The sequence below is a fragment of the Dermacentor variabilis genome, chromosome 6 (genome assembly GCF_050947875.1).
Source record: "Dermacentor variabilis isolate Ectoservices chromosome 6, ASM5094787v1, whole genome shotgun sequence".
NCBI classification, from domain to species: domain Eukaryota; kingdom Metazoa; phylum Arthropoda; class Arachnida; order Ixodida; family Ixodidae; genus Dermacentor; species Dermacentor variabilis.
The window spans coordinates 82961383-83022330 of NC_134573.1; the positions used below are offsets into that span (position 1 = coordinate 82961383).

The window sequence follows — 60948 nt, forward strand, 5'->3', positions numbered from 1 at the left end:
TTATCCTAGGTGTCGGCGTCCTAGCACGACGATTGCAGAGCACTCTTTTCCACAGACACGTACGAAACGGCTTGACGCTGTGGCCGACAGCCCCACCGTAATGAAGGGTCGAAACGTAAATAAAATGTTCAACACACGTGTCTATTTCACCTTATGTCACCGCGCACTTAATTCACGTATGTTACACATGTATTCAGGGTGACCATCTTTAAATTTTACGGAATTGTTAAAGATAGCCAGTTGCAGATAACAATTCTAGTCCTCCACCTAGATTATTCAGAGAGGCGTACATTACTAGCACGAGAAATCAAAACATCTTTTAAAGCAATTACCAAAAATCACTAATTGGGCTTCTCAATTAATTACTTTATTGTATTGCAATTTACGTGTTGTAACCGGTTAGTTTGCAAAGCGTACTCAATTAAAATTCATTTCCAGAACGACGCCAGTTTCTATGTATGAGCCATGAAAATCGCCCTAAAAATACAGTGTTATTGCACTTACACTTAACAAAATACTATATTTTTCCATTGAAATACAAAAGTAACTCGGATGCCTATGCACTTCGTCCCACACTTTGGAAATAGCATATCGAAACTAATGTCACCCTGCAAATTCAATTGAAGTGGACACGTCCTGCAAGCTCAACGGCTACAATTTCTAAATTATAGTATGCGCCATAATGTAATTCATTCTAAATATGATTTGTGAATGTTTGTTAATTAGTTGGATACGTGTTTCGAGTTCTCATTCAAGTTGTGTCCGCTTATGCCATCTGTCTATAAATGTACGCAGTTGGTGGAAGGCTGCAAGCTAAATGTTCATGCGCTTCAAGCAACAAATTTAGTTAAACTGCTTGAAGATGTCGAACCGGTTGTTGGATTCCTACTAATAGGACATGAATTGAACGATTACTGGCCTACGCTATCATCTCGCAAAGCACTGCTTGAAATGATGGGCGAAAAAGTCGTTGAATCTGATTTATTAAAACGCGTAATTCCTGCAATTGTTATGCCCCTCGGTCAATTGTGGCTTCAAAAAAAAGAAAGCACAGACTCCAGTGCACGGATTTAAAAATGTGAACTCGTCGTCGAAAGAGAGAGAAAGAACCGACTATTGGCTACCTTTATTTGCACCTTCCAAGGGGAGAACCTAAAGTGTGGGGCCCAAATGATGCTAGTTGCATGTCAAACAAGCTTGATTCGCATCCAAATCGCTTCAGATGTTTCTGTCCGAAAGTGCCCTACGCAAACCTACTTGACACAAAATCGAAGCTGCCTTAGTGAGAGGAACACGCGATACATTTTTGGGGGAATACTTTGACACGCCTTGCCCATCAACACCTGTAGTGCAAAAAAAAAATTGCGAGTGTAGAGACAGCCAGGCTTTAACAGTGAATCCACGTACATACGACGCTATCCCGTCAGGTGATGCCAAGCACTGCTGGCCATATCGCGCCGGCATCTTCAAAAACAGCCGTGTCAAACTTACCTGCGTCCTTCGCTATGAGCCAATGAACAGTCGTCCGCGCCATTCCGATGCCCCTCGCACTGTCGCTGTCGGCTCCCGTCCTGCCCATCCGATCATCCTGGAATGCTTTCTGGTCAAAGAGTGCAAAGAAAGTAACCTATAATTAGTTTTAAGTAATCAAAAAACTAACAAATGATGATCTGCTATTACAAGAAAGTCGTTCATGAAATGTAGTGACGGGAAAGACAAAACAAGCGAGGTAGGATTTTTCCCATGAAAGTGCAGGTACTCCCGATTCACTTCGTAATTCAGCTACATCATTTGCGAGAGTCATTCTAAAGTTACTACGCCATGAATACCACGCTGTACATGCCTTTCATGGTTTAGGCTTATTAACCGCAGCGTGTGCTTGAAGCGGTTCAATACAAACAGACTATAGCAACATCTGCGACGTCTATAGCAATACGTGATACTCACGAAAGAACTGCAGGAGCGTGGGGCAAGAGCAGAACGGCTGCTTTGAAGTCAGCTTTAGACGTAGAACAGCAGGAAAAAACTACGACCTATCGTTCGACAGACTGCTGCTTCCGCCGCTGCTGCCTTCCTCGAGCGGCAGGCTCGTCCCACAATAGCGCGCCGCCTCAACGTTCCATGCTCGAGCCACGAGGCTCGTGCGCCTCTTCCACGTCTTTTCCCCGTGCCGTTGCAATACCAGGCACGTGCCTTTGCGCGGTCGTCGTCGTCGTCTTCGTGTCTTCGTTGCAGCCCTGGCAGGCGCACCTCGCCATAATCGCACGCATGGGAATTTGTATTATGCGAATTTCGACGCTACCGCTTTCGCGGCGATAGTAACAATAAATTCGAGGCTTACACGGCAAATTATGTACACTCGAGATGCAATTGCGCCGTAACGTTTGACGGTGTCTCGACGTTCTGCCATCCACGATGCATGCACGGCTTCCGCGTGGAGGATTAGAAGCACTCCAGAAATGCGTTTGGATTCAAGAGTCACGGCGACAAGATCAGGCACTATCACAGTCCGGTCAACCGGCCATGCCGGAACCAAGGAAGCGTTTTGGCCTCCACTGCTGGCACGCGCCTCGTACGCACACGCATTAGCGTTTCTGCTGAGTCCATACCACACCGCGGTGAACGTCAAGATCCCTTCAACCAATCAATCAACCAAAAGCAGAGTTTTAGGAAGTTCAGGCGACACAGATAAATTCAGTTATTTTCATAGGTCTGGTCATTTCAAATCCTCTAAATGTTTTGACGCAGTTATAAGCATTAACGGCGTCAAAACGTTTAGACCATTTCAAATGGCCAGACCTATGAAAATGCATGCGGTTAATGTGCCGCATTGCATAAAATCGGTACTGTTCCTCCGACCTCGCGAGGCGTCTTTCATATGACATGTTGACCCAACTCCTCGGAAAGCATGGCGCTGGCCTATAAATGTTACACGTTGGAAGAGAGGTGCAGTTAGTAATCTCTGGAAAAGCTACCCAGAAGAAACATTTCTTGCCGAAGGCCAGCTTACTGTTGTTAGGAGAGACATACGAAGAGAAATACTTTTGTTCCCAGCGGCTTGATTTTGGGAGGCCCCTATTGTCCGTCTGTGGCTCTACTTAGGGGTTGTCCCAACGTGGAGTGGCAGTGTAAATAACTAAATTTATTATTTTCCTTCATTGCCGTACGTACAGGGGCACTAGCAGAATACAGCCTTTGAGGTCATATGTTGGTTCAATAAATAAGCACAAGCATGAAGCACACACGGAGAGAGGACTACGAACTCTAGCCTCATAACCTTGAAGATGAGTGCAACTTTGAGCGCATGTGCGTAATATGCCACAATGCACAGCACTGGTGCAACGCGGTGAAGTATCCGTGGCATTTAGAGTGGAAAGCAAACAATAGCCTCAAAACCAATTAAAATTACTGCAATGAGTGGTGCTTTTGTAGCTAACGCTAGGAAAAAACATCCTACTGACCTTTCGTGGTGCTGACTGTGGTCAAGGCTGTTGTCTTAGATGATGGACCTGTACGGCAAAAACAGCTTACTGAATCCCGGAAATGGTACATAGGCAATGAAGGAGCAAAATAAAGCGCAGAAAGTATCAAGGTAATGTTGCAGTGTTGTTTTGTCTGCGAGTCAAGTACTGTACTGTACTCTTAATACACGTATGCAAAGTTGCTCTAAGATTTTTATAACTTTCACAGGACGGAGTGTGTTAATTTCATGACAGCGCAGTAGTGGACTGCACATTTAGTTCGCGTAAAGCGAACTTTTTTGTTTCTAACTGTTAGCGTCATCCCACAGTGGTCGTTTCTTCGCGTTCGCAATATTTTCATCCCATATATACTTTAAAATGTTGTGCCTTTGACTCGGCATTCGTTTGAATTATTGTGTCTCTCGTTTTAGTTCACGACTTTTCTGCATAGTACATGAGCAGTCATGGAAGCCTGATACTTGCTCTTGGTATGTCTACGTATGTCTGCGTGCGCCGAATAATAATTTTTTGCATGCAAGCATTTTGTAACAGTAAATAAGTTTGTTTTACCATGTTAGAGCACTGTAATTACATTGTCATTGGTAAAAGAAATTTAACTAGTCAGCCGTTATACAAGCATCGTCTGTCTCGCTCATGTTGGCTCTGGAAATATCTGCAATTTGTTTTTCTAGCCATCCTGTGTCTCATTTTACCGCATCAACTTCCCGTAAGCTCGGCGGCATATGATCTTGTACCAGTCTTCACTAATCACATTTGCTATCAAGCAATCAGCTCAGGATTGGGGGTGGAACCTCCAAAAGATTGCACCGTCGCTATTCAAAAACCTGTGCCCCTTGCTACGGAGAGGTTGGCTTTTTAGCATAGCTCAACCGCCAATGGCTAAGCATGCTTTACAAGCTCAATTTCGCTATCAGAATGAATTTATCGGGAAATGCAGCGCAAAATCCGACACACATTCTTAGATCGAAATAAACGATCAGAACGATCTTTGCTCCCGTACAACAAGCAATATATTCGACGTATTTTAAATATTCCTATGCAATAGAACGTTTAGTAAAGCAATGAAGGGGGCTAGTTGGTGAACGTTCATGATGATATTGCGCTTAGAGTTACACTGACGATTTTAAGCCAAGGACAGTACGTCTACGTACTTCCACTACGTCTACGTCCTGTACTTCACTTAAAATTGTCAGTGTAACACTAAGCGCAATATCCATCATGAATTAAATAAAAGCTATTAAAATTGCCCGACGGCAGCATCCTAACACATGGCCCCTAGCACAGAAGCCCCATATTGAAACCATTACGCGACGGACGCATGCATCGACAAGCGACATATAACGAACGACTCACGAGTTTAGCGCGGGCATGCCAATTGCGTTTAGCCGCTTGGCGCGTTTCAATTTGGCCAGCTCGATAAGCTGAACCGTTGCAATTAGTAGCGATATGGCGAGTTGGCAGCGTCTTCTGCTCTTTGACAAGTATAGATAACTCTGAAATTTACGACAGTGAAGGCATACAAAACGTAATAAACAAATCCACAAGAACGTTTCAATCCACAAACACTAAGATCAGACATATCCATGTGCTTCCCATCATTTGCATGGTACGACAACGACTGCAGCGCCAGAGTTCCCTCTAGTATATTCTAGGAAACTATGCCGTGGACTGACCTCGGCGGCTGACGCCGCGGACGACCGTAGCCCTTCCCACTTCACTCCACCCTGCCCCCTCCCCCCTTCCCCCCCCCCATCGGAAGCACAGGTGAGATCGCCCATGTGGCGGGGGATGCCGTGGTCACCGGCAACTCAGCGCATGCGCACGCCGTTTTTCCTCCACTGTGTCCTCCGCCTCCACTTCATTTCAAGCTGCGTCCGGGTTCGCTTTCATGTTCGCTGTGCTCGTTCGCTCGGTTACGAGATAAAATGCCACCGAGGCACGCCAACCTTCAATGCAGAAACGGGCGCCAAAAGCCACAACCAGACGTACGCGTTGGAACGCAGCCGCACGCGCCGCACAGCGTCTGGGCGCGTACGGCTGCGTGTCGACGCGTGGCGGCGTGGAGAGCTTGCACTGCTAAGATTTTTGCGCCCGCGCCGTAAGCTTCTGCCCACGTGACTACGGCGAACCAATGTGACTTCCGGGACGAAACTTCGCACGACGTGCAGGCAAGCGAGAGCAAGCTGCGTGCGCTGCGATCGCCGTTCCGTTCGCGTTTTGGCAGTTGATGATGGCAGCCGCTGAAGTTTTAAGCTATAACGGCTGCTATAATAATGAAATAAGCCGAATTTCGAGACCTGACGCAGCGTGCGGCACGCGTAGGCCATGTAACGTGCGAGTGATGCTTAGCCGATGCTGCTGCATTTTTCACCGGGTTCCCAATACTCGTCGCAGATGAGCTCACTGAACCACTAGGAGTCCTGCAAGATCCTTTTAAAATATAAAAAAAACAAATTTTATGTGTTTTATTGTCATCTCCAGCACATTCTTTAACGTAAGCGTTAAGCGAAGGCTAGACTGCCTTGGACATGACAACCTAGCCACACAGCGCCGCCGCGAAGACACGCGCGGTTACTCGTGCATCGTTGTGGTGCGCGCCACCTTCCTTCGTCGGGCGCGATGCGGCGTCGTGTGAGCCCGGCACGTGGGAGCGCGTTACAACGCGTACGTCTGGTTGGGGCTTAAGAGCTGCGCTCTAAAAAGTCCTCAAGGAGTGGGATTCAACCTCGTGTCATGTCGTTCGCTAGACATATGCTATAAACACATCATGAAAGCTAGACATAAAAGACAGAATACTGGGAGCATGTAAAGTATGTCAACGTAGTCGCCGGAACATGCTATAAACGCATCACCGCGTAATAATGCGGGAATAGTATGGCGCTGCAAGTACTTGCAACTATGAGCGACTGCTAAAAAAAGAATGAACACGGCCCGGTTCCTTCTTAGAAGGATTAAACCTCACACCCTTTACGTGATGTACACGTGCGGCGCAAACGGAGCACGCAAGACGAGAGAGACGACATTTGTTTTGCATGCCGCGTCTGCGCTACACGTCGCCGTACTTAGGTTTAATATCCCTGGAACATCAGCAACTTAATTGCCCTTCACCGATAACTTCTGCAACAATGACTTGCACGTTCAAAGGACATCGTTAGTCTGTTCCAGTTGTTACATTGACTGCGTGGCTCCGTTGTGTTCTACCTTTAAATTACGAAAGAAATTTCTCACGAAGAGGTAAAATCCTGTCCTGCATATAGTTCCACAGACGGGGCACAAACTTCAAGTTACTAAAATCTTTTTTTAGAGCTATTGAGACAATACCGCTTCCGTCGCTTGACTCGACAGCGAGGGAAAAAACAACGGAAGACACGGGGACTAACTCTTGCTATTCACCTTCCCGGTGCTCTCTCCGACCAGCGACAAAACACCCTCGCCAATGTGCACACGAAACGCACACTCCTGCAGTTAGTCCCTTGTGGGTTGAAAGCGCCATCTTTAGAATTAGCTGCGCAGTCAATTCCAGTATAATTACTAAGCAAGCTTATAGTCGCGTCCTGCTTAAGACAAAACCATTTGAAATTGACGCATCTGTCGAATACTACCTTTTTTCGTGCGCGTTCTTGCGCTTTTCCTATCCTACGTGATACCAGCAATTACAAATCTCTACGCTTCCTAAAATCGTTATATAGCAGTCACACACAACGTTTCCCAGTCTCAGAAGTGGAACCGAGCTCATATTTCGTGGGAATGGGGACATCTTAGTTGGGATGGGTATTCCAAAAATGATGAGAGGATAATAACCCCATTGCAATCCACAACTGAATGCTCGTCCTTTCCAATTTTTGAGGCATTGTACGAAGCTCGCCGCATGATTTCCCCAGTGTTCTGAGCAAACCATTTTATATTTTCTTAAACGGTACAAAGATTATTGATGATGTGAAGCCCAAGTGCCTGACTGAATCCCGGCCTCGGCATTAAATCATAAAATACCAGCGCTCCAAAGGGTTACACCCTTAATTTTCGAGCCAGAATTCCTGCCAACTGTCCTTTCAGAACAAAGAACGGTAGAAACTTCCAAATCGGTTGTGGCGGAGGGCAGGCTGATGCAGATAGATGCTCATTCTACGTGTTTTAATTATGCTATTTTAACTAAATTCCTTATTTCGCTGCAACAAACTGCTGTTCGGGCATTATACGCATGATTTTAACAGTGTCCTGAAAGAACGAAATATGACATCAACTTCACATCATGCCAGAGATGGGGCCCATAGAGACCGGTGTCTCGTCGTATGCAAGCCAGGCTCCTCTCCCCTCCGCCTTGAAGTGTGTCCCTTAATTCAAGTTATTTAAAACTACTAAAGCTGCTCGAAAATGGGCTTTAAATTTGGAAGTTCCTAAAAGCCTCCTTTTTTTGTTTTGTTTTTACTTGAGTCATTTATACGCCGAATACGCTGTTAGCACTGTCATACAGCCAGTCCTGGGCTTCGATGATGAACCCATGCAGACCGAACTCAATGCGCATTGAATTTAAGGAGACGCTAAGCGGTAACAGTCAACCTCAATTCCAACTAATATTGAGTGACTTTTCACCCTCGGAAAGGTTCTACACTATTTGGCATGAAGGAGAATCTAAGCTGCCTGCGTAAGAAATGTTCGAAATAACCAGGGCCCCTACACCGACGCTTTAACGGGCTGTACAACGTTATCACCCAGCCACGTTACGCGAAGCCCCACATAGCACCGTCACATTCCAAAATGTATACAGTTTCACCATACGCCTGAAGCAACGAATGCGATAGCAACATATCACACGAAGCGTAAGACTCGTATCTCTATTGGTAGTATGATATTAAGTAAGCGTAGACTAAGTAAAAAGGAGCTGTTGAGCGGGATAACCTCCCTTGGAACCTTGCCATAGTACAATTTTTTATACCGCTAGATTACGTCTTAGCGACTTTACCGCTACTCTTTCCTATTTGTGTATACTTCAAAGGTCAACGTCTTCCTGATCTGACACCGGATGCAGTGAAGAGCAGCGGCAACAGAATTAAATCATTTTCATGTTTGAGTTCTGTTGTTCTTGCGCAATGATTAAATCCGAGAAAATTTTAGATCAACGGCATGCGCTGTCGATGTTTTGTTTTATGACATTTGCGGGCTGCCATATTCTGAGGAACAATTTTGTCAAAAATTTAAGAGCTGGTATGAGCAACTGTGTCATATACCACTGCATGGCATATAGGATATACATACCTAAATATATAACGAACTTCATTGTGATGCCGACGGCGAAAAGTCGCTTGGAGTGTCCATATAATTGCCATCGCAATAAAACAGGCAAGCTGTTCCTGGAAGGCTGTTCCTGGAAGGATTGCGGCTGTCCGCCTCCATCTTGCCAAGGCCGGGCTGATTCGCGTCGACTGGCTTTCCTGCAAAGCGTGAAAAGCGAAAAACATTCAGAAACATCATGACTGATAATGTGCTTCTTTTTGATCGAATATACAGTAGATAAAGCAGTAAACAGTCATGCCGTTAGATGCATAGAAATTATCGGTCCGCCAGTGCATCGTGTATTATACTTAAGCTAAAGTGTTTGCAAAAATTGATATCAGTGCTGCCGAAACATCGGGATTACACCTTTATGGATTCGTACTACATATTATCTGATCGGTCTATAATTTTTCAAGTCTTTGGCGATAAAAGGGACGCCAAAGACTTGAAAAATTATAGACCGATCAGCTTACTGTCCGTTGCCTACAAAGTATTTACTAAGGTAATCGCAAATTGAATCAGGAACACCTTAGACTTCTGTCAACCAAAGGACCAGGCACGATTCCGTAAAGGCTACTCAACAATAGACCATATTCACACTACCAATCAGGTGATAGAGAAATGTGCGGAATATAACCAACCCTTATATATAGCTTTCATTGATTACGAGAAAGCGTTTGATTCTGTCGAAACCTCAGCAGTAATGGAGGCATTACGGAATCAGGGTGTAGACGAGCCGTATGTGAAAATACTGGAAGATATCTATAGCGGCTCCACAGCCAGCGTAGTCCTCCATAATGAAAGCAACAAAATCCCCATAAAGGAAGGCGTCAGGCAGGGAGATACGATCTCTCCAATGCTATTCACAGCGTGTTTACAGGAGGTATTCGGAGACCTGGATTGGGAAAACTTGGGGATAAGAGTTAATGGAGATTACCTTAGTAACTTGCGATTCGCTGATGATATTGCCTTGCATAGTAACTTAGGGGACCAATTGCAATGCATGCTCACTGACCTGGAGAGGCAAAGCAGAAGGGCGGGTCTAAAAATTAATCTGCAGAAAAGTAAAGTAATGTTTAACAGTCTCGGAAGAGAACAGCAGTTTACGATAGGCAGCGAGGCACTGGAAGTGGTAAAGGAATACATCTACTTAGGGCAAGTAGTGACCGCGGATCCGGATCATGAGAATGAAATAATCAGAATAAGAATGGGCGGGGGTGCGTTTGGCAGGCATTCACATCATGAACAGCAGGTTGCCATAATCCCTCAAGAGAAAAGTGTATAACATCTGTATGTTACCAGTACTCACGTACGGGGCAGAAACGTGGAGGCTTACGAAAAGGGTTCTACTTAAATTGAGGATGACGCAACGAGCTATTGAAAGAAGAATGATGTGTGTAACGTTAAGGGATAAGAAAAGAGCAGATTGGGTGAGGGAACAAGCGCGAGTTAATGACATCTTAGTTGAAGTCTAAGAAAAAGAAATGGGCATGGGTAGTACATGTAATGAGGGGGAAAGATACCCGATGGTCATTAAGGGTTGCGGACTGGATTCCAAAGGGAGGGAAGCTTAGCAGGGGGCGGCAGAAAGTGAGGTGGGCGGATGAGATTAATAGTTTGCAGGGACGACATGGCCACAATTAGTACATGAACGGCGTAGTTGGAGAAGTATGGGAGATGCCTTTGCCCTGCAGTGGGCGTAACCATGATGATGATGATGATGATGATGATGATAACTACATATTAACGTGTTCCCTTTTCTCTATGCTTGCCTGTTCGCATAAAGAAATTTTTCTCAGCTCGTTTCTGAACCAATTCGATCCGGAGTACACTGAAGGGTCAGTACTAAATGTTGCCATGGAGGCATAAGTCGGCACTGTCGTCATTCTGCAGTCATGCCAACTGTTAGCGTCGTGAGAAACAAAGCGGTTAACATTGATCAAACACGGAATGATGCTGGCGCAAACCTTTTGACGAAGAAGTTCGTCTTCGTGTGGGCAAGACGGGAGAAGTGAAGCAAAGTCCGCTGGCCAACGTCGGCTCCAGCGGTACTCCTCGTTCCAAAACTTATCATTTCATGCCTCATCTTCCTGCTAAATTCTCTATTCAGACAACAAATATCTTTGTAAACCTCAAAATTTGCGTTTCTTGAAATGTGAGCCTCTCCGTCCCTAAATCCGGCGCTACAGCCGCCTACGCGTTGAGTCCAACGAGAAACGTCGATGTCCTACAGTGCATCGCAAAAGCGCAGCCTATTAACAGGCGGCTTTAAAAGAACAGGTGGATTTAAATTTAAAAGAACAAGATTGTCAGACAATAGTAGGTATTGGTGCTTGCGCTGAAGCTTGTGATGATCAGAAAATGACGAGGGAATCTCTGAAGACCATCACGTGACCTGTGTATATATAAACACGAGCACGATCGGCAAGCCTTTTTCAGTCACGTCTTAGAAGATGCGTCGAAATTCTTGGCGCAGTTAGGTAATGATCGGCTACTTCTTTTTTACAGGAGCCCAAGGAAGCTCCCACATGCTTCGCAGCACATATCAAGTGTTGGGCGTTTGCAAGAGTAACTTATGCAAAGAGCCCGAATAAGTAGGTGAACTGAGATAGGTGTGTGTAACGCTTGTACGGCCGATAGAAAGCAAGAACGGTAGTCGGGCCAATTATATGAATAAATCAACAAATTGGCAAAGTAGCTCGAACGGCATTTAGAAGTAGTTGTGGCTTCCAGATGATCGCTTTGGGAGGGCGGATACAGTCCGGAGTTCCCAGCTTTCCAGGAAGACGACAGGCAAAGCCAGCGAACTCAGACACGTACTACTCAGACACGTTCAACCCAGCCTACAACTCGGAGACGTCACGCCGGCGGCGCCAAGATCGCCGAAAGTATGGCCCCTCTATAGCACGCAGCGTTAAGCGTTGCCCGCAGCAGCGTGCCGATCGGCTGTTGCCACGCAACGCACGCACAACTGTTTCGCGGAAAGCAAGCGCTTTCTCGTTTCGCGAAGACTCAAGCTCGAGACGAACTTTAGGCCAGCAAGCTGCCTACCAGTCAAGCTAGCGCGCGATGCATTCTGCATGGAGTTTCATGCAATTACTAGAGGGAACTGTGGCGCTAGTGCCTGGTTGTAAGGCGATCCTTTCTTGAAGAACGTACTGCGTTACAAATAATTAGGTCGACATTGTCAAAGTTGGGCGACAGCAGGATTCGAAAACAGCATCTCTATTCTAGCACAGAAGCCCGATGTCGAAACCATTACGCCACGGACGCATGGACAAGCGGAACCACTGCAAGTAGCAGGGATTACGCATTCTTGCAGAGTATTAGGACCTCCTGCGTTAAAAAAAGTATACATCGCTTTGAAATTTAGGCCAATTTAGGATCCGATAAAGCGTAATAAACGGAACCACAAGAACGTCTTAAGCCCCAAGCACGAAGATAAGTCAAATCCATATATTATACCCATCATTCACATGGTGGCTGAACGTTCGCCACGCCAAGAGTAATTGTAGGAAACTCCATGGCACTCAGGTCTAACGGCTACGACGTGCGATAGGACGGAGTTCAATACTCGCCGAATGCCGCCGGTCACCATACAACAGCACGTGACACCATAGAACGCCCAATGCACCCTGTGAGCGCGCATGGGTTGTACATGCAGTGTTTCCCGTCAGCTCCAACCTCACACCTCTGGTCTGCGATTTATGAGGCATCGACCTAGCACGGATCACCACTCTGGTTACGCTAAGGGGGTGCGTCGCACCATGTCCTCCGTTCCGAAAAGTGCAGGGAACTAACCACCATCTATAATTGCGACGAAGTTTATGTGGACACTCCAGGCGCATTTCTGCTGGCACCGTCGGCGTCGCCGTGAGGTTCCGTATAAAGCAGAAGTGCGTTAAAATCATCCGTGAACGCAGTATGGTGTATGTGCGAGTAAAAAGCGTGCGAGGGTGAGTCGCCGATCGCGGCTCAATCTCGCGCAGGCAAGAGAGGAAAGCGGCAGGAAGCGCGCCATCTTCCCTTGGGCTAAAGCCTCCGGGGGGACAGTAGGGTGGGGGGGGCGCTGTCGATTCCGGGCGGCCCAGGCGGCCGCGTGCGCCCGCCCGGTCCGCTATATTGAAATCCCTCTGCGAGGGGGACAGAGGTCGCGGCGTACTGTTTTTACGGCTTAGTTCGCATTGATGCGCGACGTAGCACGAAGGTCAATTCACTCGCTGCTGCTGCCGCACGAGTTCACTACTTCACTTCGACAGTGAGTTTACGCGGTCATCCAATGACATATGTTCATGTTTTCTTGTGCGAGCGTGACGCCATGCTTGTTACTTTAGTTAGTATGCCTATGTTTACAAGTTTATACTACAAACAAAGCTTCTTTCCGTTCTCCATATACCTGCCCACTAATTTGCTATCGCAATCGATGCTTCGCCTTGCCGGCGGAATTATTTTTATTTAAGGATATCTCGCAGGATAGTCAAGCATTGTAAAAGCTACGACGACTACTTCCATAAATGGCAATGTCAAGGTCACAGATACCTACCTCGCAAACAGTTGGGAATTCATCTTGTCTATAAATAACAGCGCACGAAAACCTATATTCCTATATGTGCATTATTATATTGTTCTCGTGCCTTCAACTAGACGTTATAATGCGAATCTTAGGCTACATCACGCTCTTCTTAAGGGCTGTGCCTCCATCTCTGCCACTTCTCGATGTGAACCTGGGTTATTGCGCACGTGCCACTAGGTATGTGCCCCAACGTTATGTGCCGCCCCTTCAATAAACATGTTTCACGCCAACTTGGTTCATTGGGTATATGTCACTCTTTACATGCCACTCTTCAGTGAACATCTTATACGCTGACTTCCGACTTGCTATGTGTAACTGGATACGACTACCGGAGTATGTTAATGTTTTTTTTGTCATCGAATTGCAGCAATACCCAGTGTACACAAACAGTGAACCAAGTGGACGTGAAAGATGTTTATCTTGAAGAGCCGCATACGTTGTGGCACATGCGGAGTGGGCCATACGTGACGACCCAGGCCGGTGTTAGATGTTAATTGAAGAGAGGAAAATACCCTGTTGCTAATTCCGAGCGACGCAAATTCACGTCAGAGGGGTTCACTGAAGTGTAGCACGTACATAACTACTTTCGCATACGCAGTGATCCTAGTTGGGCTGAACGGCGTTTCTTCACGAGCAACACATGAGCGCAGAGACATACCCAAAACACAAGTTGGCCTGAAAGGAGCTTAACTGATCAGCCGCGCACACGTATACCATCAAACACCCGCGACCCCACCAGGCCTGACGATTTGGTTTCGAACGAGGTTGCGTCGTCAAAACAGCCCGATTTTCTAACCATTGGCCGATGATCAAATGACCCAAGTTAGCAGACATAGTGGTTAGCGGAAATAAAAGCTGCCCCCGAAGAGTACTTGGAGTACTTAAGTACCATAAAAATGCTAATTGGACTCAAAATAAGGGAAGTTCTGGATAAGGGAAGTTCTCGATGTGTCGCGCCCTTGTGTCGCGCTCTGCAGTGAAAGCACTGTGGCGGCCATTACCAGTAACGACACTGCCAACCTTACTGACACCTACCTGACAGCTGGTTATCTTCCTTGACAAGGGCACTTGTATGGCGCTTCCAGGGCCACCGCTGCTCGCTCACGTTTTGCCCGACCTTTCCGACGACTTGGTACACGAGCTTGGAGAGCTAAGGTGGAAAAAACAAGGAGGCGTATTACACGCTCCTCGATTTTTTGTAGCAACGTGATAGCTGTTTACGGAACACAACAATAAAATATCAGCGCCATATTATTTATAAACCTGCGTGTTCACATCACATTATTTTGTCTTGACACACTCAACACTTCATGCAGAGACCCACCTCCACTTTTCTTTCCGCAGTCAGATTACAGAGGAATCACGCTTACACATCGGCATGCAGCCTACGCGGTGGTGTGGCGTCGGACACAGTAATTATTACATCTATGAGTACTTTACACGGGACAAAGAAAAAGTATAGAATGTTGCGTCGTTCCTAACGTTCGTGAACTAAGCTCAACCCCTTCTTGATGTTTTGCTTTGGAAGCTAACATGCGGCCCATACTCAACCAAAGCGATGTCGGCACATTGCAAATGCCAAAGGAACCTTTGTCACGCCTGCCATCGTCCGGAGTTTAGCTTAACGTTAACTAAGTTGGGCCACTTCTGCGGTTTCACGAATGTTGTGGCACGTATTACAAAATAAAAATTCCGTTCGAAAATACAGTTTCTCGCTTCCTCTCCAAACCTTTATTCGAAGTCTATTGATGGCGGACGGATGCAAGAGGGTTACTATCTTCAAACAAGTTTACAGAAGCAAGTTCCTGAGCAAGCCCAATCCGCGATTGCAAAGTCACTAAAAAATCGTGTAGCCCATATAAGGGACGCAACCGCAGTGGGGTAGGTGAAACGTCTTGTACCAGCTGCAGAGGGTGTATGGGCACTACGGTAAATGAATAACGTAGCCAAATATACACAAGATACATTTATTCACGCATCAAAAACTTACATGCCTAACTTATGTCACAGCTAGTTAATGTCTTCGAAACTTTGCTGCACAATGCTAAAAGGAGCGTTATAAAGACCGTTGAGTTGAGCCTGCCTTCACTACCGAATTCATTGCGTTCTGATATTTCTCTATTTTTTATGACTCCATACAATGCATGGAGATATACACGCGCTAGCACAGTCAAGAGCATCGGCCTGGTCTTCTTACCTATTTCGTTGGTTATTCACCCCGAGCCGCAGATATAGTTGCTGTCCCTTTGGCTTTACTTTACCCTTCCATACTTTTCATCTGTATCACTGACATATCTTCATTTGCATCAATCATGCCTTATATGTACGAGAAATTATGGCCTAGAGGGACGTCATCCAACTTGCCCTTCTTTCCTGTCGCATCTTCCTGCCATGCGATTTGACATGTTTAAATTAGACGAGATTTTTCACAGTGGGCGATCCAGGCAGTGTGCCCCTTGCTTTGCTTTGTTTCCTTCGGGCACCCCTGCTTATAATGGGCGACTTTAATGCCAGGGGGCAGAGCTGGGGATATCAAAAAGACACTAAGAAGGGAAAGCAAGTTAGGGAAGCAGCAGAAATCACAAGCTGCACCCTCTTAACGGACGCAAACGAACCAACGCGCCTATAGGCAACAGCGTTAGTCCCGACACATGCCCAGACCTGACATACGTCAGGGGAGCTAGGCAAGCCACTTAGGAGAGCCTGCTGGAGAACCTGGGTAGCCACCATTACATTATAAGAACGCAAGTGTCGGCAGAGAACATCAACCGCAAGATAGGAACAGCCAAAATAACTGACTGGAACGCTTTTCGCAAAGAATGCAAGCACATGGATGGGGCGATAACCTCCATAGAGGAATGGTTCAAACAACTTAAGGAAATACAACAACAATACACCCAGGAGGTCGAAAGGTCAGAGGAAACACCGGAGGTGGATTCGCGACTCCTCAGGTTATGCGAGGCAAGGCGTGGACTAACAAAACGGTGGAAGAAACAACGACTAACTAAGAAGCTAAAGAATAAGATAGCAGAGGTTACCAAGGAGGCAGAGTAATACGCAGCTCAACTCACACGACAAAGTTGGCAAAAGTTTAGCGACTCACTGAATAGAACCCTCAGCACCGCAAAGACCTGGCGTATCCTCAAGGCTCTAATGGACCTAACCAAGACCAAGCCAGAAAGTAACAAGGCCATCCAAACACTAGTACACCACTTTGAAGGGACAGAAGAAGAGCTACTGGAAAAAGTCCGTGTAAAGTGCTACGGGCAAGATAAACCCGAAGCGTACACGGAGAGATACCGAGGCGAAGAAAACCCCGACCTAGACAGACCCATCACCAGGGAGGAAGTTTTCGCAGCAGTTAAGGCATCGACCCAGAACACAGCAGCAGGTGCGGACAAGATTGGGAACGCACTAATCCGCAACCTAAGTGATGAGGCAGTCACACAGCTGACGAACTTCCTCAACTCACATTGGGAAGCGGGGACACTGCCAGAGGAATGGAAACATGCAGAAGTAGTTATGATCCCCAAGACAGGGAAAAATCTAGTAGAAAACCTACGGCCGATATCACTCCCTTCGTGCCTTGGCAAGTTGTACGAGCGGATCGTGACAAGGAGGCTACAACGATACATGGAAGACAACGATATGTAGCCCCAGAGTATGTTCGACTTTCGCCCCAAATTATCAACCCAAGACGTCCTACTACAAATTAAACAAGGGGTTCTAAGCAACATCCCCTACAACGGAGAAAACATAATGGCACTCGATGTCAAAGGAGCGTTCGACAACGTCAGCCACGCGGCCATCCTCAAGAGACTGGACGATCTCAACAGCGGACGAAGAATTGACGGCCATGTGACAGAGTTCCTATCAAACAGAACAACCACGGTGGGATTAGGAGACCTGCGGACAGACAAGTTCCACACGCCTAACAAAGGAACCCCGCAGGGATCCGTGATCTCACCGGTCCTTTTCAACATTGCAATGATTGGGATAGCCATGAAGCTACAAGAGATCGACGGCATACATCACGCAATTTATGCCCACGATATCACTGTCTGCACCAACCAAGGCTCACCCAGTCAAAAAAAAGAACGACTACAAGCCGCAGCAACATGCGTGGAAGAATGTGTTAGGGAAAGAGGCCTCGCCTGCTCGACGGAGAAGTCAGAGCTCCTGGGAGACAGAAGAGGAAAACGCTCGAACAAATCAGCGTCACCCTAGAAGGACAAAATATACCAGAAAAAGAAAACCATCAGGATTCTGGGATTGTGGGTGCAGAGCAATCAACGCTGCACACACACCATAAACCTACTCAAGCAAGCGACGGCACAGGTGGCACGTATGATCACCCGCGTCTCGCAAGAAAGAAGCGGCATGAAGGAGGAAAATACAGTCAAGTTCGTTAAGAGCCTCATAATCAGCCGGGATACCTACGCCCTCCCATATTACAACACAAACAAAGGCGAACGGGATCAGGCCGACGCCATCATAAGGAAAGCAGTCAAAACAGCGCTTCACCTGCGGGCCAACAGCTCGACAGAGAAGCTCCTGGCCCTCAGACTCCACAACGCGTTCGAGGAGCTCAAAGAAGCACAATTAGGGTCGCAGCTACTCAGACTCCAGCAGACTACCACGGGCAGAAAGTTCCTAAAAAAACTGGGGCACAAAGAAATTGAAAGGGAAGAACAAAGAACGGCAAACCTACCCGATGAGTATCGCAGTACCATCACCAAGAAACATGGACCCGAATTTACACACAGCCAGGCGGAACACTAGGGCAAATATGTAGAAAAATACCTAGCAACCAAGGCGAACACGGACGGTATACACGGACGCCGCGGTATATCCTCGAGAACGAAGGGAAACAGAACAAAGAGTCGTCGCGGCAGTAATAGACTCGGATTATAGGGAAATCTCTTGCGCGTCGGCACGGGATTGTACGGTAACCGATGGAGAGGAAATGGCTGTTGCTCTAGCAGCTGTTGAGGGCTGCCGCACAAATAGATCCCTTATAATTCTAACAGACTCCAAGGAAGCATGCCGAAACTACATTAACGGCAGAATCGGTCAAAAAGCGCTCCAAATCTTCCTCCGCGCTGGTCAACAGAATAAACGCATTAGACACACCATCTTTTGGATACTGGGGCACACTGAGATTGAGGGCAACGAAAGGGTCGATAGGATCGCTCGCGAGCATACAAACCTAGCGGACCTAAACAGAGATCCTGAGTACTTCATGACAGTAATCCCAACGTAGTCTGACATACTAAGTTACCATAGAGGGACGAGGATCAGATATCCCCTGCCTCACAATACACTCACTCAACAACAGGCAGTTTACTGGCAAAAGCTGCAGACAGGAACTTTCCCAAATTTACATATGCTACGCAAAATGTTCCCAAGTCAATACAGGAACACATTCCCGGGGTGTGGCGCAATACCCACACTTTATCACATCACATGGGAGTGCAATACGAATAAGGCATTCCACAAAATAGAAAATCCGAGTGCGGAGCAGTGGGAGAGCGTGCTCTCCAACGGCGACCCTAGCCTCCAACGGAGGCTGGTACACCATGCCCGACGAGCAGCCACGCTCAGTGGTGCCCTGGAATAGGGGCGCCAACCATGCAGGCCGCAGATCGTCATCAACCAATAGAAGGTGAAGACATCCGGCCCGACCGCTGACTTACTCTTTCTAGAGCAATAAAGTTTACTTCCTCCTCCTCCTCTGCAATCATCACTCAATCAGGGAACTCGTCTTCTACATCAGCTACAGCTTGTCTGTAGAAAGAATTTCCCTGAAGTGTCAGTGATAAAAGCGGTAAAATATACTACTGTGCCTCTCGTCTATACTAAATTACATCGAGCGGCATGCGGTGAGCATTCGCTTTGCTTTATTTAGTTTTAGTTCATAATAATTTACAACCTTACTAACTCCCATATCCAATCAGTTCACGATTAACGGGAGAAACTTATTTTATATGGAATCCAATATGTTTAATATCGGATCATCCGTTATAAAGGTTATGGTGCATATAGGTCTTTTTGTTTCACAGTCTATGTCGTTTCAGGAGTCTTTACGGGACGAACAGAGGTGTGCCTTAGCCGATCAATGCCTCCTTTACTAGATGCCAGCCGCGTTGTCCGTAAACTCGGTTCCTGGCCCTCTCCCTTTTCTCTCCTCCGCGAAAAGGCAACGAGCGCCACTTGTGGCGCACGTCTGCAACCTAGATCACGTGCTGCGGCCTCTGAGATTACCATGGCGTCTGTTGCCATCTCGGAGGCCCGCGATAACGCTCGCTAACAGACGCCCGCGCATATAAAGCGCCGGCGGAGCATTCAGCCGCGGCTGCCACATCCGCCGGAAGTTTAAAAGGCAACGAGCGCCGCCTCACGGAATTTATGCTGAACTAACTTCAACTAAGGGAACCGCCGCCGCAATGGGAAAGCGAGCAACGCGGCTGGCATCTAGTAAAGGAGGTATTGAACCGATAAAGCGTGAAATGTCTACAACAAATTGCGCACTTCTCGGCCGCCTGATGATCCCTAGTTTGGTTAATTACACACTGTATGACATAGTTCGGTGTCTTAATCGCGTCCCCTCTTCCTCGGATGGACAAACGTACTGCCAAGCTACGCCTCTCTGTAGGCCGCCTGCTAGGCTAAATTTAGTACTGACTGCGTAATACGCGGCGCGACTCTGGCGCCATCTCCTCACGCACACATTCACGGTCGAGTAAGCTTTAACGCGACAGCGTTAACCTGCCCGTGTCGCATAAAATCCTGCGTCGGCGTCCGGCTATCACCGTCGGTGTCCATTATCGGACGTAGTCTCGGCAAAACGATTTTCGACGTGACGCAAGGAACGCCGCGGCGTTCACAGACCTTCGGCGGCGTCCGCCATTTGAGCGCGCAGGCGAGACGGGCGTCTCGGGGGCTACGGAGCGGCGCCGCCACTTTCTTGCATTACCTCCAGCTGGCGCTCGCCTCCGTCGCATCATAAAGCCCCTTATCGCATCACGGCCAACACAAGAAGCAGCGTTTCTACCACAAAGCCCGCCTTCGTGCATAGCATTGGCAGCCGGCATTTCCAGATAAACAGTACGGTTACATACGCTCCAGCTGCCGGGAAGCGTGAGAAGCAGTCCGGGATACTTGAATGCGATCGCGTTCCACACTTAAAGGCGAAGCTTAAGCACCTTCCAAATATTTTTCATTTAAACAGCCACATCAAAGTAAATCACGTGGCATTTATTCAAGGATTATAAAGCTTACTTTACGATACCTCTTGTGGGGAGCTGGGGCTACCGTCTAATGTTGCTATCGTCACTATTCGTAGTTCATGGACCCGCCGAGTTCAAAGATGGTGGGCGCGAACCGTGTGTCTTGATGCCCGATTCTTATCTCCTCATTTCTGGACACTACCTGTAGAACGCGGGGACGCCATACCAAGGAAGCGTGAGGAAATTTATTACTCCTAATGAGCGCAGGTTTCCCGTCGTTTAAATGTACCTGCTATGGCCGAGTAGGCACTCTCAAGTTTAACCATTCCCACTCGCATTGAAAAACGTTCTGTAGAGCTATACTCCTATAACTATTTAGCTATAGCAGTAACTATAACTAAATAGCTATAGCTATTTAGCTATATATTTAGCCGGTTGAGGCATGGGCGGCGTGTCAAGCGCATCAACTGTGCGCGCGACCCATGCGTGATCGACTAATAGCTTGCTTCCCCTGCACAACGATACCAAAGCTAGGCGCGTAGGTTGCACGGCTACAAGCATAGAAACGATAATGTAATAACAGGTTTTCGTTACATGCAGCTTTAGCAAGCGACCGTTTGTGGCCGATTCACGACGCAAGCTTACAATACCCATCTTAAAAGACGAACCGACATCATCCTTCCTGCACTAGAACATTGCAGAATTTTAGGAGCAAGTAAGTTGGACGGTGCCCAAGCTAAACTTACGGCTATCGGCAGGCTTGACCTTCCCCTCACCCGTGCACAGTCTTCGGTATACAATTCAGGTGCCTTTAAACACAACCGCTGTTCGCTCCGGTCTCGCCCGGACCGCGTCTACCACCCGCAACGGTATTCACCCTCGCGGAAGGGAGACGGAAAGCGGTACTGTCCACGATCTCGGGCTTTCGGGCGCTGTCGCTGTTCGCTCCCTTCCTGCCGGGTCTCGCCGATCCACTGCAACTGGCTTCTCTGCAAAGCGCGAAAAGCGGTTTACTCTTTCAGGCGCTGTGTACACAATCGTGCACACTAATATACGGATGGCATGGCTCGTAGAGAAGCAGTGCGGCGTTGAAAAAAATAAGAGGAATAAGAGCGAAGAAAGAAGACAGCGTTACTCAATGAAGGTGCGGGTAAGAGTATGGAACAAAGATCATCACGTGACATCGTTAGAGTCGATCTTAGTGGTATAGTGCTTCAGGAAAATTGTTGCTTGGCTTAGTAGGTATTTGCCAAAAGGCATATTTGAGGCAAAAAGCACCCGTGTAATCAGGAAGACACATCGACGACTGTAAGCCGTGTTGTCCTCAGTCTTCCGCTTTGTGACAGTCCTCTTTGCGGCAAATACATTTTTCAAGCAGTACAGTGACCTCGCCTATCTCTTCCTTTAGAGTTAAACCAAAATACGTATTATTTCCGTAATTATTTTTACAACGCCAGCTTCTCAAACGTTCATCCCTTTTACGGACGTCCGTAGGGTGCGTTCAGGGTTGACTAGCAAAAAAAAAATCCAACTTGTCAAATGAAGCAGCGTTGAAATGTTGCTAATGGTGAGGAGGGCTTCCATGTGAATGAATATGTTTCAAAGCACCTTCACTGGGATTTCGAAATCCGCGTGGGTCTATAGCCATTCGCTCTAGGGTGACATTTTTTACTTACGCCATTGAGCTAGTGCGTTTGGGCCTTTAAGGTGAAATAAATGAAATGACACTGCTGGAATCCTATGCGGCGCCTTAATTTATGAAAGGTTCACGGCATCTGTGGTATGGTATGCAAAGGTACTTGGTAATCGTGTGTTGCAGAACACGTGAACAACATTTCTCTTGCATTGATCCAGCTGTCGGCGTCACACCTCTCTTCAAAAAGATATGCGAGCAGGACGATCGTATAGCACTGTTGTCCACAGACACGTACGAAGCGGTTTGAGGCTTTGGCCGACAGCCCCGCCGTAATCAAGGGTCCAAGCGTCCATAATTGTTCAATGCGCGCGCCTTTTTCACAGTATTTCGCCGCACATACATTCATTTATGTTAGGCATGTACTCAGGGTGATAATTTTTATATTTTACGGAATTTTTGAAGACAGCCGGTTGCAGATAACATAATTCTAGTCCTTCAGCTAGATTATTCAGAGATGCGGACATTACTTGAACGAGAAATGAAAACATCGCTTCAAGTAATCACAAAAATCACGAATTTATATTCTCGAATAATTACTTTGCGGCACGTATTGTTTTTTACGAGTTGTAGCCGGTTAGTTTGCAAGGCGTACCCAATGAAATTTCATTTCCAGAACGACGCCAGTTTCGAAGCATCAGCCATCACAGTAGCCGTAAAAATGCACTGTCATTCCACTTACTCTTAACAAAATACTCCATTTTTCGCATTGAAGCACAAAGGTAACTCGGACGCCCATTTACTTCGTCCCACACTTTGGAAATAGCATCTAGAAACTGATGTCATCCTGGAAATCCAATACAAGTGGACACGTCCTCGAAGCGCAACGGTAAGAATTCGTAAATTAAAATATGTGGCGTAAAGTAATTAATCCAAAATATGATTAGTGAATGTTGTTAATTAGTTGGACACGTGTTACCATTTCTCGTGCAAGTAATGTCCGCTTATGCCATCTTTCATCGACGATTCTTAAAAATTCCATAAAACTTAAAAATTATCACCCTGTATATAAATGTATTCAGTTGCTGCAAGGCTGCATGTTAAATGTTCATGCGCTTGAAGCAACAAATACAATTAAACTGCGTCAAGGTATCGAGCGGGTCGTCGAAGTTCTACTAAGAGCACATGGCTTGAGCTATGGTCGGCTTACGCTTTCAGCTCGCAAAGCACTGCCTAAAATGACGGGGGAAATGGCCGCTGAATCTGATTTAATAAAACAGGTAATTCCTACAATTTCTATGTCCCTCGGTCAAATAAGGTTTCACTAAAGGAAAACACCCCCCAGAGACAACAGCACACAGACTTAAAATTTTAAACTCGACTTTGAAAGAGGGAGAAATAATAACAGACTATTCGCTACTTTTATTTGCGCCTTCAAAGTGGAGGCTCTGAAGTTCGGGTCGCCGAATGATGCTAGTTACATCTCAGCCCAGCTCGATTCGCATACAACTACCTTCAGATCTTTCTGGCAGCGAGAGCCCTGTGCACATCTACTTGACACAAAAATCGACGCTGCCTGCGTGAGAGGAACACACTATAATTCTTTTTTTTTTGGGGGGGGGGGGGGGGGGGGCTTTTTGACACACATTGCTCTTACGCTCCAACCATAATCAACGCCTATATTGCGAAAAAAAATTTTCGAGTGTCGAGACAGCCAGACTTCAACAGTGAATCTACGTACGTGCGTCAAGTGAAGCCAGTCACTGGTAGCATATGGTGCCGCTATTTTCCTAAAAGGCCGTGTCACACTTACCCCCGGTCCTTCGCCATGAGCCAATGAGCCGTCGTCGGCGCCGTTCCACTGCCCCTAGCACAGTCGCTCTTCGCTCCAGTCCTGTCTCCGCGATCCTCCTGGAAGGGTTTCTGCTCGAAACGTGCAAAGAAAGTAACCTATAATTAATTTCCCGTAAGAAAAAACTAACGAATGGTGATCTGCTATTGATGAGAAAGACGTTCATGAAATGTAGCGACAGGAAAGACGAAAGAAGCGAGCGATTAATTTTCCTGAAATTGCAAGTTCTCCGATTCACTGCATAGTCCATTTACAAAATTTGTGAGAGTCATTCTAAGGTTACTACGCCATGGACACCGGGTCGTAAATGGCTTTCATGGTTTAGGCTTATCAACCGTAGCGTGTACTTGAAACGGTTCAATACGAACAGTCTTCTAAACAAACGCGTAGCGTACGTTCTCTGTCACAAACAAACACGCATACGCATATTTGATGAGCCTTCAAAAGCATGGCCCATCAACAAAAATCAAATGCACACGCATTTGGATCTTTAGTCAAAAATCAATTGGCAAATTTTTTCCTACGGACGTCTATGTAGTTCCACGGCCAATGTAATGCAGGCTTCAATTGTCTGCTGTAGTTGCAGCCACTGGAGACGAGCGGCCAGACAACGTAGCAGGACGCGGTACTTACGAAGGAACGGCAGGAGCGTGGGAGAAGAGCAGAACGGCTGCTCTTAAGTCAGCTTTAGACGTAGAACAGCAGGCAAAAGCTACGGCGTATCGTTCGACAGACTGGTGCTTCCACCTCCGCTGCCTTCCTCGAGCCGCCGTCTCGCCCCACAATGGCGCCGCCTCAGCGTTCCACGCTCGAGCCACGAGACTCTCACGTTCGCCTCTTCTTCCACGTCTTTTCCCTCGCCCGTTACAATATCAGGCACGGGCCTTCGTCGCGTTCGTCGTCGTCTTCGGGTTTTCTTTGCAGCGGTGGCACGCGCACGGTAGCACGCTCCCGTCGCGACACATACACACGGGAATTTGCACTGTACGATTTCGACGCTCCCTCCTTCGCGGCGATAGTAGTAGTAAATTCGAGGCTTACTCGGAAATTTATGAACACTCGGGGTGCAATTGCGCCGTACCGGTTGGCGCTGTCTCGCCGTTCTGCTATCCCCGAGGTATGCACGGCTTGCGCGTGGAGAATTAGGACTACTACAGAAACGTGCGTTTGGCTCGAAGAGCGACAGCGTCGTGCTCAAGTTAGCTTTGAAAAATTCTGCTAGTCGTGTATTCTCGCCAACCTCTGCCTCATTATACCGCATCAACTTCCCGGAAACTGAAAGGCATTTGACCTTGTAGCAGTTGTTACTCATCGCATTTGCTGTCAAGCAACAAGCTGAGGACTTGGATTGGAAACTCCAAAAGAGGGCACCTGCGCTGTTCCTGAACCTGTGCCCCTAGTTCGATTAATTACACACAGTATGGCATAGTGAGGTCTCTTTAGCGCGACCACTCTTGCTTGCATGGACAAACGCACTGCCAAGCTACGCCTCTGTACGCCACGCGCCACGCTAAATTTAGTTTTGATTGCGTAATACGCGTTGCGACTATGGCGCCATCTCGTCTTGTGTCCCAGACATTGGCGCATACGCACTATGGGGGATTGGCCAACAAGCAGGAGGTTTTTCGTATGCTTACAAGTAAAGCCAAATTAGATTTAATTGTGGAGCGTGAGGCTAGAACTGTAATTTAGACGTGTGATGAAAATATTGTTAAGAATTTTGATAAAATAAGCTAACGTCAATAAATGAAATAATAGAAAATATTGTTGATTTTAGAAAGTCAGCAAGATACTCTTTTTGTATCTCTAATGAAATTGAAAATTGCAAGAAACGCATCCTCACGCCCACATTCATCGTCGAGCAAGCTTTAACGTGATAGCGTTAACGAGCCCGTGTCGCAGAGAATCCGACGTCGGACGTTATTTGGGCAAAAAGATTATCGAACCACCCATACCCAGGCCCTCCATCTCACGCAATGATTTTGGCGGACTAATTGAATTGATCAAGCTAAAATACGTGGACAAAATTGAAAACTACGACTTACACAACCTCTACACACATCATAGTTCTCGGATTGCAATTTAACTATGCGAGAAAACACGAGAAACCCCTTCACACACAGAGACCGGCCGCGGCGTCCGTCATATGCGCGCGCCGGCGCGATATGTAGCGGCGCGCCCAGTTCCTTGCAGCACCTCCAGCTGCCGCTCGCGCACGTCACAATCGCATCACGGCCTACAGAAGAGGCCGCATTTCTGTCACAAAGCCCGCCTTCGCGCACAGCGTTGGCAACCAACGTTTCCCGATAAACATTACCGTTACATGCGCTGCCGGGAAGCGTGAGAAGCAACTAAGGTGGTTGCTTGAGCTAGTTGGTAATTCATGATCAAAAATAACGTACAGAGCGAAGGACAAGGACTGCGAAGACGACATACACAGCGCTGACTTCCAAAAACATTTAATTGCGTTGCCACATTGTGTGAATATATACAAGAAAGGGCATGCGCAGAAAATGAAAGATAGTCACATGGGGTGTTCTAACACCAAGTCACTGAACTAAGAGCATGGACATCAGAAAAATTTTTAAAATAAAAAAAAATAAAAAACATTGCGATTTCTATCTGTTTAAATACGTGACTTCACCAGGGGTGAGCGCGATAGAGGGGGCACTAACGCAAATACTACCAAGTTTTCTGATGAAATCAGCTTCCACAATTTCCCGGGTGAGCTGTGAGCTGTGTCTCGCTAAAACTTCAGTATCTTCAAACAGGGGCACGCAGCCGCAGTGCCGGCAACGGATGCCCAAGTAGCCTTGTACAGTGCTGTAGACGTTGTTACAGAGTGCTCTCTTTGTCGATCGTTTAAGCACCTGCCTGTCTGTCCAACATATTTACTGCCGCAAGACAGGGGAATTCGGTAGACTACACTTGTTGCGCACGTCACAAAACTACCACATGTGCATGATGTCTCCCATAGGCTAAAGAAAATTCGGCTGCGTGCATGAATCACAGTCGTTTTCTCAGCCCCGGAAAAATTGGCAAGGCTCTGTAAGCGTGTAAACGCGCCTAAATCGCATCAGAGTTGATGTTGTGTCGAGCACAGAAAACGTTTTGTGACGTGTGCAACAAATGTAGTCTACCGAATTCCCCTGTCTTGCGGCAGTAAATATGTTGGACAGACAGGCAGGCGCTTAAACGATCGATTCTTAAAATTTTTCTGGTGACCATGCTCTTAGTTCACTGACTTGGTGTTAGAACACCCCATGTGACTGCCTTTCATTTTCTGCGCATGCCCTTTCTTGTATATATTCACACGATGTGGCAACGCAATTAAATGTTGTTGGAAGTCAGCGCTGTGTATGTCGTCTTCGCAGTCCTTGTCCTTCGCGCTATACGTCATTCTTTATCGTATGAAGCAGTCAGGGATTTTTGAAGGCGAAGCTAAAGCGCCCTCCAAATTTTTTTTCATTTGAACAGGAATATCAAATTAAATCACGTGGCATTTAATCACTCATTCCAAAGTTGCTTTACGATACAGCTAGCGGTGAGCAGGGACTACCGTCTAATGTTGCTGTTGTCACTATACGTAGTCTATGGGCCCGCCTTGTTCAAAGGTGGAGGGCGCGAACCGTGTGTTTTGCTGCCCGACTCTGTTCACGTCGTTTCTGGACGCTACCTGTAGAACGCGGAGACGCCGTACCTAGGAAGCCTGAAGGAATTTAATGCTTCTCATGAGCGCAGCTGTCCAGTTGGGGAAATGTGCGTGCTATATCTGAGTGTTCTCTCTCAAATGTGACCACTCATGCTCGGATCGACAAACGTTCTGTCGAGCTATACTGCGATAGCTCTCTGAACGCTGAGCGAGTGGCCAAATTTAGCGCCGGTTCCTTCATGCGCGGCATGTCAAGCGCGTCAACTGTGCGCGCGACCCATGCATGATCGTCTAATGGCTTGCTTCCCCTGCACAACGAAATCAAAGCTAGGGGCGCAGGTTGCACGGCTGCGAGGATAGAAACTATAAAGTAATAACAGGTTTTCGTTACGTGCAGTTTTAGCAAGTGACCGTTTGTGGCCGATTCACGACGCAAGTTTACAATACCCATTTTAAAAGACGCACCGACACCATTCTTCCTCTACTAGAACATTGCAGAATTTTAGGAGCAAGTAAGTTGAACGGTGCCAAAGATAAACTTACTGCTATCGGCAGGCTTGACCTTCCCCTCACCCGTGCACAGTCATTCTTCGGTACCTTCGCGGTGCCTTCAGACACAACCGCTGTTCGCTTCGGTCTCGCCGGGACCGCGTCTACCACCCGAAACGGTATTCACCCTCGCGGAAGGGAGACGGAAGGCGGTACTGTCCACGATCAGTAGTTTTGAGCACTTCCGCTGTTCGCTCCCTTACTGCCCGGTCTCGCCGATCCACTGCAACTGGCTTCTCTGCAAAGCGCCAAAAGCGGTTAACTCTTTCAGGCGCTGTGTACACAATCGTGCACAATAAGATACGGATGGCATGGCTTGTAGAGAAGCAGTGCGGCGTTGAAAAAAATAAATAGAGGTATAAGAGCGAAGAAAGAAGACAGCATTATTCAATGAAGGTGCGGGCGAGAGTATGGCACTAAGTGCATCACGTGACATCAATAGAGTCGATCTTAGTGGTATAGTGCTTCAGGAAAACTGCTTCTTGGCTTAGTAAGTATTAGCGGAAAGACATCTGCCCAAGAAGGACCGTCAGCCGTGTCGTCAGTCTTCCGCTTTGTGACAGTCCTGTTTTGTGGCAAATACGTTTTTTCAAGCAGTGCAGTGACATCGCATGTCCCTGTCTTTTGAGTTAAACTAAAGAATATAATAAATTCCCTAATTTTTAAAACACCGGCTGCTCAAATGTTCATCCCTGTTACGCGAGGTCCGTAGGTGCGTTCAAGGGTTGACTGGCAAAAAAAGAAATCCAGCTTGGCAAATGAGGCAGCGCTGAAATGTTGCTAATGGTGAGGGGAATTTGCATGTGAATCTATCTATTGGAAAGCACCTTCAGTGGCATTTCGAAATCCTCGTGGGTTCATAGACACTCGCGATAGGGCGACGTTATTTTTGTCGTACGCCTAGCAAGAGTTTGCACTGAACTGCTGAAATCCTATGCGGCGCCTTAATTTAAGATTGATTCACGGTATCTGCGGAACTTGCGTAGGTATGCAAAGGTACTCGAGAACATGTGTTGCAGAACACGTGAACAAGGATTCTCCTGCATTCATCTAACTGTCGGCGTCCTCCTTTTCTTCAACAAAAAAATATGCCAGCACGGCAATCGGAGATAACTGTTTTCCACAGACACGTACGAAGCGGTTTGACTCTTTGGTCCACAGCCCCCGCCGTAATGAAAGGTCGAAGCGTTAATAATTGTTCAATACGCGTGTCTATTACACCGTATTTCGCCGCACGTGCAATTACCTTATGTTGCACAAGTATTCAGGGTGATCCTCCTGAAACTTTACGGAATTTTTAAAAACAGCCGGTTCAGATAACAATTCTAGTCCTTCAGCTAGATTATTTAGAGAGGCGGACATGACTTGAACGAGAACTCAAAACATCGCTTCAAGTAATTACGAGAAATCACTAATTGATATTCTCGATTAATTACTTTACGGAATGTATTGCGACTTACGAAATGTAGCCGGTTAGTTTGCAAGGCGTACTCAATTAGAATTCACTTCCAGAACGACGCCAGTTTGCAGGTATCGGCCATCAAAGTTGGCGTAAAAATTCACTATTATTCCACTTTTGACAAAATACTTGCATTGAAGCACAAAAGTAACTCAGACGCCCATGTACTTCGTCCCACACTATGGAAATGGCATCTTGAAACTGATATCATCCTCCAAATTCATTTCAAGAGGACACGTCCTTCAAGCTCAACGGTTTGGCCTAAAGTAACTAAGTCTGAATATAATTTCGGAATGTTCGTTAATTAGTTGGATAGGTGTTTCGAGTTCTCGTGCATGTAATGTCCGCATAAGCCGTCTGCCAGACTATATTTAAAAATTCCACAAAACTTGAAAATGGTCACCCTGTATACAAGCGTATTCAGTTGCAGCAAGGCTGCAAGTTAAATGTTCATGCCGTTCAAGCAACAAATTTATTTAAACTGCTTCAAAATGTCGAATCGGTTGTTCGATTCTGACTGAGGACATGAGTGATGACCAGCCTACGCTTTCATCTCGCAACGCACTGCCTGAAATGATGGGGGAAATAGTCGCTGAATCTGTTTTAATAAAACAGGTAATTCCTACCATTTTTATGCCCCTCGGTCTAATAAGGTTTCACAAAAAAACCCCACAGACTCCAGCTCACCAATTTAAAATCTTAAGCTCGTCGTTGAAATAGAGAGAAAGAGAACCGACTATTGCCTACATTTATATGCGCCTTCAAAGGGGAGGCTTGGAAGTGCGGGGCGCAAATGATCCTAGTTGCATATCAAACAAGCTTGATTCGCATCCAAGTATTCAAAAACAAGGCCCTTCCACAAAACAGCAACTGCAAACACATTTGGATATTAAGTCAAAAATCCTTCCCCAAACTGCTTTGCACCGATGCCTCAGTAGTTCCCCGGCCAGTGCAATGCAGGCGTCGATTATCTGCTGTGGCTAAGCTGCTGCAGCTGGAGTATCTGCATTGTCTATAGCAAGATGAGATACTCACGAAGGAACTGCAGGACCAAGAGCAGAGCGGCTGCTGTAAAGTCAGCTTTACAGACGTAGAACAGAAGGCAAAAGCTACGACCTATCGTTCGACAGACTGCTGCTTCCGCCTCCGCTGCCTTGCTCGAGCCGCCGTCTCGCCCCACAATGGCGCCGCCTCAGCGTTCCACGCTCGAGCCACGAGACTCTCGTGCGCCTCTTCTTCCACGTCTTTTCCCTCTCCCCTTGCAATATCAGGCACGCGCCTTCGTTGCGTTCGTCGTCGTCTTCGCGTCCTCGTTGCAGCGGTGGCGCGCGCACGGTAGCACGCTCACGTCGCTACAATCATACACATGGGAATTTGTACCATGACATTTCGACGCTACCTCCTTCGCGGCGATAGTAGCAGTAAATTCGAGGGTTACTCGGAAAATTATAAACACTCGGGGTGCAATTGCGCCGTACCGGTTGGCGCTGTCTCGCCGTTCTGCCATCCACTACGCATGCGTGGCTTGCGCGTGGAGGATTAGAAGGGACTCCAGGAACGCGCGTTGGGCTCCAGGAGTGACAACGCCAAGCTCAAGCCCCTTCACGGTCCGGTCACTTGGCCATGCCGGAGTCAAGGAAGCATGTTGGCCTCCACTGCTGACACGGGCCTTGTGCGCGCAAGCATTAGCATTTCTGCTGAGGAGTTCAGTCCATACCACACCGCGGCGAACGTCAAGATCAATTTGTGTGATAATTTCTTTGGACGCTCAACAACGTCACCTATATTCGCTCGGGAAAGACGAATAGCGTTGTTTGCTATCACCCGAGGAAAACGGACCCTCCGTAAAGCAAGCATTAGCTAGGCTGCATTTCCATACTTTCAATGCTGCGGTCCCAGTACTTTAATGTCACGAACGGCTTGACGTCTTTTTGACAGGAATCAACCAACAGCAGAGTTCTAGGAAGTGCAGGCGACACAGATGGCGGTTATTCTTAGAAGGAATGCTTATATCTGCTTCAGAACGTTTAGACCATTTGAAATGGCGCGACCTATCAAATAGAATGCATGCGGCTAGTAAAAAACGTCCTACTGACATTTCGTGGTGCTGACTGTGGCCAAGGCTGTTGTCGCCTTAGATGATGGACCTGTACGACAAAAACAGCTCACTGAACCCCGGAAGTGGTACATAGGCAATGAAGCAACAAAATAAAGGGCACAAAGTGTCAAGGTAATGTTGCAGTGTTGTTCATTGCGAGTCAAGCAATGGGTACTGTACTCTTAATACTTGTATGCAAAGTTCCACTAAGATTTTTATAACTTTCGCAGGACAGGGTGTTAATTTCATCACAGCAGTGCACTGCACATTGACTGTTGGCGCCATCATACGGCGGTTTTTTCACGTTCGCAATATTTTTAACCAATATATGCTTTAAAATGCTGTGCCTTTGACTCGGCGTTCGTCTCAATTATTGTGTGTCTCGTTTTACTTCGTAACTTTTCTGCATTGTACTTGAGCAGTCATGGAAGCCTGGTACTAATTTTGCTCTTTGTATGTTTACGGGTCTGCGTGCGCCGAATAATAGGTTTTTGCATGCAAGCATTTTTGAACACGAAGTAAGTTTGTTTCACCATGTTGAAACATTGTAATTACGTTGCCATAGGTAAAATCATTTTAACTAGTCAGCTGTTATACAAGAAGATCGTCTACTTGGCTCATGTTGGCCCTTGAAAACTGTGCTAGTTTTTTTTTTTTTTTTTTCTCGCCATCCTGTGCCTTAATATACCGCATCACCTTCCCGTAATCTCGGCGGCATTTGATCTTGTACCAGTCGTGTACCAGCGATAAGCTCACGATTGGGGGTGGAACCTCCAAAAGAGTGCACCGTCACTGTACCCGAACCCGTGCCCCTTGCTGCGGAGAGGTTGGCTTGTCAGCATAGCCCAACCGGCCAATGGCTAAGCATGCTTTACAGGCCCAATTGCCTCATCAGATTGATTTTATGCCCCCCCCCCCCCCCCCCCCGAAGTGCAGCACAAAATCCAACACTTCCTTAGACAGAAATAAACGGTAAGAACCATCTTTGCTCCCGCACACCAAGCAATCTTAAGACTTTCGCGGCGAGTTGGTGCATACTTGATTTGAAAATTGTAACGCCGCTAACACATGCATCCACAAAGTAACAAGGGCGAGACAAGCGTCCTTGTTACTTTGTGGACGCATGTGTTAGCGTCGTTACAATTTTCAAATCAACAAGCAATATAGTCGATGTGTTGAATATTCCTATCTAATCGATAATGGATATTCTGACTACCTAGTTTTGGAATAGAATACGAATATCAAAAATATAATCGACATTATTAGCAATTTTCGAATATTCGCACAGCCCTCAATTAAATATAAATACGTGAAGCATGTTTCTCGCCTCCAACACACTTAGAAAGCGCTATCACGTTTCAGCTAACTTTTGCGGACGATAAATTCGACCCAACTATATTGCAAACCCATGAAATTAAAAAAAAAATTGAAGCCCAACGCAGTTCCCACATTGTTCTCACATCGGCCGCCGTCAAAGAAAGGAAAACGCCTGCTTTTCTTTCATTTCATTTCCTTTCGTTTTCAGCATCCCCAGAAGCTAAAAAGTTCCGTAATGTGTCGGAAATTCTATAACACCGGCGGGGAACGGCTTTAAGAAAAGGAATAATGTTAAGTTTTTACGCATGAATTTGAGAATGCGTCCCAATTTTTCAAATCCAGATTAAAAGCGCCCACCCTTCTGTCTGTGACCTTCCGAACGAGAACCATATCACTTAACAGCTACTTTTTAGAGTTATGTCGGCATGCACCGTGCCGTAAGACGCCAGCAAAACGTAAGAATATCGTGTACCTGGCACGATTTATTCGCGGCTTGTCACCGAAAACGCACCAGGCTCACTGCGCTTGGTCCCTTAATTCGGGTAAAATGTACGCGATGCATGCTGGTTTATCGGGAAGCGAGGTAAGCGAAATTCAAGCGCCTGCACTGCCTACTTTAATGACTCTTCGCGCAAGCCCTAAATGCGTCTCGTGTATTTTTCGGCACACTCGGTAAAGGTGGATTTATTATAATTACCCAGTGCGCGTATATATATATATATATATATATATATATATATATATATATATATATATATATATATATATATATATATATATATATATATATATATATATATATATATATATATACGTAGTCACAGCAATATTCTACAGACGCATCACCGTGTAATCATGCAGGGATAGCACGGCGCTGCAAGTACTCGCAAACATAAGCGACTGCTAAGGAAAGAAGAATGAAAACGGCCCAGTTCCTTATTAGCAGGAGTCAACCTCAGACCCGTTATGTGAAGTACATGTGCGGCGCAAACGATCACGCAAGACGAGAGAGTCGACATTCGTTTTGCATGCCCCGTCTACGCTACGCGTCGCCGCACTTAAGTTTGTAATATCCCTGTAACATAAGCATCTTCTGCAACAATGACTTGCATGTTTAAAGGGCATCGTTAGTCTATTCTAGTAGTCACATGGAGTGCATGGCTCGTCATATTGCGCCTTCAACGTTCCACAGGAATTCCTCACGAAGAGGTAAAATGCTAACCCGCATGAAGTTCCACGGACGGGGCGCAAACTTCAAATATTAACCTCGTTTTCTATAGCTATTGAGACAATACCGTTTGCGTCGCTTCACTCGACGAGAAAGGAAAGAACAGCGGGGGTGCACGGGGACCGACTGTTGCCATTCATCTTCCCGGTGCTCTCTTTCCGACCAGCGACAAAACACTTACTCTCGCCAATATGCAGACGGCGCGCACACTCCTGCAGTTAGTCCGTTGTGGGTTGAAAGCGCCATTTATAGGGTTAGCTGCGCAGTTACTTATACTTTAATTGCTAAGCAAGCTTATATTGGCGTCCTGTTTCCAATGGCACCATTTGAAATTGGCGCATCCGTCGTGTACCACCTGTTTTTCGTGTGCATTTTTGTGCCTTTCCTGTCATATGTGATAGCACCAACGCCAAATTTCAACCCTTAAATCGTGACGAAGCCGTCATTCTCATTCTTATTCTCAAATTCTTATAAAGCCGTTCTCAGTCTCCTGATTGGACTCAAAAAGTGCAACCGAGTTCATATTTGGTGGGAATCGGGGTGCGTTAGTTACGATCGTCACTGCAGAAGTGAAGGTAGGATAATGATCTCACTGCAATCCACGAGCGAATAGTCGTCCTTTCCTATCTTTCAGGCATTGTACGAATCTCACCGCATGATTCCAGCATTTTCGGAGCAAAACATTTTATACGGTGCACCGATTATTGGTGATGTGGTTGAATTCCGCCCTCGGCATTAAATCATAAAGTACCGGCGCACTAAAGCATTACATTGTCAAAGCATTGTCATTTGAGAACAAATAGTGGTAGCAACTTCCTAATCGGCTGTGGCGGAGGGCAGGCAGATACGGATGGATGCTCATTCTACGAGTTTTAACTACGCTATTTCAACTGAATTCCTTATTTCGCTGCGAGGAACTGCTGTTCGAGCATTATACGCATGCTTTAACATTTTCCTGAAACAACTAAATATGACATCAACTTCAACTCATGCCAGAAATAGGGCCCATAGAGGCCGGCGTAACGTCATATGCAAGCAAATCTCCTCTCCCCTCCGTCTTAGCGAGTGTCCCTTATGAAAGATATTTAAAACTACTCAAGCTGGTCGAAAGTGGTCCAGTATTTTGCAAGTTCCCGAAAGCCTCCTGGATATTTCTTGCATTGAGTCATTTAACCTCCGAATACGCTGTTAGCATGGTCATACAGCCAGTCCTGAGCTTCGATGAACCCCCACAGACCGACCTCAATGCGCATTGTATTTAGAGAGACGCTGAGTGGTAACAGTCAAACAACCTCAATGCCAACAATTGCTCAGGGACTTTTTGCCCTCAGAAAGATTCTATACTAATTGGCTTTAATTAGAATCTATACTGCCTGCGTGAGAAACGCCCACAATAGCCAAAGCCCTTACACTGACTCTTTAACGGGCTGTAGAACGCTATAGTCCAATCACGTTACGCGAAGCCGTACATAGCACCGTTATATTCCAAAATGCATACAGTTTCATCATAAAGGCGAAAAAATGAATGCGATAACAACATGTTAGAATATTACACGAAACGTAGGACTCGTAGCTCTATTGGCAGTATGAAATAAAGTTAACTTAAACTAAGTAAACCGGAGCTGTTGAGCGAGATGTCCTCTCTTTGATCCTTCCATAGGAAAGTTTTAGCTTTAATAATTAAAGCCAACGTCTTAGAAGCTTTACTGCCCCTCTTTTCTGTAGGCTACGCTTCAAACGTCAACGTCTTCGTGATCCGACACCGCAGGCAGTGAACAGACGCGCCAATAGAATTGCATCATTTTCATGTTTGAGTTCTGTTATTGTTCCGCAGTAATTGAGTCTGAGATCATTTTAGATAAGACATGCGCTGTCGGTGTTTTGTTTCACGACATTTGTTTGTGGTCTGCCATTCTCAATATTCTCAGGAATAATTTTGTCATAATGTAAGACCTGGTAGGACCAACTGGTATGGCAATACAACCCGCATGTACCAGATGTCATATAGCATTGCATGGCATATGGCACACATATACCTAAATATATAGGGAACCCCATTGCGACCCTGATCATAGAAATTCGCTTCGAGTGTCCATATAATTGCTGTCGCGATAAAACGGGCAACAGTGGTTCGGCAGCAGTGGTTGTGGCCTAAACTTCGGTCCTAACCATTGGCTGAATTCTTGCGCATATTACGTGGCCATCTGAGCTCAAGGTACAGCACGGTACAGCACTTCGGCAGCCCCTACTTTCAAGGCGGACACCTTTCGAGAACACTGCGCTGCGTGCGGTGGCTGCCGGCGAGGACAAGACTTCTTAAGCGGCTGGCTCTGGACCGCGCTCTTCATTTCGGCAGCAGTGGTTGTGGCCTAAACTACGGTCCTGACCATGGTCAAAATTATTGCGTAGGTTAGTGCTTTAGTAATTTTTTTCGTAGCCCTTCACAAATACCCTCTGTGCCGCCACCACTGTTGCCTTTTCGCTCAGTGTTTTACTGCTTGTGTTTATTGCTCTGTGTACTTAACCATGATGCCGACTAACGCTCAGCTGGCCACGAAAATTGAAGTGATCGTTCCGAAGTCGCAGAGATGCGCCAAAGCCTGATAGCTTTTAACGACTTGTGCGAATCTGTGAAATCAAGGAATGACAGTCTTGTGCAAGAAAACAAATCCCTGAGGGATGAGCACAAGTCCCTCGTGGATAGTAACAAGAACTTTATGCAAAGTGTTGGTGACCTAGAGCAGTACTCGCGGCAAAACAATGTGGAAATTAGGGGCATCCCAAAAACAGACCGAGAAATCTGCCTGTCAATCGTACAGATCTTGGGTGAAAAGATCGGCTGCCCTGTGGCTGCTCCTGATATATTGTTCACCGCGCACCTGCTAAACAGGGAACTAACATCATAGCACGATTCTGCTCTAGGACAAAAAAGGCTGAATTTTCATCCAAAGCGCGAAAGGCCCGACTCACTACGACCGCTATTGGGCTCTCGCATAAGCCACCGACATCTACTTTTGTCAACGATCATCTAACACCGGAAAATAAGCGACTTTTTGCGCAGGCGCTAGAACTTAAGAAATCTAAAGGTAGGAAATTTCTGTGGACCGACAACTGCGCTATCAAGGCCAGAAAGCCGGAAGACAGCCGTGCGCACCGCATCTCCCGTGTGACTGATCTAACTATCTTCACGTAATCACATGTCGTTCTCTTAGCACTCACTCATCTTTACAATTTATCATGACTGAGTCGTTTTTCACTTGATCGAACTAATTATCTGCTGAAAGAAATCAGCCCACGCTATCTATAGTGCATCCTAACATCCGCAGTATTCGAAGGCACCACGATGATCTTGTCCCGTTTCTTTCCATTCTGGACCATGCTTTCTCTTTCATTTGCCTGTCTCAGACGTGGTTGTCATTCCATGACGGAAATCTGTACGGTCTTCCCAGTTATACTTCTGAATACTGTCACCGCGAAGGACATCGTAGCGGCGGTTCGGCCATATTAGTAAATTCAAAACTGTCATATAAACGCCGTCATGACCTCACTTTGTGCACCTGTCTCTGCGAATCTATTTGGTTAGAAGTAGATCAAAGTAACCTTCAGTCAAGCAGTAACTTGTTGCCGACCAATCGTAATATTATAATTGCGTCCATCTATCGCTCACCTTCATCTTACATTGAATTCTGCAGAGAATTGGAGCAATTACTGAACAAGTTAACTGACGAGAACAACGACATTATAATTTGCGGTGACATTAACATCCATATAATTGACCCTAACAGTCAGTCATGCTCTGAGTACGTTAGCACTTTTCTTAGTTATGGATTTTCTTCGCTAATTCATGCTCCAACTCGGTGTGAACAAGGTGGTTCTAGCACTCTAATAGTTCATATCCTTTCCAGCTTACCTACTTATAATACCACGGATGGTGTAGTAAACTATGATATAACAGACCATTATCCCATATTCTTTAGCGTAGGCTCTGTAACATCTAGACTCTCTAGAAAAAACACCAGGTCACTCTTTGATTCAAATAAATCCATTCACCTAATTCGCGCGGCTGACTGGACTGACGTGTTTCAGGAGCAATGTGCAGAAGAAGCTTTTGCATATTTTTCAGCGAAGATATCAGAGGGCACTAATTTATGCATGATTAACTTCACCGTGACGTGCTGGTTTAGTACACCAAGAAAGCTTTGGATCAGCAACCGTTTAATGCGATCCATAGTAAAGAATGACAACCTTCGCAAAGCTCAGCCTTTTAATACCACATTACGTTCACGATTGAAATATTCAAATGTTCTTGCAGCCACCCAAAAATGTGCTAAGCGTAATTACTGCGAAAACAAGATTAGACAAAATGGAAACGACTCCAGACGAAACTGGCAAGTTATTAAAGAATTTTTAAACACTAATACCACTGATAATGGCATATCATGCGTCAGCTACAATTCAGTAATTTAACCGACACTAAAGACGTCGCTAACGCTTTCAGTAACCATATTAGTGCTATAGTTGATCTACAGCCTGAACCACCCTTACCTAGTTTACCACGCAGTCCCTATTCCTTTTATTTACACCCTACAACTTCACAAGAAGTTTCTAGTATCATAACATCACTCAAAACAACTGGGCCTGGACTTGATCTAATTCGACCATCGAAAATTAAGCTCGTGCATAAAGAAATTTCACCGGTATTTGCCGACGTAATAAATTATTTAAAGATGGCGTCTTTCCCAAAAGCCTCAAAATGGGTAAGGTAATCCCAATTTTAAAAAAGGCAATCGTGACTGTTTGAATAAATATCGTCCTATTTGCATTTTGTCTTTCTTTAGCAAGATAATTGAAAAACTTATTCACAAGCGTTTAACTAATTACTTATCCAAATTTAAGCTATTATCTCCGTATCAATTTCGTTTTAGAGAGAATTTGTCAACTGAACTTGCCCTTATGTTTACTGACAAAGTTAAATTAGCTACAGACGAAGGCCTATGAGTAGGTGCTCTCTTTATTCATTTCACTAAAGCGTACGATACAATTAAGCACCTCTTCCTCCTGCACAAACTAGAATCTTGTGGCATTTCTGGCTCGCCTTTGCAGTTAATTCGGGACTACCTAACAGACCGGCCACAAAGAGTCCAAGTGAATGGTTCCACCTCTTCACTTAAAGTTATTAATAGAGGCGTCCCTCAGGGTTCATTACTTAGGCCATAGTTATTTTTATTGTTCATTAATGATTTGCCACAGATATTAACGCATGCCCACTGCCTTCTGTACGTATGCTGATGACAACCATTTTTGTATGCGACGAAAATTCCGTCACACTAGTAAAAAAAATTAAACAATGATCTCGCTATTGTTCATGCATGGTACTTGAAAAACGCTATATATCAATCCATCGAAGACAACATTTATGGTATTTCATTCCTCACAAACATCATTCGTAGATTCCTTAGTCGTATCCCTTAATAATCACATATCACAAGATCTGGGTCAACCAAATTTCTAGGCATTATCTTAGATAAAATTCAACCGTTCTGCCCAATCTCTTGTCCAAAAAATTTATTTTCGTATTCACGTCATTGTCAAATCACGCTCCTTTTCTAAGCCAAGTATTCTCTTGTTTTTGTATTACGCGTATATTCACAGCCATCTTTCATATTGCCTCTCATCATGGGGTAACACATACTTCACTCATCTCCACCAACTAGAAGCTTTACAAAAGCAAGCGGTGCGAGTGATGACATTTCAACCTTTTACGTTTCACTCTGCTCCCATTTTTCGTTCCCTAAACCTTCTCCCCTTGCGCATGTAATTAAATCATAAGCTGTTGCTAATAATGTTCCGCCTCATAAATACGGATCTAGGTATTGAAAGTGTTACCCGTACTGACCTCACCAATAATAATAACACAAGGTTTTCCGCACGTCACAATTTGCTCCTTCCTAAAATTCGAACTATGGGAAATCTACTGTCATGTTTTCAGGCATATCATTGTGGAATTCGATTCCATCCGATATCAAATCATGTGCATTTGAAGCCTTCAAGCGCAAGGCTAAGGCGTATTATATTAACTCGTTACCGAACTCCTAGTATACTTATTGTGCGATGTAAAGATTATGAAATATATTTGTACTGTACTGTTCCTAATTTTCTTTTTATATATATTTTTTATTTTTCTTCTGTCTCTTAATATTTTACAGCACTGCTTGTTCCCCATGCTACCACGATCAAGTTTTGTATTAAAACGCTTTCTTTGTTGTTGTTGTTTGTTTTAGTCCTTCCCTATGAAGACTTTTCCGCGTTGCATGTTCCACACACTACAACCCCGCTTTTGTATTCAAAGCTCTGTTTTTCTTTCTTCATTTTTTTATCCAGTTTTCTTTTTCCTGACAAATAACCTTTGTATGATGTAGCCTGCTACTGTTGCCACAATTGTACTAACCCCCATTTATTTCCCGTTTAGAAGGTGCCCCCGACAGTTTTTACTTCGGGACCTCCGATTGTGCAATTATACCTCACCTGTTTGTACTACTGTTTGTACATACTGATAAAAATAAATTCAACTTGAAGTAATAAAAGAAAGCTGAACTTACTGTTCCTGGAGGTCTGGCCGCTGTGGGCTTCCGTCTTGCCAAGGGCGCGCTGATCCGCTTCGACTGCCTTTACCGTAAAGCCTAAAAATCGAATGCAATATTCAGAGCCATCCTGATTGATAATCTGCTTACTTCTTCATTTGATATACAGAAGATGAAAACAGCAGTAAATATTCGTGCTGCTAGATGCATAAATTACTGGTCCCCCAGTGCATTGCACATTCTACGAAAGCAACAGTGTTTGCGAAAATGGTTGTTATCAGTTACTGCTAAAAACATAGAGATTACTCATTTATGGATTCGCACTACATATTAACGTGTTCCCTTTTCTATATGCAAGCCTATTCGCACGTAGAACATTTTCTCAGCTCGTTTCTGATCCAACTCGGTCAGCAGTAAACTGGAGGGTCAGTATTAAATGCTGCCAGGGAGGCATCACTCGGCACTGTCATTCCGCAGTCATGGCAACTGTTAGCGTCGTGAGAAACAAAGCGGTTAACAGTGATGAAACACGGGAATATGCTGGCGCCAACCTTTTGACAAAGAAGTTTTTTCTTCGTGTGGGCAACCCTGCGGAAGTGAACCCAAGTCCCCAGGTCGAACGTTGGCTCCTGCGCCATTCATCGTTCGAAAACATTTCAAGCCTCCCTCTTACTACTAGGTTCTGTATTTAGCTAAAAAAGTATATCTTTGTAAACCTCAAGATATGAGTTTCTTGAAATGTGAGCCTCTGCGTCCCTAAATACGGCACCGCAACCGCCTACGCGTTGAGTAAAAAAAAAAACATTAATGTCCTGCTATGCACCCGAAAAGCGCAGCCCAAAACAGGCCGCTCCTCAGGTGCATCCGATTTAAAGATTAAAAAGATTGGCAGACAATAGGAGGTACTAGAGCTTGGGCTGAAGTTTGTGCTGTTCAGAAAGACGACGAGGAAATCTCTCAAGAGCATCGGATGACCTGTGCGCATAGTGTATGTAGATAAACACGAGTATGATCGGCAAGCCTTTTTCAGTCACGTCTTAGACGATGCGTCGAAATGCTTGGCGCAGTTACGCAATGATAGGCTATTTATTTTTTACAGGAGTCCAAAGAAGCTCATGCATGCTTCGCACCACGAATCAAGTGTTGTGTGTTTGCAAGGGTAACTTATAGAAAGAGCCCGAACAAGCAAGTGAACTGAGGTAGGTGGGTGTAAAGCATGCAAGGCTGATAGGTAGTGAGAACGGTAGTCCGGCCAATTATCTGAATAAATTAACAAATTGGCAAATTACGTCGAACGGCATTTATGAGTAGTTAACGGCTTCACGATGCTCGCTTTATGAGGGCGGATACAGTCCGGAGTTTCCAGCTTTCCAGGAAGACTATCGGCAAAGCTAGCGAACTCAGACACGTACTACCCAGACACGTTATACCCAGCCTACAACTCGGACCCGTCACGCCAGCGACGCCAAGATCGCCGAAAGTATGGCCCCTGTATAGCACGGAGGGTTAAGCGTTGCCCGCAGCTGCGTGCCGATCGGCTGTTGCCACGCAACGCACGCACAACTGTTTCGCGGCGAGCAAGCGCTCTCTCGTTTCGCGAAGACTCAAACTCGAGACTGTCTCTAGAGTGCATCCGAGCTGTAGGCCAGCAAGCTGCCGACCAGTCAAGCTAGCGCTTGATTATATCTGCATAGAATTTCATACAATTATACTTGAGCGATCTGACGCACTAGTATCCAGTTGCAAGACAACCATTTCTTCAAGAACCTAATGCGTTATAAATAATTAGGTCAACATTCTCAAAGTTGTCCGGCAGCAGGATTTTAAAACAGCACATCTGGCACAGAAATGCAATGCGAAACCATTACGCCACGGACGCATAGACAAGTGGAACCACTGCAAGTATCAGGGATTATGCATCCTCGCAGAGCACTAATCCCTCCTGCGGAAAAAAAATGTATACATCGTTTTGAAATGTAGGCCAATTTAGGACCCGATAAAGCGTAATAAACGCAACCACACGAAAGTCTTAAGCCCCAAGCACGAAGATCAGTCAAATCCATATAGTATACCCATCATTCCCATGGTGGCCGAACGATCGCCCCGCCATAGTTTCCTCTAGTAATTGTAGGAAACTCCATGGCACTCCGGTCTAACGGCTACGGCGTGCGATAGGACGCAGTTCAATAATCGCCGAATGCCGCCGGTCACCATACAACAGCACGTGACACCATACTAGAACGCCCAATGCACCCTGTGAGCGCGCATGCGGTGGTACATGCAGTGTTTCCCGTCAGCTCCAGCCTCACACCTCTGGTCTGCGATTGATGAGGCATCGACCTAACGCAGGTGACCACTCCAGTCACGCTGTGGGGGTACGTCACACCACATGTCCTCCGTTGTGCAGGAAACTAATTACGATCGTTAATTGAGACGTTTATATGGACACTCCCGGCGCATTTCTGCTGGCACCGTCGGTGTCGCCGTGAGAACCAAGGCTATGAAATCGCCCGCGCGCGACGTACGCTGGATGTGCAAGCAAAAGCGCGCGAAGGTGAGTCGGCGATCGCGGCTCAGTGTCGTGCAGGCGACAGAAAAAAGCGGGGAGGAAGGCCCCCATCTTCATTTAGGCTAAAGCCTCCGGGAGGAGAGTAGGGAGGGGGGCGCGTTCAATTCCTATATTGCTATATCCGCCTGATTATATTGTTCTCGTGCCTTCAACTAGACGTCATGATGCGATCACCATACTTAGGCTACTTCACGCACTCTTCAAGGGCCATCGGTCCATGTGTTCCACTTCTCGATGTGAATCTGGGTCATTGGGCATGTGCCACTAAGTATGCACGAAAACATATGTGCCGCTCCTTCAATAAACACGGTTCACACCAACTTGGTTCATTGGGTATATGTCACTTTATATATATATATATATGAGCGCATACACATACCCAAAACACAAGTTGGCGTAAAACGAGCTTAACTGACCAGCGGCGCATACGTATTGTCAAACACCCGTGAGCCAAGTTGGCCTGACGATATGGTTTCGAACGAGGTTGCATCGTCAAATCAGCCCGATTTTCTAACCGTTGGCCGATGATCCAATGACCCAAGTTAGCAGACCTAGTGGTTAGCGGAAATAAAGGCTGCCCCCGAAGAGTACTTAAGTACCTTAAACATACTAATCGCATTCAAAATATCGGAAGTTCTCGATGTGTCGCGCCCTTGTGTCGCGCTCTGCAAGGAGAGCACTGTGGCGGCCATTAACAAGAACGACACTGCCAACCATACTGACACCTACCTGACAGCTGGTTATCTTCCTTGACAAGGGCACTTGTATGGCGCTTCCAGGGCCACCGCTGCTCGCTCACGTTTTGCCCGACCTCGCCGACGAATGGTGCACGAGCTTGGAGAGCTAAGGTGCGGAAAACAGGTGATTGGTTTACACGCTCATTCATTTTTTATTGGCATTTACGCGATAGCTGTTTGCGGAAAACAACTATGAAATATTAGCGCCATAATATTGATGAACCTGCGTGTTCACATCACATTACTTTGTCTTGACACACTCAACACTTCATGCAGAGACCCACCTCCACTTTTCTTTCCGAAGTCTATACAGATTACACATGAATCGCGCTTACACATCGGCATGCAGCCTACGCGGTCGTGTGACGTCGGACACAGTAATTATTACATCTATGCGTACTTTACACGGGACAAAAAAAGAAAGTCTAGAATGCTGCGTCGTTCCTAACGTTCGTGAACTAAGCTCAACCCCTTCTTGATGTTGTTTTGCTTTGGAAGCTAACATTCGGCCCATACTCAGTCGAAGCGATGTCGGCACATTTCAAATGCCAAAGGAACCTTTCTCACGCCTGCCATCGTCCGGAGTTTACCTTAATGTTAACTAAGTTGAGCCACTTATTACACGTATTACACGTATTACAAGATATAAATTCCGTTCCCAAAGAAAGTTTCTCGCGTCATCTCCAAACTCTTATTCGAAGTCTATTGATGGCGAACGGACGCAAGAGGGTTACTAGCTTCGAACAAGTTTACAGAAAAAAGTTCCTGAGCAAGCCCTATCGGCAACTGCAAAGTCACCGAAAAAGTTGGGTAGCCCATATAACCGCCGTGGGGTACGTCAAACGTCTTGGGCCAGCTGCAGAGGGTGTATGAGCACCACGTTAAATGAATAACGTAACCAAATACACAAGGAACGTTTACTCAGACATCAAAAAGCTTACAAGCCTAACTTATGTCACCGCTAGTTGAGGTCTTGGGAAACTCTCAGCTGGATAATGTTAAAAGGGCGGTTAAATGTTAAAATGTTAAAAGAAGCGTTATAAGGACCCTTCAGCCTGCTTTCACTATGGAATTCATTGCGTTCAGCTATTAGTGTATTTCTTTAATCACTCCGTCTAATGCATGGAGGTAGACAGGCGCACGCAGAGTTAAGAGCGTCGGCCTGGTCTTAACAATTTCCTTGGTTATTCCCCAGGAGCAACGGATCCTGTCTCTTTGGCCATACCTCACCCCGCCATACTTTTCACCTATATCACTGACATGTCTTCATTTGTATCAATCATGCCTTACATGTACGTGAAATTATGGCCAAGAGACACATCACCCAACTTGCCCTTCTTTTCTCTCGTCGCATCTTCCTACCATGCGATTGGACATGTTTAAATTAGACGAGATTTCTCACAGTGGGCGATCCAGGCAGTGTGCCTCGTGCTTTGCTTTATTTCCTTCGGGCATCTCTGCAATGATCACTCAATCAGGTAATTCGTCTCCTACATCAGCTACAGCTTGTCTGTAGAAAGATTTTCCCTGAAGTGTCAATGATAAAAGCGGTAAAATATACTACTGTGCCTCTCGTCTATACTAAATTGGTTGATAAGATCTCGTGATCAGCGATTTAACTCTTTCTAAAATTCCAATTAAGTGATGCTGGATTCCATCGAGCGGCATGCGGAAAGCATTCGCTTTGCTTTATTTAGTTTTAGTTCATAATACTTTACAACCTTACTAACTTCCATATCCAATAAGTTCACATGATTTACGGGAAAAACACTTATTTTCTATGGGATTCAATATGTTCAGTATCGGATCCCCCGATATAAAAGTTATGGTGCATATGGGTCTTTTTGTTTCGCAGTCTATGTCGTTTCAGGAGTCTTTACGGGTCGAACAGAGGTGTGCCTTAGCCGATAAAGCGTGAAATGTCTGCAACAAATTGAGCACTTCTCGGCCGCCTGATGAGCCCTAGTTTGGTTAATTACACACTGTATGACATAGTTCGGTCTCTTAATCGCGTCCCCTCTTCCTCGGACGGACAAACGTACTGCCAAGCTACGCCTCTCTGTAGGCCACGCGCTAGGCTAAATTTAGTACTGACTGCGTAATACGCGGCGCGAGTCTGGCGCCATCTCCTCACGCAAACATTCACGGTCGAGTAAGCTTTAACGCGACAGCGTTCACCTGCCCGTGTCACATAAAATCCTGCGTCGGCGTTCGGCGATCACCGTCGGTGTCCATTATCGGACGTAGTCTCGGCACAACGATTTTCGACGTGACGCAAGGAACGCCGCGGCGTTCACAGACCTTCGGCGGCGTCCGTCATTTGCGCGCGCATGCGCGACGGGTGTCTCGGGGGCCACGTAGCGACGCGCCCGGTTCCTTGCATTACCTCCAGCTGGCGCTCGCCTCCGTCGCATCATAAAGCCCCTTATCGCATCACGGCCAACACAAGAAGCAGCGTTTCTACCACAAAGCCCGCTTTCGTCCATAGCATTGGCGGCCAGCGTTTCCAGATAGACAGTACGGTTACATACGCTCCAATTGCCGGGAAGCGTGAGAAGCAGTCCGGGATACTTGAATGCGATCGCGTTCCACACTTGAAGGCGAAGCTTAAGCACCTTCCAAATATTTTTCATTTAAACAGCCACATCAAAGTAAATCACGTGGCATTTATTCAAGGATTATAAAGCTTACTTTACGATACCTCTTGTGGGGAGCTGGGGCTACCGTCTAATGTTGCTATCGTCACTATTCGTAGTTCATGGACCCGCCGTGTTCAAAGATGGTGGGCGCGAACCGTGTGTCTTGATGCCCGATTCTCATCTCCTCATTTCTGGACACTACCTGTAGAACGCGGGGACGCCATACCAAGGAAGCGTGAGGAAATTTATTACTCCTAATGAGCGCAGGTTTCCCGTCGTTTAAATGTACCTGCTATGGCCGAGTAGGCACTCTCAAGTTTAACCATTCCCACTCGCATTGAAAAACGTTCTGTCGAGCTATACTCCTATAACTATTTAGCTATAGCTGTAACTATAACTAAATAGCTATAGCTATTTAGCTATATATTTAGCCGGTTGAGGCATGGGCGGAGTGTCAAGCGCATCAACTGTGCGCGCGACCCATGCATGATCGTCTAATAGCTTGCTCCCCCTGCACAACGATACCAAAGCTAGGCGCGTAGGTTGCACGGCTACAAGCATAGAAACGATAATGTAATAACAGGTTTTCGTTACATGCACCTTTAGCAAGCGACCGTTTGTGGCCGATTCACGACGCAAGCTTACAATACCCATCTTAAAAGACGAACCGACATCATCCTTCCTGCACTAGAACATTGCAGAATTTTAGGAGCAAGTAAGTTGGACGCTGCCCAAGCTAAACTTACGCCTATCGGCAGGCTTGACCTTCCCCTCACCCGTGCACAGTCTTCGGTATACAATTCAGGTGCCTTTAAACACAACCGCTGTTCGCTTCGGTCTCGCCCGGACCGCGTCTATCACCCGCAACGGTATTCACCCTCGCGGAAGGGAGACGGAAGGCGGTACTGTCCACGATCTCGGGCTTTCGGGCGCTGTCGCTGTTCGCTCCCTTCCTGCCGGGTCTCGCCGATCCACTGCAACTGGCTTCTCTGCAAAGCGCGAGAAGCGGTTTACTCTTTCAGGCGCTGTGTACACATTCGTGCACACTAATATACGGATGGCATGGCTCGTAGAGAAGCAGTGCGGCGTTGAAAAAAAATACAGGAATAAGAGCGAAGAAAGAAGACAGCGTTACTCAATGAAGGTGCGGGTAAGAGTATGGAACAAAGATCATCACGTGACATTGTTAGAGTCGATCTTAGTGGTATAGTGCTTCAGGAAAATTGTTGCTTGGCTTAGTAGGTATTTGCCAAAAGGCATATTTGAGGCAAAAAGCACCCGTGTAATCAGGAAGACACATCGACGACTGTAAGCCGTGTTGTCCTCAGTCTTCCGCTTTGTGACAGTCCTCTTTGCGGCAAATACATTTTTCAAGCAGTACAGTGACCTCGCCTATCTCTTCCTTTAGAGTTAAACCAAAATACGTATTATTTCCGTAATTATTTTTACAACGCCAGCTTCTCAAATGTTCATCCCTTATACGGACGTCCGTAGGGTGCGTTCAGGGTTGACTAGCAAAAAAAAATCCAGCTTGTCAAATGAAGCAGCGTTGAAATGTTGCTAATGGTGAGGAGGGCTTCCATGTGAATGAATATGTTTCAAAGCACCTTCACTGGGATTTCGAAATCCTCGTGGGTCTATAGGCATTCGCTCTAGGGTGACATTTTTTACTTACGCCATTGAGCTAGTGCGCTTGGGCCTTTAAGGTGAAATAAATGAAATGACACTGCTGAAATCCTATGCGGCGCCTTAATTTAAGAAAGTTTCACGGTATCTGAGGTATAGGTAGGTATGCAAAGGTACTTGGTAATCGTGGGCCGCAGAGCACGTGAACAACATTTCTCTTGCATTGATCCAGCTGTCGGCGTCACACCTCTCTTCAAAAAGATATGCGAGCAGGACGATCGTATAGCAGTGTTGTCCACAGACACGTACGAAGTGGTTTGAGCCTTTGGCCGGCAGCCCCGCCCTAATCAAGGGTCCAAGCGTCCATAATTGTTCAATGCGCGCGCCTTTTTCACAGTATTTCGCCGCACATACATTCATTTATGTTAGGCATGTACTCAGGGTGATAATTTTTATATTTTACGGAATTTTTAAAGACAGCCGGTTGCAGATAACAATTCTAGTCCTTCAGCTAGATTATTCAGAGATGCGGACATTACTTGAACGAGAAATGAAAACATCGCTTCAAGTAATCACAAAAATCACGAATTTATATTCTCGGATAATTACTGTGCGGCACGTATTGTTTTTTACGAGTTGTAGCCGACTAGTTTGCAAGGCGTGCCCAATTAAAGTTCATTTCCAGAACGACGCCAGTTTCGAAGTATCAGCCATCACAGTAGCCGTAAGAATGCACTGTTATTCGACTTACTCTTAACAAAATACTCCATTTTTTGCATTGAAACACAAAAGTAACTCGGACGCCCATGTACTTCGTCCCACACTTTGGAAATAGCATCTCGAAACTGATGTCATCCTGGAAATTCGATACAAGTGGACACGTCCTGCAAGCTCAACGGCTACAATTAGTAAATTAATATATGTGGCGTAAATTAATTAACCCAAAATATGATTAGTGAATCTTTGTTAATTAGTTGGACATGTGTTTCCAGTCCTCGTGCAAGTATCGTCCGCTTATAGACGATTTGTAAAGATTCCATAAAACTGAAAGATTATCACCCTGTATATAAATGTATTCAGCTGCTGCAAGGCTGCACGTTAAATGTTCATGCACTTGAAGCAACAAATTTAATTAAACCGCGTCAAGGTATCGAGCGGGTCGTCGAATTTCTACTAAGAGCACATGCCTTGAGCTATGGTCGGCTTACGCCTTCAACTCGCAAAGCACTGCCTAAAATGACGGGGGAAATGGTCGCTGAATCTCATTTAATAAAACAGGCAATTCCTACAATTTCTATGTCCCTCGGCCAAATAAGGTTTCACGAAAGGAAAACACCCCCCAGAGACAACAGCACACAGACTTAATATTTTAAACTCGTCTTTGAAAGAGGGAGAAATAATAACAGACTATTCGCTACATTTATTTGCGCCTTCAAAGTGGAGGCGCTGAAGTTCGGATCCCCGAATGATGCTAGTTACATCTCAACCCAGCTCGATTCGCATACAACTCCCTTCAGATCTTTCCGGCAGGGAGAGCCCTGTGCACATCTACTTGACACAAAAATTGAAGCTGCCTGCGTGAGAGGAACACGCTATAAATTTTGGGGAGGGGGGGGGGGACATTTTGACACACCTTGCTCTTAAACTCCAACCATAATCAATGCCTATATTGCGAAAAAAAATTTCGAATGTCGAGACAGCCAGGCTTCTACAGTGAATCTACGTACGTGCCTCAGGTGAAGCCAAGCACTGGTAGCATATGGAGCCGCTATTTTCCAAAATGTCACACTTACCTCCGGTCCTTCACCACGAGCCAATGAGCCGTCGTCGGCGCCGTTCCACTGCCCCTAGCACAGTCGCTGTTCGCTCCCGTCCTGTCTCCCCGATCCTCTTGGAAGGGTTTCTGCTCGAAACGTGCAAAGAAAGTAACCTATAATTAGTTTTATGTAAACTCAAACTAACGAATGGTGATCTGCTATTAATTACAAAGACGTTCATGAAATGTAGCGACAGGAAAGACGAAAGAAGCGAGCGATTAATTTTCCTGAAATTGCAAGTTCTCCGATTCACTGCATAGTCCATTTACAAAATTTGTGAGAGTCATTATAAGGTTACTACGCCATGGACACCGGATCGTAAATGGCTTTCATGGTTTAGGCTTATCAACCGTAGCGGGTCCTTGAAACGGTTCAATACGAACAGTCTTCTAAACAAACGCGTAGCGTACGTTCTCTGTCACAAACAAACACGCATACGCATATTTGATAAGCCTTGAGAAGCATGGCCCATCAACAAAACATCAAATGCAAACGCATTTGGATCTTTAGTCAAAAATCAATTGGCAAATTTTTTCCTACGGACGTCTAAGTAGTTCCACGGCCAATGTAATGCAGGCTTCAATTGTCTGCTGTAGTTGCAGCCACTGGAGACGAGCGGCCAGACAACGTAGGACGACGCGGTACTTACGAAGGAACGGCAGGGGCGTGGGAGAAGAGCAGAACGGCTGCTGTGAAGTCAGCTATAGACGTAGAACAGCAGGCAAAAGCTACGGCGTATCATTCGACAAACTGGTGCTTCCACCTCCGCTGCCTTCCTCGAGCCGCCGTCTCGCCCCACAATGGCGCCGCCTCAGCGTTCCACGCTCGAGTCACGAGGCTCGTGCGCCTCTTCTTCCACGTCTTCATTCCCTCTCCCGCTGCAATATCAGGCACGTGCCTTCGTCGCGTTCGTCGTCGTCTACGTGTCTTCGTTGCAGCGGTGGCACGCTCACGGTAACACGCTCACATCGTCAGAATCTCACACATGGGAATTTGTACTACGACATTTCGACGCTCCCTCCTTCGCGGCGATAGCAGCAGTAAATTCGAGCCTTACTCGGAAAATTATGAACACTCGGGGTGCAATTGCGCCGTACCGGTTGGCGCTGTGTCGCCGTTCTGCCATCCACGACTCATGCACGGCTTGCGCGTGGAGGATTAGAAGGGACTCCAGGAACGCGCGCTTGGCTCGATGAGCGACAGCGCCATGCTCAAGTTAGCTTTGAAAAATTCTGCTAGTCTTGTATTCTCGCCAACCTGTGCCTCATTATACCGCATCAACTTCCCGGAAACTGAAAGGCATTTGACCTTGTAGCAGTTGTTACTCATCGCATTTGCTGTCAAGCAAAAAGCTGAGAACTGGGACTGGAAACTCCAAAAGAGGACACCCGCGCTGTTCTTAAACCCGTGCCCCTAGTTCGATTAATTACACACAGTATGCCATGGTGAGGTCTCTTTAGAGCGACTACTCTTCCTTGCATGGACAAACTTACTGCCAAGCTACGCCTCTCTGTACGCCACGCGCTAGGCTAAATTTAGTTTTGATTGCGTAATACGCGTTGCGACTATGGCGCCATCTTGTCTTGTGTCCCAGACATTGGCGCATACGCACAATGGGGGATTGGCCAACAAGCAGGAGGTTTTTCGTATGCTTACAAGTAAAGCCAAATTAGATTTAATTGTGGAGCGTGAGACTAGAACTGTAATTTAGACGTGTGATGAAAATATTGTTAAGAATTTTGATAAAATAAGTTAACGTCAATAAATGGAATAATAGAAAATATTGATGATTTTAGAAAGTCAGCAAGATACTCTTTTTGTATCTCTAATGAAATTGAAAATTGCAAGAAACGCATCCTCACGCACACATTCATCGTCGAGTAAGCTTTAACGTGATAGCGTTAATGAGCCCGTGTCGCAGAGAATCCGGCGTCGGACGTTATTTGGGCAAAAAGATTATCGAACCACCCGTACCCAGGCCCTCCATGTGACGCAATGAGTTTACTGAACCAATTGAATTGATCAAGCTAAAATACGTGGACAAATTAAAAACTACGACTTACAAAACCTCTACACACATTATAGTTCTCGGATTGCAATTTAACTATGCGAGAAAACACGAGAAACCCCTTCACACACACAGACCCGCCGCGGCGTCCGCCATTCGCGCGCGCCGGCGCGATGTGGAGCGGCGCGCCCAGTTCCTTGCAACATCTCCAGCTGCCGCTCGCCCACGTCGCAATCGCATCGCGGCCTACAGAAGAGGCCGCATTTCTATCACAAAGCCCGCCTTCGCGCACAGCGTTGGCAACCAGCGTTTCCCGATAAACATTACCGTTACATGCGCTGCCGGGAAGGGTGAGAAGCAACTAAGGTGGTTGCTTGAGCTATTTGGTAATTCATGATCAAAAACAACGTACAGAGCGAAGGACAAGGACTGCGAAGACGACATACACAGCGCTGACTTCCAACAACATTTAATTGCGTTGCCACATTGTGTCAATATATACAAGAAAGGGCATGCGCAGAAAATGAAAGACAGTCACATGGGGTGTTCTAACACCAAGTCACTGAACTAAGAGCATGGTAACCAGAAAAATTTTAAAAATAAAAAATAATAACATTGCGATTTCTATATGTTTAGATACGTGACTTCACCAGGGGTCAGCGCGATAGAGGAGGCACTAACGCAAATACTACCAAGTTTTCTGATGAAATCAGCTTCCACAATTTCCCGGGTGAGCTGTGAGCTGTGTCTCGCTAAAACTTCAGTATCTTCAAACAGGGGCACGCAGCCGCAGTGCCGGCAATGGATGCCCAAGTAGCCTTGTACAGTGCTATAGACGTTGTTACAGTGCTCTCTTAGTCGATCGTTTAAGCACCTGCCTGTCTGTCCAACATATCCACTGCCGCAAGACAGGGGAATTCGGTAGACTACACTTGTTGCGCACGTCACAAAACTGCCATGTCTGCATGATATCTCCCATAGGCTAAAGAAAATTGTGCTGCGTGCATGAATCACAGTCGTTTTCTCAGCCCCGGAAAAATTGGCAAGGCTCTGTAAGCGTGTAAACGCGCCTAAATCGCATCAGAGTTGTTGTGTCTAGCACAGAAAACGTTTTGTGACGTGTGCAACAAATGTAGCCTACCGAATTCCCCTGTCTTGCGGCAGTAAATGTGTTGGACAGACAGGCAGGTGCTTAAACGATCGATTCGTAAAATTTTTCTGGTGACCATGCTCTTAGTTCACTGACTTGGTGTTAGAACACCCCATGTGACTGCCTTTCATTTTCTGCGCATGCCCTCTCTTGTATATATTCACACGATGTGGCAACGCAATTAAATGTTGTTGGAAGTCAGCGCTGTGTATGCCGTCTTCGCAGTCCCTGTCCTTCGCGCTATACGTCATTTTTTATCGTATGAAGCAGTCAGGGATTTTTGAAGGCGAAGCTAAAGCGCCCTCCAAATTTTTTTTCATTTGAACAGGAATATCAAATTAAATCACGTGGCATTTAATCACTCATTCCAAAGTTGCTTTACGATACAGCTAGCGGTGAGCAGGGACTACCGTCTAATGTTGCTGTTGTCACTATACGTAGTCTATGGGCCCGCCTTGTTCAAAGGTGGAGGGCGCGAACCGTGTGTTTTGCTGCCCGACTCTGTTCACGTCGTTTCTGGACGCTACCTGTAGAACGCGGAGACGCCGCACCTAGGAAGCGTGAAGGAATTTAATGTTTCTAATGAGCGCAGCTGTCCAGTTGGGGAAATGTGCGTGCTATATCTGAGTGTTCTCTCTCAAATGTGACCACTCATGCTCGGATCGACAAACGTTCTGTCGAGCTATACTGCCATAGCTCTCTGAACGCTGAGCGAGTGGCCAAATTTAGCGCCGGTTCCTTCATGCGCAGCGTGTCAAGCGCGTCAACTGTGCGCGCGACCAATGCATGATCGTCTAATGGCTTGCTTCCTCTGCACAACGAAATCAAAGCTAGGGGCGCAGGTTGCACGGCTGCGAGGATAGAAACGATAAAGTAATAACAGGTTTTCGTTACATGCAGTTTTAGCAAGTGACCGTTTGTGGCCGATTCACGACGCAAGTTTACAATACCCATTTTAAAAGACGCACCGACACCATTCTTCCTCTACTAGAACATTGCAGAATTTTAGGAGCAAGTAAGTTGAACGGTACCCAAGCTAGACTTACGGCTATCGGCAGGCTTGACCTTCCCCTCACCCGTGCACAGTCATTCTTCGGTACCTTCGCGGTGCCTTCAGACACAACCGCTGTTCGCTTCGGTCTCGCCCGGACCGCGTCTACCACCCGCAACGGTATTCACCCTCGCGGAAGGCAGACGGAAGGCGGTACTCTCCACGATCAGTAGTTTTGAGCACTTCCGCTGTTCGCTCCCTTACTGCCCGGTCTCGCCGATCCACTGCAACTGGCTTCTCTGCAAAGCGCGAAAAGCGGTTAACTCTTTCAGGCTTTGTCTACACAATTCTGCACACCAAGATAAGGATAGGTTGGCTCGTAGAGTAGCCATGCGGCGTTGAAAAAAATAGAGGAACTTGAGCGAAGAAGGCAGCGTTACTGAATGAAGGTGCGGGATAGAGCATGGAACTAAGTGCATCACGTGACATCGATATGGTCGATCTTAGTGGTACAACCCTTCAGGAAAACTTCATCTTGGCTTAGTAGGTATTAGCGGAAAGACACTTGCCACAAAAAGGATCGTCAGCCGTGTTGTCGTCAGTCTTCCGCTTTGCGATATCCTCTTTGCGGCAAATACGTTTTTTCAAGCAGTACAGTGACATCACATGTCCCTGTCTTTTGAGTTAAACTAAAGAATATAATACCTTAATTTTTAAAACGCCGGCTGCTCAAATGTTCATCCCTGTTACGCGAGGTCCGTAGGTGCGTTCAAGGGTTGACTGGCAAAAAGGAAATCCAGCTTGGCAAATGGGGCAACGCTAAAATGTTGATAATGGTGAGGGGAATTTGCATGTGAATCTATCTATTGGAAAGCACCTTCAGTGGCATTTCGAAATCCTCGTGGGTTCATACACACTCGCGATAGGGCGACGTTATTTTTGCCGTACGCCTAGCAAGAGTTTGCACTGAACTGCTGAAATCCTATGCGGCGCCTTAATTTAAGATTGATTCACGGTATCTGCGGCACTTCCGTAGGTATGCAAAGGTACTCGAGAACATGTGTTGCAGAACACGTGAACAAGGTTTCTCCTGCATTCATCTAGCTGTCGGCGTCCTACGTTTCTTCAAAAAGATACGCGATCACGGCGTTCGGAGATAACGGTTTTCCACAGACACGTACGAAGCGGTTTGACTCTTTGGCCCACAGCCTCACCGTAATGAAAGGTCGAAGCGCTAATAATTGTTCATTACGCGTGTCTATTGCACCGTATTTACCCGCACGTGCAATGAACTTATGCTGCACAAGTATACAGGGTGATCCTTCTGAAACTTTACGGAATTTTTAAGAACATCCGGTTCAGATAACAATTCTACTCCTTCGGCTAGATTATTTAGAGAGGCGGACAATACTTGCACGAGAACTCGAAACATCTTTTCAAGCAATTACCAAAAATCACTAATTGATCTTCTAGATCAATTACTTCACGGCATGTATTGCGACTTACGAAATGTAGCTGGTTAGTTTGCAAGGCGTACTAAACTAGAATTCACTTCCAGAACGACGCCAGTTTGGAGGTATCAGCAATCAAAGTCGGCGTAAAAATGCACTGTTATTCCACTTACTCTTAACAGAATACTTGCATTGAAACAAAAAAGCAACTGGGACGCCCATGTACTTCGCCCCACACTATGGAAATGGCATCTTGAAACTGATATCATCCTCCAAATTCATTTCAAGTGGACACGTCCTTCAAGCTCAATGGTTACAATTGGTAAATTATAATATGTGGCCTAAAGCAAACTAATTCTGAATATAATTTGGGAATGTTCATTAATTAGTTGGACAGGCGTTTCGAGTTTAATGTCCGCATAAGCCATCTGCCATAGACTATTTTTAAAAATTGCATAAAACTTGAAAATGGTCACCCTTTATATAAACGTATTCAGTTGCAGCAAGGCTGCAAGTTAAATGTTCATGCCCTTCAAGCAATAAATTTATTTAAACTGCTTCAAAATGTCGAAGCGGTTGTGCGATTCCGAGTGAGGACATGAATTGAGTGATCACCAGTGTATGCTTTCATCTCGAAAAGCACTGCCTGAAATGATGGGGGAAATAGTCGCTGAATTTGTTTTAATTAACAGTTAATTCCTACAATCTTTATACCCCTCGGTCTAATAAGGTTCTGGCAAAAAAAAAAGGAAGAAAACACAGACTCCAGCGCACCAATTTAAAATCTTAAGCTCGTCGTTCAAAGAGAGAGAAAAAGAACCGACTATTGCCTACATTTATATGCGCCTTCAAAGGGAAGGCTTGGAAGTGCGGGGCGCAAATGATCCTAGTTGCATATCAAACAAGCTTGATTCGCATCCAAGTATTCAAAAACAAGGCCCTTCCACAAAATAGCAACTGCAAACACATTTGGATATTAAGTCAAAAATCATTCCCCAAACTGCTTTGCACCGATGCCTCAGTAGTTCCCAGTGCAATGCAGGCGTCGTTTGTCTGCTGTGGCTAAGCTGCTGCAGCTGGAGTATCTGCATTGTCTATAGCAAGATGAGATACTCACGAAGGAACTGCAGGACCAAGAGCAGAGCGGCTGCTGTAAAGTCAGCTTTACAGGCGTAGAAGAGAAGGCAAAAGCTACGACCTATCGTTAGACAGACTGCTGCTTCCGCCTCTGCTGCCTTCTTCGAGCCGCCGCCTAGTCCTACAATGGCGACGCCTCAACGTTCCACGCTCGAGCCACGAGGCTCACGTGCGCCTCTTCTTCCACGTCTTTTCCCTCTTCCCTTGCGATATCAGGCACGTGCCTTCGTCGCGGCCGTCGTCGTCTCCGCGACTTCGTTGCAGCGGTGGCACGCGCACGGTAGCACGCTCACATCGTCAGAATCTCACACATGGGAATTCGTACTATGACATTTCGACGCTACCTCCTTCGCGGCGATAGTAGTAGCAAATTCGAGGCTTACTCGGAAAATTATGAACACTCGGGGTGCAATTGCGCCGTACCGGTTTGCGCTGTCTCGCCGTTCTGCTATCCACGACGCATGCACGGCTTGCGCGTGGATGATTAGGACTGCAGGAACGCGCGTTTGGCTCCAGGAGTGACAGCGCCAAGATCAAGCCCCTTCACGGTTGGGTCAACCGGCCATGCCGGAGTCAAGGAAGCATGTTGGCCTCCACTGCTCGCACGAGCCTTGTGCGCGCAATGCTTCCGCGTTTCTGCTGAAGAGCTCTGTCATTACCACACCACGGTGAATGTCAAGATAAATTTGTGTGATCGTTTCTTTGGACGCGCAACAACGTCACCTATATTCGCCCGGGAAAAACGAATAGCGTTGTTTGCAATCACCCGAGGATAACGGACCCTCCGTAAAGCAAGCATTAGCTAGGCTGCATTTCCATGCTTTCAATGCTGCGGTCCCAGTACTTTAAAGTCACGAGCGGCTTGACGTCTTTTTGACAGGAATCAACCAACAGCAGAGTTCTAGGAAGTGCAGGCGACACAGATGGCGGTTATTCTTGGAAAGAATGCTTATATCTGCTTCAGAACGTTTAGACCATTTGAAATGGCGCGACCTATCAAATTGAGTGCATGCGGCTAATGTTAGCTAACGCTAGGAAAAAACGTCCTACTGACATTTCGTGGTGCTGACTGTGGCCAAGGCTGTTGTCGCCTTAGATGATGGACCTGTACGACAACAACAGCTCACTGAACCCCGGAAGTGGTACATAGGCAATGAGGCAACAGAATAAAGGGCAGAAAGTATCAAGGTAATGTTGAAGTGTTGTTGTTCATCGCGAGTCAAGCAATGGGTACTGTACTCTTAATACTTGTATGCAAAGTTGCACTAAGATTTTTGTAACTTTCGCAGGACAGGGTGTTAATTTCGTCACAGCAGTGCACTGCACATTGACTGTTAGCGCCATCATACGGCGGTTTTTTCGCGTTCGCAATATTTTTAACCAATATATGCTTTAAAATGCTGTGCCTTTCACTCGGTGTTCGTCTCAATTATTGTGTGTCGCTAACTTTTTTTGTTTCTAACTGTCAGCGTCATCACACAGTGGTTGTTCTTTCGCGTTCGCAATATTTTTAACCAATATATGCTTTAACATGCTGTGCCTTTGACTCGGCGTTCGTCTCAATTAAATTGTGTCTCGTTATACTTCGTAACTTTTCTGCATTGTACTTGAGCAGTCATGGAAGCCTGGTACTAATTTTGCTCTTTGTATGTTTACGGGTCTGTGTGCGCCGAATAATAAGTTTTTGCATGCAAGCATTTCTGAACACGAAGTAAGTTTGTTTTGCCATGTTGAAACATTGTAATTACGTTGCCATAGGTAAAAATATTTTAACTAGTCAGCTGTTATACAAGAAGATCGTCTACTTGGCTCATGTTGGCGCTTCAAAACTGTGCTAGCTTTTTTTTTCTTTCTCGCCATCCTGTGCCTTAATGTACCGCATCACCTTCCCGTAATCTCGGCGGCATTTTATCTTGTACCAGTCGTGTACCAGCGATAAGCTCGCGATTGGGGGTGGAACCTCCAAAAGAGTGCACCGTCACTGTTCCCAAACCCGTGCCCCTTGCTACGGAGAGGTTGGCTTTTTAGCATATCCCAACCGGCCAATGGCTAAGCATGCTTTACAGGCCCTATTTCATCATCAGAATGATTTTATGCCTCCCCCCCACTCCGAAAAAAAATGCAGCACAATATCCAACACACTTCCTTAGATAGAAATAAACGCTAAGCACCATCTTTGCTCCCGCAAAACAAGCAATATTAAAGCTTCTTTATTGGCGTGTTGGTCCATACTTGATTTGAAAATTGTAACGGCGCTAACACATGCATCCACAAAGTAACAAGGGCGCCTGTCTCGCCCTTGTTACTTTGTGGACGCATGTGTTAGCGCCGTTACAATTTTCAAATCAAGCAATATGTTCGATGTGTTTGAATATTCCTATCTAATCAATAATGGATAATCTCTGAATACCTAGTTTTGGAATAGAATACGAATATAAAAAATATAATCGCCATTATTAGCAATTTTCGAATATTCGCACAGCCCTCAATTAAATATAAATACGTGAAGCATGTTTCTCGCCTCCAACACACTCAGAAAGCGCCATCACGTTTCAGCTAAATTTTGCGGACGATATATTCGACCCAACTATATTGCAAACCCACAGAAATAAAAAATTGAAGCCCAACGTAGTTCCCATATTGTTCTCACATCGGCCGCCGTCAAAAAAATGAAAACGCCTGCTTTTCTTTCATTCTCAGAATGCCTAGAAGCTAGACAGTTCCGTAAAGTGTCGGAAATTCTATAACACCGGCGGCGAACGGCTTTAAGAAAAGGAATAATAAGTTTTTACGCATGAATTTGAGAATGTTACCCGACTTTTCAAATCCAGGATGTAAGCGCCCCCTCTTCTGCCTGTGACCTTCCGAACGAGAACCATTTCACTTAGCAGCCACTTTTAGAGTTATGTCGGCATGCACTGTGCCGTAAGACGCCAGCAAAACGTAAGAATATCGTGTACCTGGCACGGTTTATTCGCGGCTTGTCACCGAAAACGAACCAGGCTCACTGCGCTTGGTTCCTTAATTCGGGTAAAATGTACGCGATGCATGCTGGTTTATTGGGAAGCAAGGTAAGCGAAATTCAAGCGCCTGCGCTGCCTACTTTACTGACTTCACGCAAGCCCAGGATGCGTCTCGTGTATTTTTCGGCGCACTCGGTAAAGGTGGATTCACTATAATTACCCAGTGCGCGTATAAATATAAATATATATATATATATATATATATATATATATATATATATAGTCACAGCAATATTCTACAGACGCATCACCGTGTAATAATGCAGGGATAGCACGGCGCTGCAAGTACTCGCAAACATAAGCGACAGGTAAAGAAAGAAGAATGAAAACGGCCCGGTTCCTTATTAGAAGGAGTCAACCTCAGACCCGTTATGTGATGTACATGTGCGGCGCAAGCGATCACGCAAGACGAGAGAGTCGACATTCGTTTTGCATGCCCCGTTACGCTACACATCGCCGCACTTAAGTTTGTAATATGCCTGGAACATAAGCAACTGCCCTTGACCAATAACTTCTGCAACAATTACTTGCACGCTTAAAGGACATCGTTAGTCTATTCCAGTTGTCACATAGAGTGCATGGCTCGTCATATTGCGCCTTTAATGTTCCACAGGAATTTCTCACGAAGAGGTAAAATGCTACCCCGCATGTAGTTCCACGGACAGGGCACAAACTCCAAATATTAACCTCATTTTCTATAGCTATTGAGACAACACCGTTTGCGTCACTTCACTCGACGACAACGGAAAGAACAGCGGGGGTGCACGGGGACCGACTGTTGCCATTCATCTTCCCGGTGCTCTCTTTCCTACCAGCGACAAAACACTCACCCTCGCCAATATGCAGACGGCGCGCACTCCTGCAGTTAGTCCGTTG

General features: G+C 46.1%; 2 long non-coding RNA genes across 3 annotated transcripts; both read right to left on the minus strand.

Moving 5' to 3' along the window:
• Positions 1-1364: 1364 nt before the first annotated feature.
• LOC142584900 (uncharacterized) lies at positions 1365-57118 on the minus strand. 2 transcript variants are annotated; one of them, XR_012828977.1, is made up of 11 exons: positions 57030-57118; positions 54517-54760; positions 44223-44336; positions 40943-41023; positions 28236-28479; positions 24002-24111; positions 21302-21544; positions 14362-14476; positions 8736-8911; positions 3462-3509; positions 1365-1600 (listed from the first exon to the last, which is right to left on the minus strand). It is a non-coding gene; the product is annotated as an uncharacterized LOC142584900 (long non-coding RNA). The 2 variants fall into 2 exon arrangements; XR_012828978.1 differs by lacking the exon at positions 3462-3509.
• Positions 47624-51184, minus strand: LOC142584901 (uncharacterized). The gene is made up of 3 exons (XR_012828979.1): positions 50962-51184; positions 50289-50398; positions 47624-47858 (listed from the first exon to the last, which is right to left on the minus strand). It is a non-coding gene; the product is annotated as an uncharacterized LOC142584901 (long non-coding RNA).
• Positions 57119-60948: the final 3830 nt, after the last annotated feature.